Raw genomic sequence first — 72,089 nt, 5'->3', positions numbered from 1 at the left:
ATGTAAACATTGGATCATAAAAGCTCCAGTAAAAAATTAAGAAAAAAGTTAAAAAAAGGAAAGGAACATTGCCCGGAGCAGGTTTCGAACCAGTGACCCCTGGAGTCCTGCCAAAGTCCTGAAGTAAAAACGCTTTAGCCTACTGAGCTATTCCGCCGAGTACACATTCTTGACGTATTTTATACCTTATATAAGCAATCTTCGTAGTTTCACAAAATTTAACGACAAAAACAGAACTCTCCAAATTATTCAATCGTTTCGCGTTGCAACGCTTTATACCGTAAATCTACGAATATAATACGCCCTCGTGCATAATACGCACCCCCGAGTTTAGTCAAAATTTATCGGTAAAAATTGAAAATCCGAGTAAAATACGCACTAAAAAAATCAGTGTCCGAAATCGACCATTTCCGAAAAAATGTGTCAATATATTTTTGTGCTGTGAAAATAGCAAATCAATTTGGTGTTGTCAACTATCTGTTACCCCGGTATATTGATCGGGATGTGTTATAGTGCTGTTGTTATGACAGTTGCATAATAAATATCTCTGTCTATTGTTTATATTACCATTGATTGTTACCGATAACACACGGGCCCCTTGCTGACATCCGGGTCAAGCAATCATAATTACAAAAGAAAGAAGCAGAGACGCTGTTTTTTGTTTTCACATTTAATTCAATTTGACAATATTCGGGACGATAATAATTATAATAATAATAAAGTAATAAGAAGACAAAATGGTTACTTCCGTTTTTATAGTTGTCTAGATGAATTACTTTTTCTTTTTCCGAGTTACAAACTCGATTCTGTAATATAGCATAAAATACAATTAAACCGCTCGTGTTTTTCATGATCTAGTTAATTAAAATACGCTGCTGTCATTAAGGCTAGTTTGGGAGTAAAAAACAAATTAATTATCACATTTCAATTTAATTCTGCGATCGGCAGACAGGTGTAATAGACTCTATTAGCATCATAAAACTAGTTATTTAATTACCACTCTTTACTTCAGATATTGTAAATATGCGGTAGAAAGATAAATAGTGGTCAGCTAAGAAATATTTATTTACAGATATTGTCAGTTGTTGTTTTTTTCATTTGCTAATCTCTTTATACGACTTAGCGTCCAGTCGCTTTTTTGTAGGCAGACGACGATATTAACTGTGTATTCAAAGTATACAGTGTCTGCGCATGGATGACCCAATATTATCCGATAGCTCCTCCCGTTCTCACGTGTGCTCCTCCCGTTCTCACGTGTCATTCGACAACGTCATTTCATGTGTAAGGAGCTCAATGTTGATTGGCCAGCTACCATGGGCACTTCAATAACAATAAGGTCAAGCGATGTCTCATAATCGGGTACAGACAGGGTTTCATTTACTGTTCGAATTGCGAACACTTTCATTAAAACAAAGAGACAAATATAGAAAACCAGTTCGATATAAATGGCAGATGTTTTAAATGAAATTTTATTAGATTTTCGCATTTTCACAAATAAGATTTTTATTGAGCCAAATTCTCAATATTTTCGCAAATGACTCAAATGGCAAACGGCAGCGCGAGCCCTGTTGCACCCCTTTGATGTAATGGTGTAGTTCAAAATGGCTGCCGCGAAGTGAATAACAGCAATTAAGTTGAAAATTTGCACAGGAAAAATTTTGTTCTGCTCTAAACTCGTATATTATACGCACCCCCTACTTGAAGAAAAAATTGGCAGGTAAAAAAGTGCGTATTATATTCGTAGATTTACGGTAATTTTTAGGTTTTAAAATCGTCAAAAGATGCATATAATGGCTATATTAGAGCATGGTTAATGTTCAGTATTACTGTTTCCCCACTAATATCTTAACTAAAACGAAAACTTACGAATCTGAAACAACTTTTTTCAATTTTGTCAATTTACCAAGGCGTGAAAAGATCCCTTTAAATGGGCATATGGACGGTATTTCCCTATATGTAGGAAATTTTTTCCTATAACACAATTTTAAGTGAACAAACAATTATCATAAATCAATAAAGGCTGGTTGTAAGAGTCACAGGGACAATATTTTAGAAGTATTAAAATACATGTACATGGTTGATGGAAAATGTTTTACAGCTAGGTCCGTTTATTTTAGAAACATCAAAAAAGTTCTTTGTAATTAGAGCTGCAATGGTACTGAGAAAATGCAAGATAAAACCGTCTGCTGACAAGTTTTCTGTTCTTGCATCCGTTTTTGGATCCAGTGGCAGTGTTTTAGAAAGATTCATTCGTTGGTGTTTAATATTTTTTCTCAACCATATATATATATATATAGGAAGTGACTTCAGGTACGGATCCGTACCTCTAGAATCTCGTTCTAGGGGTATGGATCCGTACTTCTAGCCAAAACCACTAGGATTTTGCTACAGGTACAGACCTCCCGTTTTCACATATAATATGCCCTTTTTCATAGTTAAATTGTTCCACATGTATGTTAGATTAATAACAACAAAGTATTTACCTTAATTTTAAATCAAATGCAATTTATCCGCTCGGCAGGACTCGTTTGTTTACATTGTTCAGGTCAGCAATAATAACTTAGGAACACTGGTTATGGTATAATCTATAACTGCTTCTGTACATAGTGAAAGCGTTGTCGCCTCGCGGATGAAGAGCGTTCAGTTATAGTCTGACATAGTGACCATATGAGGTGCAACATAATAATTATTCCAAGTAAATTTTTTAAATGAATAATTGCACTTATGTCAGACTACATCCAGGCCACACCACGTGATGCGTTCTTGTCCATGGCCCTTAATTTTGAAAAAAGTCTGAAAGTAAAGAAAGTATAGAATCTATCTTAGTGTAAGGTAAAATATGGATAAAGAATTTATTTCATATACCATTTCAGCAAAGTTGTAATTAAAAGCTACAACCATTTTTAAAGCTTGGCTTATTTGAACTTGCATTTTGCATGCATCTCGGTAGGGATACAAACATTAACACACAGGGGTGTTTGCTTCAAAGTTAATAAATACACGAGGGAATATATATTTTTATATCACATTTATTAATATATTATACTGGGACTGTATGATAACACTCATAAGTTTGATTACATTTTAATGGAAAATCAACACTCAACCGTCAATACTTTTATTTCTGACACGACGTCGTACTATTTTTAATATCACAAACCTCTGTTATTAAACAAAATTCAATTATATGTATCGATGGTCCCAATTTAAAATGACGAACCTACATTTTTGGCATTTCGCGATTTTGATACTGTGCAAAGCGTGAAATCAATGCACATATACCCCCAAAACAACAAAATAGTTAACCAATCGCAACAGCTCCATAAAGTCACGTGATGTAATGACGAACCGCAATTGCTTGAAGTCAAAATAACGAAGCTGAAAAAAATTGTTACGTCGGCATTTTGCGCGCTTATTAATATATTAAAGTATCAATATAGCCATGTATGTTAAGGCAAATTGACGAAACGTAAACGTTTGCTTATAAAAAAATTAAATGATGTACATTTTATAGCATTGATAAACGCAAAAAGATATCAAAATAATATAAAATGTTGAGGTATTAACTTAGTAACTTGAGGCCGCAACTAATAGCTTGTTCCTACAACTTATTAAGTTGAGGTTTCAACATAGTAAGTTGTTCCTTCAACTTAATAACTTCTGGCCGCAAGTTACCATGTTATAACCACAACTTAATGTGTTGTGGGAACAACTTATTAAGCTTCGACCACAACATAGTTTAAGCAATCAGATAGGCCGTTTCATCTTTACCGTTTTATCACGTTTAGTACCTGTATACGCGTAATATTGTGCGCCGATTTGAGCACTATCCCTGTAAGCTATGGATCCCGGGATTGAGTCCCTGTCTGAGCACTTGCCTTGTTTGCGACTGGGTTCAGGGTTCCATCCCCGGTCTGAGCACTAGCAACGTACGCGTCGGATCCCGGATTCGAGTCCCATGTTTTTTTGGATTTGAACCCGGGACCCTTCTTGTAAAGGGCGATTCCTCTGACCGGAGCTCGATCCCGGGAACCATCGTTTACGAGGCGAGTGCAAGATGCCTAAGTTTTCGACGGTCTGAAAATCTCATTAGGAGTTATCGACGGCCTCGGGTTTCGAATCATAGTACGAGCACTAGCCCTGAAAGCTTTGGGTCTCTAGATCAATCCTCGGTTTGAGGATTTACCCTATAAGCGACGGCTCGAATTCCGATGTGAAAATTTGCACCAACAGTGACCGGTCCCGGGTTCGAGCCCCAGTCTGAGTACTAGCCCTGAAAGCTATGGATCCCGGGTTCAAGCCTGTGTCTTACCACTTGCCCAGTAAGGGAAGGATCCCGGTTGCGACCCTCAGTCTGAGCGTTCGCACCGAAAGCTAAAGGTTCACACAGGGACTTGAACCAAACAGCCGACGCTAACATACCATACTGAGCACTCGCCTTCTAAGCGACCGGCTGCCGAAATGAGCACAAGCTTCGTAAGCAACATTTCCCGCGTTCGAGTCCCGAAATGAGAGCTAGCCTCGCAAGCTATGGGTGTTCGGGTTCTAGCGCCGGTCTGAGCACTAGCCCTGTAAGCTATAAATCCCGCATTTTTCGGGTCCGGCGCTAAGACTAGGACTTTGATCAGGGTCTGTTCGCTTAAATGGCAAGTACTTAAACCGGGATTTGAGCCCGGGGCCCATAGCATACAGGGTGAGTGCTCAAGCAGGGCATCCAAACCGGGATCCGTTACGTAGGGAGCGAATGCTAAGACTGGGATCCAAGTCGCTTACAGGGAAAGTCCTTAGACTGGGGCTAAAACCCAAAGACCCATCGTTTAAAAAGGGAGGTATCAGACCTGGATTCCCAACCGGAATCCGTCGCGTATGTGCCTAGTTTTCACACCAGGGTTCAAACCCTGAACCAAGTCGCTAACTTGGCGATCGCTCAGATAGGGGCTCAAATCTGAAATCCATGGCTTACATGGCAAGTGCTCAGATAGGGCTCGAACGGGGATCCATAGCTAACAGGGATAGTGCTCGAACCCGAGCACCTAGTAAAATAAGGGGTACTAATTGTGATAAAACGGTAAAGATAAAACGCCCGATCTTATTGGTTAAACTTAAATTAGTGGCCTCAACATAGTTAGTTGGTCCCACAAGTTATTTAGTTGAGGCAACAACTAATAAGTTGGGGGAACAAGTTATGAAGTTGTCGCCACAAGTTTCTGAGCTGAGGCCTCAAGTTAATAAATAAGTTGTTCCCACAAGTTATTTAGTTACAGGAATAACTTAATAAGTTAAATGAACAAATTACTAGGTTGAGGTAATAACTTAATAAGTTTTGGGAGCAAGTTATGAAGTTGTGGCCACAAGTTACTAAGCTGAGGTCTCAACTTAAACAGTTGTGGGGACAACGTACTTAGTTGTTTCCACAAGTTATTTTAAAAATTGTTCCCACAAGTTACTAAGTTGAGGCCACACTATAAATAAAGAATTGCGGTTGTCACCTCTGTTCCACCGTGTAAAACAGAAAAACACGCATTGCTTTGCTATATCTAACGGAAAAAATGGACAAATTTATTCTATTGAAACAAAATCTCTTACAATAAGCTGTCCAATTTGCCGAAACATCACATAAATGCAAGTCTAAATGACGAAGATACATTTTACAGCAGATTTATTAACTTAACGTCAAATTAGTTCCATACGAACATGGTCCATCATGCGACACTTTTAAAAATGTTTAAAATAGTCTTTATTTGACTTTGTGCAAGAAATGTTTAACAAAAATACGTCTCCTGAAAACTTGTGTTTTTGTAGGTTCGACATTTTAAATTGGGACCATCGGTATGTGTATTAAGATTGAACGAAAACTATATATTATTAATATTCATCTTACATTGTTATTGAAAATCTCAAGTAAATGATACATTCTTACTCTGCACAGAGTCATGCCGTGTCTGAACTATAAAACATCTATGATATGAGCCTTGCTCTGTTAAAAGGGTGTCTAATGCATGTGCTTAAAGTGTCTTCCCAGATTAGACCGTGAAGTCCGCATCAGGGACGACTCTTCCGCCTAAACTGGATTTTTGATAAGAAGAGACTTTCTTTAAACGAAATATTTCATAAAAGCGGAAAGTGCCACCCATGATTAGCCTGTGGAAACCACAACAAACCTTACATTCAACGTGTGATTAGGTTGACGCTACATAACGTTAACGTTCAAACACTTGACGTCGGCGTGCCTCCAGGCTGGCAGCGCGTTAGTTTAAAGGTAGATATTTGTGCGAAAGAAAATACAAAAAGACGATTTTATTTCACATGATAACCCATGATCCCGTGTTATATAAGAAGGCCAACCTGCAGTTACATTGTATTGAACACATGTATATAATTCAGATCTTGTAGAAAAGCGTCGGTCATGCCTGTCGGTTGATATTTTAAAATACTTTATGAATAACATCAGTAATTTTGCGGCGTCGCTTTGCAAAAATGTTAACAACGTATTTAATAAAAGTTCATATCAATATCAATATTGAACGCATTAACAAAGTAGACATACCGTTGTAATCAGAAATCATTGAACTTCTCGAAAAAGTATAAAACTCAAAATCGAAATATTTTACCATAAGGTGGATTTTGTCACGTCGCACGTCATATATATATATATATATATATATATATATATATATATATATATCATATCATATCACATGTCATGCCAGTATATATATATATCACTTGACACTAACCTTTGGTTGCGAGCACCGGTTCCGCGTGCTTTAAACTGCTCCCCGCCATTTATGCAACTGTATGTTAATTCCCAATATTTAATTTCTTCCTTGAACACTCTATTTGGACACCTACTTTTAGCAGCTGCAAGACTACGCGAACTGCGTCTGTACATTTAAATTTTGTTAGCACTTTGATATTGTTCTATTTTACTTTGCAGACTTAGAAAAGAGGGAAATTGTTCCCCGACTCGAAAAGAGACGGCCGCCGTAATTGAATTTTAAAACACTCAAATGACAACGTGTACGCATTGTCTGGGAGTTAAATACTGTATGCTGGTATGTGCTCATATTGCACTCAATTTGTAAATAAAGGTAATTGCCATTTCCAAAAATGCGCTAACGCACGTCAGAAAGCACATTAAAGACATTGTCGGTCCTATTGAAGACAATTAAAATGTTCACTTAGCTTAAATTGTTTGCAGAAAGTAACTTCCATAAAGACAATTACTAACACGTGGAAAACAGACATTAATTGTTTCAGTTCGGTAGATGTTTCACAGTTTGACACGCTGAGTACACGCACATGCAAACTACCGAAGTTGTAAAGCCTTACCGCGTGTAAAGTTTGCCTTTGTTCATTTTAATATCTTGAAGTTCTATCGAATCAGCAATTAATACAAATAATTAAAGTTATAATATGAAAGTTCTTTAAATCAGCAATTCCTCCAAATACTTTAATTGAATTTGAAATGATAAATTTCGAGGCAGAGCATTTTATTTAACAAGTATAATACATTCAGTATTGAAATACAGAAAGGTAATATTTTTTGTCTTATCATAAGATTATATTTTTTTTAAATAATTATTAAATTAAAATGCTCCCATCCGCGAGACAACAACGCTTTCACTATGTACAGAAGCATTTATAGACTATACCATAACCGGTGTTCCTCGGTTATTATTGCTGACCTGAACAATGTAAACAAACGAGTCCTGCCGAGCGGATAAATTGCATTTGATTTAAAATTAAAGTAAATACTTTGTTGTTATTGATCTAACATACGTGTGGAACAATTTAACTATGAAAAAGGGCATATAATATGTGAAATCGGGAGGTCCGTACCTGTAGCAAACCCTAGTGGTTTTGGCTAGAAGTACGGATCCCTACCCCTAGAACGAGATTCAAGAGGTACGGATCCGTACCTGTAGTCACTTCCATATATATATATATATATATAATATAAGACAATTATATAAATCTGTGATGAAACACATGTAACTTTTTTAACACTTGTTTTATTAAACATCTCTATTTATTTGTTTGATTTTGAATTTCTTATTTCGTTTTAAAATAATTGCTTAGATTTCACAGGTAAATATACATGAGGGAAGGGGATGGTTCCGTTTGACTGGCGCAATATTTTTACGACTTGCATAACATGTTTTCCTAAATGTGTATTCTGTTCCCATTTAGCCTTTTTAGCGATATATCTTTAACATTTATTGGTTTTAGTGGTTTATAATGGATTGACAGAAATCTTCATATATATTTCAGTTTTTAAAATAACTTTTACTAATTTCAAACAAATGCCACAAACACTAGCTATTGTTCTTCATTTATATATCGAATCTATACTCTTGTGTTTATGAAGTTCTGATGTTCATGGTGGTGCGCAGGAGAAGTTTCAACGATGCAGAAGCAAATAGTCTTATTGAGAAGCTTAAAGGGACTTGTTCACACTTTGATAAATTGACAAAATTGAAAAAAATTGTTTCGGATTTGCAAATTTTCATTGTAGTTATGATATTTGCTTTAAAAAAACAAAACCAAATTGTTTCCATGCTTTAAAATTTCCATTAAATGCAACTTGACGATTTGAAAACCTGAAAATAATAAAGCGTCTCAGACGCGAAATGAGTTATTTTTAATCAGAAATTGTGAATGGGATCCCAACTAGTATACCAGAATGCAGCCTGTGCATGCGCGCTGTGCTTATCCGCTTTTGGTTTACAAACAATGCATCTCATTTCTGTGATCGAAAATATAAAAAAAAGAGAAACAAAAGCCGGAGCCAGCGACATCGCTCGAATGTATTCAATCTTGGCGACAAGACTGAGTGTTTGCAGAACCATAGGAATATCGTTGGAAGAGACGAAGACAGGGTAATGGCTTAAACACACGAATTGTAAGTCATATTTTAGAAGCTACGTTTAGTTTTTGGCAAGTGTTGCCTGTTTACAAAGGAATTTTAGCAAAAGTTTGGATAGGTATTTGGTTTTATTGTATGGATATTTTACTCTGCAACGGAACCAGATACGCACTGATAACATAATTTGTTCATTGCGCATTTTAAAATAAGCCTTTATGCCCCTATGCCAAGATGTTCGTATCAATTTAATGAATTCGTTATAACTTATAAGGAACGCTCCAACACGAGTCAAATGAAGCATGAAATTAATGATAAATGATGAATTATGAATGATTAATTTTTTCGGTATATATAATATTATTATTTTTTATTTTTTTTTTATAAAATATACTGGTATGCAAATGTATATGTTATATTATGTAATCAATTATCATGATATGATAATATGATTATACAGTTTATTCCCTGATTTTAACATCAATTTTGTTGTTTCTTTAAATTGATATGTGATCAATTTTATATTCTAAAATAAACCTTCTTTTTTAAGGTATTTAGGAAGACGTGCCGGCAAAACTATTGCAAGTTTTACTGTTCAGCATAATGTTAGAACAACAAACTCTTCACCTATGCACGGTCATCAGCCCCCGCCAGGTCCTGGCCTGTCATTTGTGTCACAAGGAAGTACCACACCTGGTCATGTGTCAGGAATTGGAGAGATAACATCTTACTTAGAGTATGCAAACAACCCTGTTTTAATTGATAAAATAATATATTTATATTCAATAAGATTCTATGTGCTTCCTAAAGTTCCTTGGTAATATAATTGCTTTATCATTTTTTTTATCAGAAACTTTTTATGTTATGAAAACCAGAGGATATCCGATAGCTGGTTCGTTTTCTGAACCGTTCAGATAACTTGCATGGTGATTGGTCATGAAATTATTTCAATGCCATTCTTCTCCAATCTCTAGTTGTACAGTAATTGTCAGTTAGTGACTCAAGTATGATAACTTCATCATATAATAAGCTCATACTGGTGAATCAAGAAGCCAAGAAAAGTATTGGTACATGTAGGTTCATAAGTTAATACTGGTGAATCAAGTAGCCCAGAAAAGTATTGGTAGGTTCATAAGTTAATACTGGTGAATCAAGTAGCCCAGAAAAGTATTGGTAGGTTCATAAGTTAATTCTGGTGAATCAAGTAGCCCAGAAAAGTATTGGTAGGTTCATAAGTTAATACTGGTGAATCAAGTAGCCCAGAAAAGTATTGGTAGGTTCATAAGTTAATTCTGGTGAATCAAGTAGCCCAGAAAAGTATTGGTAGGTTCATAAGTTAATTCTGGTGAATCAATTAGCCCAAAAAAGTATGGGTAGGTTCATTAGTTAATACTGGTGAATCAAGTAGCCCAGAAAAGTATGGGTAGGTTCATTAGTTAATACTGGTGAATCAAGTAGCCCAGAAAAGTATTGGTAGGTTCATAAGTTAATACTGGTGAATCAAGAAGCCCAGAAAAGTATTGGTAGGTTCATAAGTTAATTCTGGTGAATCAATTAGCCCAAAAAAGTATTGGTAGGTTCATTAGTTAATACTGGTGAATCAAGTAGCCCAGAAAAGTATTGGTAGGTTCATAAGTTAATACTGGTGAATCAAGTAGCCCAGAAAAGTATTGGTAGGTTCATAAGTTAATACTGGTGAATCAAGTAGCCCAGAAAAGTATTGCTAGGTTCATAAGTTAATACTGGTGAATCAAGTAGCCCAGAAAAGTATTGATAGGTTCATAAGTTAATACTGGTGAATCAAGTAGCCCAGAAAAGTATTGGTAGGTTCATAAGTTAATTCTGGTGAATCAATTAGCCCAAAAAAGTATTGGTAGGTTCATTAGTTAATACTGGTGAATCAAGTAGCCCAGAAAAGTATTGGTAGGTTCATAAGTTAATACTGGTGAATCAAGTAGCCCAGAAAAGTATTGATAGGTTCATAAGTTAATACTGGTGAATCAAGTAGCCCAGAAAAGTATTGATAGGTTCATAAGTTAATACTGGTGAATCAAGTAGCCCAGAAAAGTATTGATAGGTTCATAAGTTAATACTGGTGAATCAAGTAGCCCAGAAAAGTATTGGTAGGTTCATTAGTTAATACTGGTGAATCAAGTAGCCCAGAAAAGTATTGGTAGGTTCATAAGTTAATACTGGTGAATCAAGTAGCCCAGAAAAGTATTGGTATGTTACCTGATTGGCATGATATGAATAAAATAATGTTTAAAATAGCAAACAAATTTCATACATAGTTTTTATGATGAGTTATAGTGTTTCAAAATTTCAAATATGCTTATATGTTATTTCAGAGTAAATTGAAGGCAGCCAACAATTGGACGGTGGTGCCAATCAATGAAAAGAAGGGATACACGTTCATGCACTGAGTACACAGAGATCATCAAGGAAAAAACCCTTCGATCAAAGTTCCTTTTGATTCAGCTTATCCAAAGCTGATTGCCTCTACAATTGCCCCTTATATATCCACCTGCGGCTAATGAGGAGCTGCAATATCCAATAGGTCAAGGGCAAGCAACCTGGAAACAGTATGAAGATTTACTCATACAAATTGGTACATGGTGTATGTAACTATGTTGTTTAAACTAACTTCAACATACCATTATTATGAATTAAAAAATTGACAAAGCTGAAATCAATGATAACTGACTATGGGTAGGAACATGTTGTGTGAATTTGGCAGCATGGTTTTATAGGATGTATACCATTGAGTATGAAAGTGCATGTGTGACCCTGGCTGTTTTTTCAGTCATTAGATGACTTTAGTATTTGAAATGATGCTTGAATTTATTTCTGTAATATGAAGGCGTGACCAAATGTGTGACATTATGGTCGACTGTCCTGTCATCATCATGGTGATAAAATGTGATTTTAATAAGTGAACTGCTTATAAACATAGGGCAGAAATATCATTGATAAAATACTGATGAACATAGCATACAAGTGCCCTGAAATGCCATGAGAATATGTATTTGAGTTTTAAGTGTGTAAGGTATTGTGAATTTTGTTAATTGTTTTGTTATAAAAATATAGGATCCAAAGTATTCAATCATAGATCACTCTGAAAAAGAAGAATAAGTAAAAACCTTGTCTGGCAAATAACTACATAAACAATGGGCCAAGTTCCAGATTTTTTTGTCACAAGTCAAGACCATTAACAGGAATTGTTGACTCTTATAGGTGTTATGTATCATGATTTGTGTTAAGTTTTTTATGGGAGACCCATGATTAAACATGGTGAATTAATTGTTTTGTTATTACAATAGAGGATCCAAAGTATTTGATCATAGGTCACTCTGAAACAGAAGAATTTGTGAAAACCTTGTCTGGCAAATAGCTAAATAAACACTGAGCTCAGCATTTTCCTGATTTTTTGTCACAAGTAAAGACTATGAAAAGGAATTATTGACTCTTTTAGGTATAAGCTACCATAGTCAATGTTGAGTGCATGCTGCACACCACATTTGTTTATGTTCCATTAACAATGACATCAAAGCACAATGCTATATATAGATTATGTGTTGTTTTCCATTGTTTATCAGTCTATAAACAACCATTTATTGTAATAGCCTTACATAAACTGTCATAAAGATGATAAAGTGCTGTTTATCCATAAATAAAAAATTGGTGGAATTCAGAAATAATTTGATCTGTCAAATGTTGAAAGTTGGAAACATTTATTCAAAATGTTATCAATTATAGTTTTGTTTTATGAATATAGAGTATTATGTTTTGTGTTCATCATGTTATGGATTTTGTTGTTTTGGTTTAAAATGTTTTAATAAATAACATTAAGAAATAAGAAGCTAGTTGTTCAATTTTGATTTATTATTACATGTATATTACACAGCAAAAATGTACTGCAAGAATGTTAAGTGAACACCTTATTATAATACATGTTGAGTTCAACACTGAACAGAAGAATATGCATCAATTAAAAACGACTTATAATACATTATTATATGAAACTGCATCATGATTCAAAAGTTAAAGAGCATATAGACAGCTAAAACCTAAATAGGTGAGCCTTGCCCTAGGAAAATGGGGCTTAATGCATGTGCGTAAATTGTGGTATGAGATTAACATGTGCTGATCATACCAATCAGGCAGACAATTGCTGCTTTATTGTATTTTTTGTTGAAAGGGAGTCTCTTAGAGAAAATTCAGATAAGGCGGAAAGTGTTGCCCCTGATTAGCCTGTGCAGTCTGCACAGCCTAATCTTTGACAACCTTAAGTACATGTGGAAAAAGTTTGAATATGCATTGCTAAAATACATGTTAATTTTCTAAGAACTGCCCCTTCTATTTAAGGAATACTGTATGTTTGCCCCTGTAATATTTCTGACAAAAGAACAAGATAAATAAATTATGATTAATAGAACAGTAAACTTGTTTTTCATTTTGTATACAAAGGATAATTATGTTCTTATTATTTACACTATATTGAAAGAAATAAGATTACATCATTTAATAAAGAATGCATTACTGAAGATTCAAATTTAAAACAACCGCTTATCCAGCAATGTTGCAAGCATTCTTAAACAACAAGACTAAAAAAGCTGTTAACAATAATTTTATTTACTACTTCCTTTAAAAAAAAAGGCAGGTACAGTTTTGTTGTCGTCCCGTTGAAGGTGTTCATGTATCCAAAGGATGTACTGTGATCAATCTGTGTCCTCCACATCTTCAGTGCCAACACCTTGTTCCGAAACGTTTCCTGGATAAGGAGGGTGAGAGGATCAGTCACCACTTAACCCTTTTTCTGAAAAATATGAACACATAAAAAACTCAAAACCCCTTGATAAATCTATCTATATATATATATATATATATAAGCTGTTATTGTCCAACTTTTAAGATGCAGGAACATAATGGCCACTGTTTCGACAGTAAATGAGTTAAATTTTCTACACTTTTGATTTTAAGCTGAGACAATTACATGAGTAGTTTTACGTGTTCTATATTCATATTACAAGCAACAATATTTGATAAAGATAAAATGCATTACTAATTCCGTTAAACAGGCCCACAGACAAATAAAATACTTGATATAGATAAAATGCAACAATAATTCCGTTAAACAGTCCACAGAAAAATAACATATTTGAAATAGATAAAGTGCATTATTAATTCTGTTAAACAGGCCCACAGAAAAATAAACATGAAAGATGGGTCATATTCAACAACAGTAAACATACTGGTCTCTGGCTTGTATAGTATTGTCAGGCCATGCCACAACAAAGCTGGTCTTCATCATGGTCTACCAAATGGACAATCTTGCAAACACACCATCATGGTTAGCTTGAGGATGGTCCAAACTGGGCCAGGACAGGCTGTCAGTGATAACTGCTGACTGTCTGGCAGCAATTTCCTTCAACAGCTCCTATGCTTCCGTATAAGTAAGGTGGTCTATGATATCATTGAAAAGAAATTTCTGCATTTAACAATAAATGTTTTGAACATAAAGCTTAGAATTTTGACACAAGATGTAGCTACATGTACATATAGAATTTTTTATTTTTCATGACACCATTTTTTAAAATTCCTGTCAGTTTTTTTGTAATGTAGGATCATTTTTTAAATTCTTTGCTCATGTAGCAACACAGTTTTACATACAAAGACTTTGTTTTATATATCAACAATTAGTGCGTTGAACTGTGTTTGTTTCTGTTTCCATTCAAGAATATTGTGAAATGACATAAAAAAATTCAATAAAATCTCAAATTGCCTGAATATCTGAAAACATTATCTACAAACTATTTCAATATTCTCAAATGAAATCAACAGAAAAAAATGCAGCTAAATAAGTATACCTTTTATGTTTCTTGTACCAAAGTGACAAAATCCAGTGATCATTTCTTCATAAACTTCTTGGTTTAATTATGGTTGTATCCTATTGAAAAAGTAAATACACAATTTAAACCACTTTTTAAAACTATTTATGGTCTCTATTAAAAAAGTGAGTTGTAAATATGTGGTATTATTATCTAATAAGTTTTCTTCGACATTCAGGAAATCAAATTCAGTTGAAAAAAGAGGAATATCCAGAATATTCTTGGCTTTTACAAATATAATGATACACATGTACATGCATTTCAGATGACCTGTATTTGATTTATTCAAAATACAATGTACTGTTGAAATACACATTTATCAAAATATATACGTGCTTTACTAAATTATCAAAGAATATAAAGATAAAATACTTTAAATAAAGAAACAATAAGATGCACGAAAATAAATTGGGGCGAGTTGTCTCTTGGTTGGAGCGAGTGACCATATGTTTGATGCGAGTTTGTTTTGGGGCAAGTTGGTTTTGGGAAGAGTTGTCTGGCGCCAGCTACATGCATTTGATGCCATGAATTACTAAACTGTATTACTATTTTCAAAAATATTTTGGTTATTCAGTTTATTTATAAAATAGCTGTGCAGAAGAAACTGATATAAATACATTAACCCTTTGCATGCTGGGAAATTTGTCATCTTATCAGCTAAATGTCATCCGCTGAATTTCTAAAATTAGCCATTTCTTCGATTTTTTTCAAAGAATACTATCACAATAGCAAACAGTTTGGATCCTGATGAGACGCCTCGTTCTGTGGCGTCTCATCTGGAAATAAACTGTTTGCAAAGGCCTTCAAAATTCGGTTCCAGCGCTTAAGGGGTTAACTATGAGTTTTGGGTTTAAATTAATAAACTACCAGTACCATTCAAATGCATTTTAGTTAAAAACTTCAAAAAAATGCAATTTAAGTGTGAACAAGCCCCTTTAAGAAAGGGATCAGAGAAGAAAATATGAGTAAGAATAAAATATGAGCACAGTCATGCGCAAAATTGGGTCTAATGTGGTATGTGCCCAGCCTAGCTCCAGACCAGCCTGCAGCCAGACTGTGCATTCTTGTTTAGTCAGGAGCCACCCGGCCTTTTAATGAGATTCCAAAATTGTGTGAGACTTAATATCTGACAGGGTAGCTCCTTACCAGACTGTGAGAGCTTGTAGGTTGTAAATACAGTCTGTCAGTAACTTATGCAGATTTGTTGACTTTTCATTTTATTGATATGTTCAGCATTCAACATTTAAAAAAAACATATAAATATTATGCTTTACATAAACTATTGTTATGTTGTTATACTGATAATTCACAAAACCATATATTTTCAGGATATGCACTTGGTATGATCAGCTGTTATGATCCGGCTACTCCCAATAATGATACCCGTATCGCCATAGAAGAGGGAGTGAACTTCATCGAACTAATGCCATATAACTTCAATTTTGGGACTGTCTATGTCAAAGCTGCACTGGATTATGAGGTCTGAAAATATGGAACATATTTTGTCTTTTGTACTGGAATAAAATAATAATTTGATGTTTTTTGTGCGAAAATCTCTACTACTTACCTTGGGGAGTGATTCAGATGTTCTTGCTTTGCAAATTAATTTATCAGTATTCAACACTTCAATGGAATTCTATTAATCCATTATTTTTGCACTTCAATGTCTTTATTAAAAATAAGCCAAATATAAGCTGAAAACACATTGAAAACATCAAATGACATCATTCAATTAAGTCTTTTTCTGGGAAAACTGGGCTTTATTCATGTGCGTAAAGTTTCGTCCCAAATAAGCCTGTGCGGTCATTATTAATCAGGGACTTAATAAATTGGTTTTTCATTTAGAAGAGACTTCTTTTAAACTTTAAAATCCATGATGCAGAGAGTGTCAATGGACTGAACAGGCTAATCTTGGACAACACTTTAAGCAAAGGCGTTAAGCCCAGTATTCCGAGAAAGAGGCTCAATTAAACAAAATTCAAAATAAGTTGCGTTCTAAGAAAAACTGGGCATAATGCATGTGCGTATAGTGTCATCCCAGATTAGCCTGTGCAGTTCGCACAGGCTAATCAGGGACAACACTTTCCGCTTTTATGACATTTTTGGTTTAAATGAAGTCTCTTCTTTGCAAAAATCCAATTTAGGCGGAAAGTGTAGTCCTTGATTAGCTTGTGTGGACTTCACAGGCTAGTCTGGGACGAAACTTTACGCACATGCATCATGCCCAGTTTTCTCGGAACACAACTCAAATGACATCACGATACTGCATGTGTATAATGGTTTGAACGAAGTGGAAGTACAGCTTGGTGTTATTATGCAGGGTGTTATTTCATCAATGCTTGTGTGTGATAAAATGGAATGCCTGTAGAGGTTATACAAATTGTAAAAACAAATACCGTCAGACCCTTGCAGTTATGATTTAAGGGCTCTTAACCCTTATCACTTCAGAAGCAAAGTGTTTTTTATAGCAACTAGCATAAAATCAAGAACTACTCGCAGGCTGTTCAGGTTTTCTGTTTTTTTGCTGGATCTTACATTTGTAAATGAAGACTTCAAAACTTAATTAGAATGATTTTTATTTAATTTTATTTTCTGATGAGATATGAACATGTAAAAGTGGGTATCTGAATGGTAAAGGATGAACTCAAAGATGGCCAGGAAGTATCCTTTTCATGCATATTGTGTACTGTATGAAGGGTTTGATACTCTGTTTGAGCCCAGCAGGGCTTAATGCATGTGTGTAAAGTGTCATCCCATATAAGACTGTGCAATCAATGCAGGATTATCCGCAATTACACTTTCCGACTAAACTAGATTTTTGTTTAAAAGATGCTTTCTTTAAACAAAAAATTCCATAAAAGCTTAAAATGAGGTCCCTGTTTAGCCTTTGAAGACTGCACACTTAACCCATATGCATTAATCCCAGTTTTTCCCAGATTGAGGCATGTTAATGATTCAGATTTACATTCTCTGTTTATGTTGCAGATTCACACTCTCTTGTTTATGTTGCAGATTCACACTCTCTTGTTTATGTTGCAGATTCACATTCTCTGTTTATGTTGCAGATTTACACTCTCTGTTTATGTTGCAGATTCACACTCTGTTTATGTTGCAGATTCACATTCTTTGTTTATGTTGCAGATTTACACTATCTGTTTATGTTGCAGATTCACACTCTCTGTTTATGTTGCAGATTCACACTCTCTGTTTATGTTGCAGATTCACATTCTCTGTTTATGTTGCAAATTTACACTCTCTGTTTATGTTGCATATTCACACTCTCTGTTTATGTTGCAGATTCGCATTCTCTGTTTATGTTGCAGATTTACACTCTCTGTTTATGTTGCAGATTCACACTCTCTGTTTATGTTGCAGATTCACACTCTCTGTTTATGTTGCAGATTCTTGTTAGCAAGAACCAACAGAATTTGAAGACCATTTCTCTGGCATGTACCAGCGTTAATGGAAAGGTAACAGGCTCGTTGTTTTTGTCCAAGACAAATTAAGCTGTTCTCTGGAATAAAGGGGTTTAATGCATGTGTGTAAAGTGTTGTCCCAGTTTGGCCTGTGCAGTCCGGACTAGGGTTATCAGAGACAACGCTCTACACTGTTATGTTTTTTTTCGTTGTAAGAAAGTCTTTTCTATATGAAAATTTATCTTAGTGTCATCACTGCGGTTTGCTAAGGTTAATCTGCGACAACACTTTACACACATGTGTTAAGCCCAGTTTTCCTACAACAAGACTCAATTCTGTGATAAAACAACAAATAATGGATCTAATCAATCAAACAAACAAAAAAGTATCAAATCAATATAAAGATTCAGTCACTTTAACTATTCAAAAGTAAGCTTTTTTTTGTCCCCTACCGGTTTCACCGGAGGGGACTTATGGTTTGCGCTCTGTCTGTGAGTCTATGTGTGTGTCACATTTTTTCTGGATCCTGCAATAACTTTGAAAGTTCTTCATATTTTTTCATGAAACTTGAAACATGGATAGATGGCAATATGGACATTATGCACGTTATTTCATTTTCTTCCTAAGTCAAAAATTCTGGTTGCTATGACAACAAATATAAAAAAAATCTGACAATGGTGGAGCTGGTAGGGGAATATATTTCTCGGTAATAGTCTTGTTTACCATGCATTTAAATATTTATACAATTTAGTGTCTATCTCTCCAGTTTATATGATTTGTTAAAAACATGGGTGTTTGGTTTGTTCTGAGATTGGGATGGGGATATTCAGGGCCGTACCCAGGAAATGTTGACTGGGGGGGCCCAAACGGGGAGGGTGCGGGAGGGGTTGCCCCTCCGGAATAGATTTTTAGCTCATCTATTTTTTGTAAAAAAATTATGAGCTATTGTCATCACCTTGGCGTCGGCGTCGGCGTCTGCGTCGGCGTCGGCGTCCGGTTAAGTTTTGCGTTTAGGTCCACTTTTCTCAGAAAGTATCAATGCTATTGCATTCAAACTTGGTACACTTACTTACTATCATGAGGGGACTGGGCAGGCAAAGTTAGATAACTCTGGCGTGCATTTTGACTGAATTATGTGCCCTTTTTATACTTAGAAAATTGAAATTTTGGTTAAGTTTTGCGTTTAGGTCCACTTTTTTTCAGAAAGTATCAATGCTATTGCATTCAAACTTGGTACACTTACTTACTATCATGAGGGGACAGGGCAGGCAAAGTTAGATAACTCTGGCGTGCATTTTGACAGAATTATGTGCCCTTTTTATACTTAGAAAATTGAAAATTTTGGTTAAGTTTTGTGTTAAGGTCCATTTTATTCCTTAAGTATCAAAGCTATTGCTTTCATTCTTGCAACACTTACTAACTACCGTAAGGGGACTGTGCAGGCAAAGTTATGTAACTCTGACAGGCATTTGGACGGAATTATGGGCCCTTTATACTTAGAAAAATGAAAGTTTGGTTAAGTTTTGTGTTTTGGTCCACTTTACCCCTAAAGTATCATAGATATTGCTTTCATACTTGGAACACTCGCAAACTATCATAAGGGTACAGTAAAAGGACAAGTTGCATAACTCTGGATGTCATTTTTACGGAATTATGGCCCTTTTTTGACTTAGTAACTTTGAATATATGGTTAAATTTTGTGTTTCGATCCACTTTACTTCTTAAGTATCAAGGCTATTGCTTTCAAACTTCAAATACTTTCATGCTATCATGAGGTTACTGTACCTGGCAAGTTGAATTTTACCTTGACCTTTGAATGACCTTGACTCTCAAGGTCAAATTATTAAATTTCTCTAAAATTGCCATAACTTCTTTATTTATGATTAGATTTGATTGATACTTTGACCAAACTACTCTTACCTGACATACCACAATAGACTCCACCCAAACCAACGCCCGTGCCCCCCCCCCTATTTTTTTTTTTTTTTTTTTTTTTAAGATCAACTCACAAATGACCACCACACCCTCACACTATACCCCCCCCCCCCCACCCCACCCCCTCCCCAATTTTTTTTTTAAACGGTTTAAAAAACAAAACTATTTATTTTGATTATTTTATGTTTGAAATACCGTCCAACCATCGCACCCAAGAATCCCCCCCCCCCACCCCCCCTCCCCCCACCCGAAACCCTCCCCCCCCCTATTTTTTTTTTTTTTTTTTTTTTAAGATCATCTCACAAATTACCACCACACCCTCACACTATACCCCCCCACCTCACCCCCCCCCCCAATTTTTTTTTTTATGAAACGGTTAAAAAACACAAATATTTATTTGTATTATTTTATGTTTGAAATACCGTCCAACCATCGCACCCAAGAATCCCCCCCCCCACCCCCCCCCCCACCCCCCGATTTTTTTTTTTCCTTTTTTTCGCATTTTTAGAAGAAAATGTAATAAATGTCCACACCCCCACACAATGCACTGCTCTTCACTCCACCCCTCCCTCCTTTGTGATTGAAAATGAGAGTCCCTTCACCTTTAAAAAGAAAATAGATGAGCGGTCTGCACCCGCAAGGCGGTGCTCTTGTTTTTATTAGGCACTGTTCAAGGTAAATTTTAATGCATATAGAAACATATGTTGTGTTATAAATTTATGGATATATAACAAGTAAATCAGCACCTTTCTGAAGTCTAAAGCTTTAACCATTACGGGCCGTCCATAAAGTATGTCACGCTCCAGGTGGGGGGAGGGTGAGTAAGAAAGTGACAGTTTGTGACATGGGGGAGGGGAGTCAGGCCATGTGTGATGTCACACATTTATTTTAAAAAAATTGTATAATTTATTTATTATTTCTTTAGTAGAATTAAAAAATAATTTTCAAAAATTTGTGAAACATTTGAATTAGTTTTATGTCAAAATAAGACGAATTGCGTATCTCCTGATTCTGTTGTTCGAATGTTTTATAGGCAACTTGGCTGAGCCGGCTTATTCAATAGGCACAACCTCCACACAGATTTCAATGACGAAATAATTGGACTGTTCCATATTTAGTTAGTAAAGGGTTGAAAGAAAATCTTAATTATAATTTCGTTTTTATTAGACGTTAACACGTGGATAAATATTCATACTGCTCATCGTAACAACCCTACAGTTATAAAAGCCTGTGATGTAATAGTTCTTTTACCGGTAAGTGAAATTTTAATAAGGTTTAATAGTGAATTTAGTTTAAGATTAAATTTAAATTAAGTATTACTTTTAAAAAATGTTCGAAAGTGTGAGTTTGTGACGTCCCTTAGGGGAGGGGGGTCCAAGATTTTGTAACAGTTTGTGACATGCCGGGGTAAAAATGGTAAAAAAAGCGTGACATGCTTTATCAACGACCCCTTGGTGTGAAATTCACACACATGTATAAAGCTTTAGATTTCAGAAATGTATTACACTTTATAAAGAAGTAAAAGCAACCTTTGAAACTAAAAAAAACTTTATTATGAAATGTGACATAAAGTATGACTGTAGAGAAGGTTTGATTTCAGAGAGAAAATACTACTATGGTTATATGTCAGTAACTGACATATAACCTACTAGTATTTTCTCTTTGAAATCAAACCTCCTCTATATAAAATTTCAAAGTAAATTCATTATAAAATGTTCATCATCTACAACACAGTTTTCACAGAAATGTTTAATAAGCTATGATTCTAGAGGAGGTTTGAATTCAAAAGAGAAAACACTATTATCGTTCAGACCTACGAACTTCTGTATCAGTTCCATCCATTCGCTGTTTCTCTTTCCTTGTCCAATCAAAAGACGTGTTACACCCACCATCAAAAGATGAAGCATTGAGCACAATAGGTTATTGACAGATCGGGGATGTGTGTACAAGGTGATAAGAAAATAATGCCTAGGGGCTTATCTCCACTGGCGAGTAAATTAGCGCTAATCCCCTTGTGTATCAGGGGCAATAAAACACATCTGCACATTTGTATTGTAGGGAAGTGTACTGTGGGCCCTTTCATGTGAGAAAATTTGCAGTAGGCCCATTATTAAAAAATCATTACTCGACTGCCAGCTGGGGGGGCCCGGGCCCCTGGGCCCAGTGCCTGGGTACGGGCCTGATATTTACTACTCAAAGTAAGGGCAACTGGGCATAATTTCAGCTATGTTGGAAAAAATGTCATCATAAAATTTCATCAGGTTTGTTCCAATAATCATGTTTTGACATGATCATGAATTAAATTTCACAGTTTTAATATGAAGGAATCTGTGGATTCTACATGTTATGTCTTTGCTCCTATATTGTTTAAGGTCGTTGTGGAATCCAAAATGGTCATTTATTATATCAATGACAACACCCAGTGTGGATTGGACACTCCTACTCTGCAAGCATTAATGAGGTAGGTGTGGCTTTTAAGTCAGTTCATATGGAAATTTAAAATATGTACCTACAGAATGTATGGCTATTGGTTTATTCTACAAATATGGTCACATATTATAATTATTTGTTTGATGTTTGAACACATGCACAGACCAATGGGGACATACCTCTTCACCATTCTTGAATAGCAGGACACAAAAAGTGCATTAGCATTTATTAATAGTGTGTAATGATGTTGCTGCAGTTGCTAATGATTATAGTGTTGTTGGTGGTGATTATGATGACGATGACAATGTACTGTTCAATACTGATATATGTTTGCAGTTTCTCCCTGGTCCATTGCCGATGGCGGTGATAAATGATCCACCAATCATTGTGGAGAACGGCGATGGTGTAGACAACAGCATTGTCACCCTGAACTGCACTGCAATTAAGATCTCCCTCAGTAATATTGTAGAGGTAAGTAAACTGTTATTGTGCTTTACCTACTGGCAAAACATCCGTTCAGTTTAAGGTCAATGTTATGTAACTATGGCTACATGCAGGAGTTCAGTACAGTGCAAGGTCAATGTTATATTACTATGGCAACATGCAGGAAGTCAGTACAGTGCAAGGTTAATGTTATATTACTATGGCTACATACAGAAAGTCAATACAGTACAATGTCAATGTAATATTGCTATGGCTACAGGAAAAAAGTCTGAATAGTGCAAGGTCAATGTTATATTACTATGGCTACATAAAGGAAGTCAGTACAGTACAAGGACAATGTTATATTGTTATGGCTTTATACAGGAAGTCAGTACAGTACAGGGTCAATGTTATATTACTATGGCAACATGCAGGAAGTCATTACAGTACAAGGTCAATGTTATATTAATATGGCTCATTAGGTCATTGTCGACCTGAAATGGCCCACAAGTCACCCGGGGGTGACTAGAAGCCAATTCATGTCACCCTGGGGTGACTTCAATCGGATGCTTGTAATCCATGGGTGGCTAGAATCGGCTTCATGACACCCCAGGTTGACATGAATCGGCTTCTAATCCCCCCAGGGTGACATGAATCAGCTTCTAGTCACCCCTGGGTGACTTCAAGCCATTTCAGGTCGACAATGACCCAATGAGCATAGCACAAGGTAAATGTTACATTACTTTGGCTACAGACAGGTAGTCAGTACAGTACAAGGTCCATGTTATATTGCTTTGGCTACTCTGTATTTAAGACAATTGTCCACAAGCCGGTTGTTGTTTGTAAATTTGTATTTGCTGGTTTATGAATACAATTATTGGGTTATTACCTATGCTCCATTGATTGTTTTAATAGCTGACAGTTCTTGAGCCTTACTTCTGTTGATGCTGTTAACCAGTGACTAACAGATTTTGGAAATCATTTGACATCACTATCCATCCATGTGTAAAAAGCTTGAACATTTGAAGCTATTATCATGGAAAATTCAGTTTCAAATGTATTATGCCAAAATCATATTTCTTTTTTAGCTCACCTGATTACTCAGGTGAAAGTTTGTGACCGGTCTTTGTCCGTTGTCTGTCTGTCCGTCCGTCGTCCACATTTGTTTGTAAACACTCTAGAGGCCACATTTCTTGTCAGATCTTCATGAAACTTTGTCAGAAAATTTGTCCCAATGATATCTTGATCGAGTTTTAAACTGGGTCATGCTGAATCAAAAACTAGGTCACTAGGTAAAAAAAAGAGAAAAACCTTGTAAACACTGTAGAAGTCACATTTCATGCCAAATCTTCATGTAACTTTGTCAAAATATTTGCCTTAATGATATGTTGGTTGAGTTCAAAAGTGGTTCGGGTCCGTTGAAAAACATTGCCGCCAGTGGGCAGGGCAGTTTTCCCTATTTGGCTTTAGATAAACCTTGAAAAACTCTTGAAGTCACAGTTTTTGCCCAATCATCATGAAAGTTGGTCAAAACATAGGTTTTATTGATATCTCGGATGAGTTTGAAAATAGTCCAGATCGGTGAAAAAACATGGCCACCAGTGGGCGGGGCATTTTTCTCTGAATATAGTAAAAACATGTGAACACTCTAGAAGTCACATGTTTGGCCCAATTTTCATGAAATTTAGTCAAAATGATTGCCTTAATGATATGTTGGTTGAGTTCAAAAGTGGTTCCGGTCTGTTGAAAAACATGGCCGCCAGTGGGCGGGGCAGTTTTCCTTATTTTGCTAAAGAGAAACCTTGTAAACACTCTAGAAGTCACAATTTTTGCCAAATCGTCATAAAAGTTAGTCAAAACATTGGTTTTATTGATATATCGGACAAGTTCAAAAATGGTCCAGATTGGTGAAAAAACATGGCCGCCAGTGGGCTGGGCATTTTTCTCTATATGTATATAGTGAAAACATGTGAACACTCTAGAAGTAACATTTTTGGCCCAATTTTCATGAAATTTGGTGAGAACATTCGTTTTCTTGATACGAGAGTTGAGTTCAAAAATGGTTCTGCTCAGTTGAATAACATGGCTGTGGGGGGGGGGGGGGGCAGTTTTCTTATATTTATATAGTAAAAAAAGCTTGTGAACACTCTAGAAGTCACATTATTTGCCCAATCATCATGAAACTTAGTGAAAAGATTGGTTTTATATATATCTCAGATGTGTTCGCAAATGGTCCCGATCGGTAAAAAACATGGCCGCCAGGGGGTGGGGCAGTTTTCCTTATGTGACTAGAGAGAAACCTTTTTTTGCCTAATCATCGTGAAACTTAGTCAATACATTGGTTTTATTGATTTCTCTGACAAGTTGGAAAATTGCTCAGATCAGTGAAACACACTTTTTAGCTCACCTGTTTGCTCAGGTGAGGTTTTAGGATTGGTCTCTGTCCGCCGTTTGTCCACATTTAGTTTGTAAACACTCTTTCTAATCACATTTCTTAAGCATTCTTTATCAAAGTTGCTGGAAGATCTCAGTCAAGATTGATAATGAGCAAAATCACATAATTGATGCCATAATTATTGCCCTTAGATTGTCCAAATGTTCATTAAATTTTACAAAATCCATGTAAACACACTAGAGGTCACAATATGATTTCAGATTTTATGAATCTTGGTCATAATATTTATTTTTGTAAGCATTAAGTTTGATGTTTGGTAAGGGGGGTCAACTCAAAATATAGGTAACCAGGTCAAATCTTACAAAAACAATAACACTCCATACACCAGATTTTTGGTTCAATAATGATGAAACTTGACCAGGATGTTTGTCTGGACAATATCTAGGTCAAGTTTGACATTTGGTAAGATTGAATGAACAGACTCCTCTCAGGTGAGCGAACTAGGGCCATCTTGGCCCTCTTGTTTCGTTTATTCCACAGCCTTGCATCAACGGCAAGTACTTCAACTTCCAAGCACACCCCTATGGACAGAGTGACTATCGCCGCTGGTAATTTAACATCACCGCAACCAGACTGACCTACACAGGGATCACCTCGTTCAAAATCATCCTGAATGCAGTTGTAAGGAACCAGTGCTCATTTCTTAGCCCAGCCCTCCCCCTGCAGGTCATTGATCAATATGATTAATATTAAACTCTGCTCTATTCTCAACATACAAAATTAATCTAAGAGAAGTCTTGTAAAATATAGACCAATGAGAAGTCTAGTGAAATATTGACCACTGGGAGTCATGAAATATATTATTGAGCAATGAGAAGTCTTGTAAAATTTTGTCAAATGAGAGTCTTGTATAATATTAATTAATTAGAAGTCTTGTTATATTTTGGGTTTCATTTCAACTCAATTTTGAATTGAGAATAAGATTTATCATAGTTTAGAGCCAAGAGTGTTGTAAACTTAAATTAGTGTCTGACGAGTTGTGCATGAAATTATAATGTATCTCATATAGAAACATTAAACAGATACATGGTTTCATGTTTAATTAAGCTTTGTATTGCCGTACATATAAAAGAGCATTAGAAATCAGAAAATTATTATCCCCAAAAGAATTTTATTCTTACACTGCCCACGAACACACTTCTTAGTTAATTTCTCAACTTTCTGATGGATTTTGATTAATTGCTTTAATTTTTAGATTATGTCAATATATATTGAGAACAATCTCCAAAAAATGACGGCTTTTGCTTATTTTTTTCACTAAATATATTAAACGCAATATGATAAGATTGATATTTAAATTATGATTAATATCTTTCTTCCATCCCTACAGAATGTTCCCATGAATGCAAATGAGGTCACCTGTATCTCAGAGACTGTATCTCGGATGTCAAAGACATCCAGAATAAGCCACCCATTTTTTATCAGAACACCCTCTCCTTCACCATGTCTGAAGCCCGGCAACCAGTGAGCACTATCTTGGAAACCATATTTGAGCCACACTCTGGGAAAATGGGGCTAAATGCAGCACAGACCAAGCAGGGACAACACTTTCTGCTTAAACGTATTTTTCGTATTTAGGAAGTCTCTTCTTAACTAAAACCTATTCTTGGTGGAAAGAAGCGTCCCTGATTAGCCTGTGCAGACTGCAAGGGCTTATCTATGATGACACTTTACGCACATGCAATTAAGCCTCGTTCCCCAGGGCAATGCTCATTTCCATTGGAAACCATCAATACCATTGACCCAACATTGAAACTACCATATCACCTATGGAAATCATGGTTTGCTTTAGAAAATCATAGAAATCATTTTTAGCTCATCTATTTTTTGAAAAAAAATTATGAGCTATTGTCATCACCTTGGCGTCGGCGTCGGCGTTGGCGTCGGCGTCCGGTTAAGTTTTGCGTTCAGGTCCACTTTTCTCAGAAAGTATCAATGCTATTGCATTCAAACTTGGTACACTTACTTACTATCATGAGGGGACTGGGCAGGCAAAGTTAGATAACTCTGGTGTGCATTTTGACAGAATTATGTGCCCTTTTTATACTTACAAAATTGAAAATTTTGGTTAAGTTTTGCGTTTAGGTCCACTTTTCTCAGAAAGTATCAATGCTATTGCATTCAAACTTGGTACACTTACTAACTATCATGAGGGGACTGGGCAGGCAAAGTTAGATAACTCTGGCGTGCATTTTGACAGAATTATGTGCCCTTTTTATACTTAGAAAATTGAAAATTTTGGTTAAGTTTTGTGTTTAGGTCCATTTTATTCCTTAAGTATCAAAGCTATTGCTTTCATACTTGCAACACTTACTAACTATCATAAGGGGACTGTGCAGGCAAAGTAATGTAACTCTGACTGGTATTTTTACAGAATTATGTGCCCTTTTTATACTTAGAAAATTGAAAATTTGATTAAGTTTTGTGTTTAGGTCCACTTTATTCCTACAGTATCAAAGCTATTGCTTTCATACTTGCAACACTTATTAACTATCATAAGGGGACCGTGCAGGCAAAGTTATGTAACTCTGACTGGCATTTGGACGGAATTATGGGCCCTTTATACTTAGAAAATTGAAAATTTGGTTAAGAATTATGTTTTGGTCCACTTTACCCCTAAAGTATCATAGATATTGCTTTCATACTTGGAACTCTCACAAACTATCATAAGGGTACAGTAAAAGGACAAGTTGCATAACTCTGGTTGTCATTGTTACGGAATTATGGCCCTTTTTTGACTTAGTAACTTTGAATATATGGTTAAATTTTGTGTTTTGATCCACTTTACTTCTTAAGTATCAAGGCTATTGCTTTTAAACTTCAAATACTTTCATGCTATCATGAGGTTACTGTACCTGGCAAGTTGAATTTTACCTTGACCTTTGAATGACCTTGACTCTCAAGGTCAAATTATTAAATTTTGCTAAAATTGCCATAACTTCTTTATTTATGATAAGATTTGATTGATACTTTGACGAAACTACTCTTACCTGACATACCACAATAGACTCCACCCAAACCATCCCCCATGCCCTCCCCCCTCCCCCCCCTCCCCCCTCCCCCAATCTCACACTATACCCCCACCCCACCCCCCCCCCCCAATCTTTTTTTGTGATTTTTTTTTTTTTTTTTTTTTTTTCAGATCATCTCACAAATAACCACCACACCCTCACACTATACCCCCCACCCCCGAATTTTTTTTTTTAAACGGTTATGTTTGAAATACCGTCCAACCATCGCACCCAAAAAATCGCCCCCCCCCCCCCCCATCGCCCCCCACCCACACCCCCCCACACACCCCCGATTTTTTTTTTTTTTCCCTTTTTTGGAAGATAATGTAATAAATGTCCACAACCCCACACTATACACCCCTCTTCACTCCACCCCTCCCTCCTTTGTGATTGAAAATGAGAGTCCCTTCACCTTTAAAAAGAAAATAGATGAGCGGTCTGCACCCGCAAGGCGGTGCTCTTGTTACATTTGACCCCATAGATACCTTTCAGTTTCAGTTCTGAAACAAACAATACGAGCATGTACGGCATTTGCCTGGTTAAGACAACTTCATATTTGAACATTTGAATATTTGTTTCCATCCCTATTAAAAGTATATTTTGTCAAATAATTTGTGGTTTTATTTTTGGTAAAGCCTATGCCTGTGAACAATCGTCCATTTTATGTGTTTTTTTTTTTTTATTTAACTGAAATATATACCAACCAATGCATCTTCGTTTGATATTTTTGCTATGTCATGTACAGAGAGTCGAAGTTGAAGTGGGCAAAACTATCTGCGCCTCAGATCAGGACACTGGCACACCAAATGCAATCCGTTTTGAGCTTCTGCGAAACCCAGATGGTAATTTAATTTCTCTTTAACCATTTTCACTTGTTAGAAGCCAAATTAATATACACAAGTTTGTGTTTATTGATTCAAAAGTGTTCTTGTGTGAACACATTTTAATGAGAGAATGACAGATTGTTCTGGATTCTGATGTCCGTTGTTACTTCAACCGGTCATCCTTTCTACTAAACTACCCACCCAAATGTCTGTGTCCTCTTCTTCCTCTGCGTAATGCTCTGGCTTAGATAAACATGCAACATTTCCATATCACTATTTTAACTTTATGTCATTTGTGAGGTCACTGAAAAATTGCAATAACTCTGACCTGCAATTTAGAAGAATTATTTCTTCTTTTTTGTACTTTGATTTTTTTAAAGATAAACGCACAACATCCCCATATTACTGTTTTTAGTTGTTCGCGTGTTTAGTTGTTAGTGAAAATTTCAAGTCGGTTCGGCTTATCTACGGAAAGCCTACTACCCCCCACAAATGCCGTATCCGCGCGAGAAAAAGTTGTATAATTTATGCAAGAGTTTTTAGTTCTTCAACCGTATTCATTCACAAATGGAAACATTACATGAATATTGTGTTAAATGTAATAGTTTCGAACGGAGCTTAAATAAAAAAAAAAAAAAGACAGTGATTGCATTATACCTGTCGCGGAAGAGATTGTTTATGAATGATTAAAATAGTCCACTTTCTGCTGCGACTCATGACGTAGTATTTTTGCTCAGCTCATTCATAATCTGAGGCTATAAATAGATGCGGCTGCCGATAAACAAGGAAGAGTCACATTGCACGGGTGATTACAACGCAATAGTATAAGGTTACGCTTGTTCATATTCTCAATTTTATAAAATGTTGAACATGGGTTCAACAATAACTTCAGGGATACGATAGACAACAACAAATATGCTTCATAGTCGCTAATACCGAATATAACAAACAATTAAATATAACACGAATGATCTGTTTTGTAACCTCGTTCATGTTTATACAGCGGGGATTTCTGGGAAACGTTCTTTTGTTGTCAAAAGATAAGGGTGATTTTTTATATTTACGGGTGCTAACAACGCTGTGTTATCATTGTGAAACCACATATTAGTGTAAGAAGATAAATACTATACTACGGGATTGCACATCATATGTGTCCTCACATGCTTAATTATGAGTATATTTCTTCACTATCGAAATATATTGTATGTTAATATTTGATTCAAACGCAGTTTTCTTTCGACACATTTAGATCACACTTTCAACGCCCTGTCATGCGAAAATGGGTCTTATGCACTTCGGCTAGGTTTTCTTAAACCCAACATGTGCATTTGCACAGTCAGGTCAGAGGCAATGCTGTTCACTATAAAAACACTGAATATGCTATGGTCCCATTATGTTTCTACTGACCAGACTGAGAGATGTGCAGGCTGAGTGGGCTATATACATGATGGGCGCATATGGAATAAGACCCATTTTCACATGAAGAGGGTCATTAAAAATCTCATTAAGAATTGAAAATGGCACATTTTAGCACAATGCTTTTCAATACAAAATGGAATTCAAAATAGCAAACTTTTAAATAAGGGCAGCCTATCCAGGAGTTCAGGAATGATGTCCAGACGTGCTGACCGAGTAAGGCAAACATTGTGGTTGGATAATTAAACGATTTTCTCCTTATTGTGACACTAAACTATTTCGGTAATGATTGTTTTCTTATTTGAAAGCAAAGCTGAAATTCTGCGAGATAGAATGTAACGCGTAATTGTAACTGGGCCGCAATTTCTGTCGTTTGAACATACAGAGAGTAGTCAGGAATTCCTTACACTGAACAGTGCTACATCCTTTGCGCTGAGCACAGATACATTGATGTAGCCAAAGTTCAGAAGTTTAATCTCGAATCAGCCTATGAAATATTCGAAAATATTCATGCGTGTCTGGTGGCGTTATGTAAAAGTTAATAAGATGAAAAGCTGGGTAAAACAGCTACGCCAAAAAGAGCATTAGTGCTGTATACCTAAGCTTAGGTCAGAGTTGTTGACACCGTGTGAACTGCTAGTGTAACAAGTAATGCATAAACATCAATGTACGGGTCAACAGGGCTGTCTTGATGACTACCTAATTCGTGAGTAAAAAGTATTGCTTGCAGATTTATTTTCATCAATGATCTTATTCTATATTTTGAATTTGTATATGGTGTCAAAAATCAAAAATTGTGTATATGAAATTATATTCTTAGTGAGATAGGTATTCGATATTCCAACAATATTCATGTAATATGATGGGGATAGCAAATTGTCTTTATATTCAGGTCTAATTCCTATTTCCATCATACTTTCTAAGCTTTCAGAACGTCCAAAAAAGGCTATGTTGTTGTATTTGCGTCTAAGTTATCTCTTTGAAATAAATAGGATGATAAAAAGTGCACACAAAGCTCGACCCGTGTGTTATGACACACTCTTTTTACATTTGAATGCGGTGTGTTAATTTTAAACTTGCAATAAATTTTGAAAAATGAATAGCGTCTTAAATTATGCAATAGCGAACAACTTCAGTGCCTTCAGCACTTGATTGTAGTAGGTATTCAATTGAAAGTCACTAATGTGTTTGGGGTCATTGTGTGAGGTCACTGACAAAGTTTCATACATCTCAAAGTAGCATAATCGTGTTTCTTTGTGTACATTAAAAACTCAAGTAAACATTTGTGTAGATCAACTTTTATCTTATGTAGACCTAGCACAAGGTTGCATTTAGAGCCAGTTGGGCCAATGTCAAGGTCACTTTTGCAAAAATATATTAAAAGTTTGTATTTGGTATCTTCATTTACGAAGGGGGATAATGTGCTGAAATTGTGTGCGTAGGTTGGTTAAATGCTTACCAAGCCAGGCATTACATTAAGGGCCAGTGGGGTTAAGGTCTTTTTTACATAGGAAAAGAGTTTCCGCTCAATATCTTAAGTTTGGATCGAGTTATTTTGATGAAGGTTTTGTGTATCTTACATGACTTATTGATTGTCTTTGGGGACAGTTAAATACAGGTCAATTCCACCAAGAATACATAAAGAGTGTCCACTGAATTAATTTTGGATGGTGGTAACATGCAGTTATTTTGTTTGCAGATAGCTAACATGTAGACCTAGCATGGGATTACATTTGGCGCCAGTTGGCTGTAGATCATTGTTACTAAAAATAGAAACTTAGTTTCTGCTCAAGGATATATGGACAAAGTAATTCTTTAATTTTATGTGAATGTAGCTAAGTATATGCAGACTAGGTTGCTTGCAAAGTTATACAAATTGTATCTGAAAAAAAAGTGAAAATTGAGTACTGCTATATTTGCATGGTTACATTTCATGGTTTAATGTGTACATTTTCATCTTTAATTTTACAAATACTATATAGCTATTACAGATGTAGTAATAATTTGTTACCAATATCTCTTTGTGGTTATTATATAGGGGACTGTCATAAGTTTACATTAAAATATCAAAGCAGAATAATAGTCAAGCTTGCTGTCTTATACAGCTCTTTTATTGTCTAGGTAATAAATTATTTTATCATTATATGTAAATAAAAATGCTACTTTTCAAATGAGAATTTATATTTTTTATAAACCATTGGATAGTCAATAGAAAATTCTAATTGCAGTTTTTATGGTGCAACAAGCAATCCTTTACATTTTTTCACTAAGTTGAGCTTAATACTGGATGTTAACGTGTAGTAGGCACCACAACAAGCTGATTATTTCAGATCGATATGCGTTTGATATGCGTTTGATAATGGGTTTTTTGAGCTTGGAACCACAGTGGAGTCTTTGCCTGGACGTGTCTAGTACGCTGTTTAACTGATATTGAAGAAACGCATAGATAGGGAAGCCATTCAAAATGAGGGTAAAAAACTCACCCTCAACATCAAGGTGGGTAGTGTTAGTGGGTTGGTGGAGACACTGGTGTATGTCTGAGCCTATAATTAAACAAAATTGAATATTAGCCATGCTCTGGGAAAACAGGGCTAAAGACATGTGCCTAAAATGTTGTCCCAGGTAAGCATGTGCATTTGGCGTAGTCTTACCATTAACAACACTTTTGGCTTTTATGGTATTTTTCTTTTAAAGGAAGTCTCTTTGTAACGAAAATCCAGTAAAGGTGGAAAGTGTGCAGACTGCACAATCTTATCTAAGGCAACGCGTAAGGCACATGCAATAAGCCCATTTACCCAGAGCACGGGTCATATATTAGTAGTCTCCTACATTACTTTTGTCTTTCTATATTAAAAAGGTAAATAACCATAACAAATGTTTTTAGGACAGAGTCCACAACTAATAAACTCATTTAACAAAAAAATCAGTTTAGTACTGTTGTAGTACTGTCATCGTTTTCTCCAAGTGCTTTATTCATATAAGTGTCACTGCGCCATGGTTTCCATATCTTTGTTGCAGCTAGACTCAAAGGGGCCTTTTCACGTTTTGGTAAATTGAGTATATTGGTAAATTATTGAAAAAAGTTGTTTCAGAATCGCACATTTTCGTTTTAGTTATAATATTTGTAAGGAAACAGTAATACTGAACATTTACCATGCTCTAAAATAGCCATTATATTCATCTTTTGACGATTTAAAAACCTGAAATGTTTTAGGCGTTGCAACGTGAAACGATTAAATAATTTGGAGAGATCTGTTGTTGTCGTTATATTTGGTAAAACTACGAGGATTTTTTATATAAAGTATTAAATACATGAAATACAGTATGAGCATGGATGGTTGAGTGGTCTAAATGTTTTACTTTTTACTCCAGGACTCCAGGGTTCAGTGGTTCGAGCCCTGTTGAGGGTTACTTTTTTTCTTTTTTTTTAAATCCAATGTTTACATTTATCAAAATAAAGCATTTAATGACAAACTTCAAAACATGCCAAAGTCTGTGAAAAGGCCCCTTTAAAATCAAACATCAGCCTCATGCAACACTATTTTGTAACTACAATTTTAATAAGCATCTGCACATCAGCTGACTAAAAGATGCATAGTTAAAAGACATTTCAGACAGGAAGTATGCTATTTAATTGCTTTTTTTGCTTATGCTGGCTCCAAATTACTTTTGATTTTGATTACATAGTTGAACAAGTTTAAAAAAAAAACAGAACACATTAACATTTTTAACACCCAACTGAAGGGTTTATATCTATTTGTTTAAACACAGAACTTGGAGAAAGACCTGCTTTTGTATTGAGCATTCAGAATAGAAATGAGCATCACCCTGGGAAAATGGGGCTAATTGCATGTGCATAAACTGTTTTCCCAGATTAGCCTATGCAGTTTGCACTGGCTCATTAGGGACAGCACTTCCTACATAGGCAGGATTTTGGTCAAGAAGAGACTGCCATTGAAAGGAAAAAATCCATAAAAGTATCTTTCTAAAGGCTAATCAGGGACGACAATTAATGCACGTGCATTTGCCCATGTTTTCTTAGATCAATGCTCAATTATGTAATTTAAAATAATTATTTCAGGCCATTGAGTATGATCCTGAGAACAGACCAAATCACAAACCTATGAACACAACTAACATCGTGAGCATCCAGATCGAAGATGTTAATGACATGCCGCCTCGATTTAACCAGCCAGTGTACACGTACAGAATAGAGGAAAAACATCTTCACTAATGACTACCAACAGCTGACCGGACATGGCTTCCAGATCGTCGTTTCTGATGATGACTCTGTGAGTTTTTGTGTGTGTTTTTTTTTTGCATTTAAGTCCCCATTTTTTTATGGTCCAAAAATGTAAAAGTCATAAAAATTAAATTTGTTAAAGTGTTTATAATTTTTAGATTGTTCAAACATAAATTGATCCTGTACGAATTCTTATTTTGATCGCCTAATATTCCAAATGTAAAAAATGGCAAAAGTACATTTTTTTTAAGTCGTGAATTTTGCATATGTGTATTCGTTAACAGATTGAGTATCTTTAAAATTGAAACAAATAAAATTATTCATAATTAAGTAAATATTTTCAATGAATTATGTATATTTTGTTTTATTTTCTATAACTTTAACTTAGAAGCAAAGACAAAATGGCTATATGCAAACAGTATAACAGCCGATCAGCCTGGGATAATCAGGTTTTATGTTTTTTGCTGCTTACCGGTATCAGCATCTTAGGGTTGGAAATGATGGCTTTAAAACAGGAATATTGTAAGAAAGGCCTTGAATTGCATCAGATTTTTTGGTGATGACTACCAACGTGTCAAAGTGCGTCTCTGAGTTGTAAAGGTATAACCCATTTATTTTTCAGTTCCTGTACAACAGCTTTGAGGTGTCGATCATCAGTGGTGGGCGTAATACTGATTTTTCTTTCTTCAACTTCACCAGAGGTCAAAGGTCACAGGCTTTCCTGCTTTATGTCAGGTCACAGCTTATCGACTTCGAACCAGGGGAGAATAATTATTCTTTGACAGTAAGGATACTGGGGCTTATTTCATTTGAGAATTCTTCTGGGAAAACTGGGCATAATGCATTTGTGTAAAGTATCGTAAAAGATTAGCCTTTGAAGTCCCGTAGGCTTATCTGAGACGACACTTTACAAACATGCATGAAGCCCAGCATTCTTAGAATGTGAATCATTAAGTAAATGCATGCAATAGATCCGTAAAAGAACCTTCAGACAGTTAGAAATAAATCCGTAAAAGAACCTTCAGACAGTTAGAATTAATTATAGAAATAGGTTTTTTTTTGGTCAGTTGTTAAACCTTTTACATGTTATATTGGACATAATTCCTTATTTGGAATTTTTAGCTCGACTATTATATATGAAATATATATAGTGGAGCTATCCTACTCACCACGGCGTCGGCGTTTCTGTTTCCGTTTCTGTGCCATTTCCGTTTCCATGCAAATGTTAAAGTTTTCGTACTACCCCAATTATTTTCATTGTCCCTTGACATATTGCTTGTACATTTTGCATACTTATTCACCAACATGACTCCAACATATAAACAAGAGCAGACAACTCTATCAAGCATTTTGTCATAATTATGGCCCCTTTTCCACTTAGAATATGCAGCAAATGTTAAAGTTTGCGTACTACCCCAAATATTTTCAATGTCCCTTGACATATTGCTTTCATTTTTTGCATACTTGTTTACCAGCATTTTTACAGAATTATTGCCCCTTTTATACTAAGAATATGCATATTATTGATAAATCTATGGTAAACTTTGCGTACTACCCCAAATATTTCCTATATCCTTTGAGATATTGCTTTTATATTTATGCCCCCCTTCAAAGAAGAGGGGGTATATTGTTTTGCTCATGTCGGTCCGTCCGTCCGTATGTCCGTTCACCAGATGGTTTCCGGATGATAACTCAAGAACGCTTAGTCCTAGGGTCATGAAACTTCATTGAGGTACATTGATCATGACTCGCAGATGACCCCTATTGATTTTCAGGTCACTAGATCAAAGGTAAAGGTCATGGTGACCTGAAATAGTAAAATGGTTCCCAAATGATAACTCAAGAACGCTTAGGCCTAGGATAATGAAACTTCATAGGTACATTGATCATAACTCGCAGATGACCCCTATTGATTTTCAGGTCACTAGGTCAAAGGTCAAGGTCACGGTGACCAGAAATAGTAAAATGGTTTCCGGATGATAACTCAAGAACGCTTAGGCCTAGGATCATGAAACTTCATAGGTACGTTGATCATGACTCGCAGATGACCCCTATTGATTTCCAGGTCACTAGGTCAAAGGTCAAGGTCATAGTGACCCGAAACAGTAAAATGGTTTCCGGATGATAAGTCAAGAACGCTTACGCCTAGGATCACGAAACTTGACAGGTACATTGATTTTGACTCGCAGATGACCCCTATTGATTTTCAGGTCACTAGGCCAAAGGTCAAGGTCACGGTGACTTGAAGAAGTAAAATGGTTTTCGGATGATAAGTCAAGAACGCTTATGGCTAGGATCATAAAACTTCATAGGTACATTAATCATGACTCGCAGATGACCCCTATTGATTTTCAGGTCACAATGTCAAAGGTCAAGGTCACAGTGCCAAAACACTTATTCACTTAATTGCTGCCACTACAACTGACAGCCCATATGGGGGGCATGCATGTTTTACAAACAGCCCTTGTTTGCATACTTGTTTTCCAACATGACCCCAATCTATAAACAAGAGCAGACAACTCTATCAAGCATTTTGTCATAATTATGGCCCTTTTTGCACTTAGAATATGTCCCGAATATTTTCAATGTCCTTTTACATATTGCTTTCATATTTTGCATACTTGTTTACCATCATGACCCCAACCTATTAACAAGAGCATACAAATGTATCAAGCATTTTGACAGAATTATTGCCCGTTTTATACTTAGAATATGCATATTATTGATAAATCTATGTTAAACTTTGCGTACTACCCCAAATATTTCCTATATCCTTTGACATATTGCTTTTATATATTTGCATACTTGTTTACCAACATGACCCCAACCTATAAACAAGAGCATTTTGACATAATTATGGCCCCTTTTACACTTAGATAATTGAACATTTTGCTTAAATTGCCATAACTTCTTTATTTATGATCACATTTTATTATTACTTTGACAAAACAACACTTACCTGAATACCACTATGGATTTCATCCTTACAATACTCCACGCCCCTACCCAGAATCCCTCCCCCCCAAACCTCCCCCCCCCCAAAAAATTTTTTTTTGTTCAGCATCATCTAATAAATTACCACACCCCACATTATACCCCCTCTTACCCCCTACCCCTCCCCCCATGCTCCCCCCCATTTTTTTTTTTATCTAATAGATTACCCCATCCACATTATACCCCCTCTCATCCCCCACCTCCCCCCCACCCCCCCAATTTTTTTTTTTTTAACATCATCTTATAAATTACCCCACATTATACCCCCCCTCTCACCCCCCCCCCCCTCCTACTCTCCCTCTACCCCCCCCCCATTTTTTTTTTCCTTTTTTTATTTTTGAAAGATCGTCTAATAAATGACCACACCCCACATTATACCCCCGCTAATACCCCCCCCCCTCCCGCCCCAAAAAATAATTTATTTTTTTATTTTTGAAAGATTGTCTAATAAATTATTGAATATGAACAATTTCCCCATGATGGCTTACGTTATACTGTCATGCACTCGAATAGTCGAGACGCTGTCCTCTGATAGCTCTTGTTAGAAATTAAATTTAGTTAAAGCATGATTGAATAAAGCTGTTATTTCCTCTTCTAACCTGTTTTCGAATAAACAACTCTAAGGTCAGCTCTCTTTTTTTTACAGAAGACCAGTTTGTCTACATCTTAGTAATTTTTATGCCCCCGGTAGGGTGGCATATAGCAGTTGAACTGTCCGTCAGTCTGTCTGTCCGTCCGCCCCTCCAAAATTTTAACATTGGCCATAATTTTTCTGATATTATAGATAGCAACTTTATATTTGGCATGCATGTGTATATCATGAAGCTGCACATTTTGAGTGGTGAAAGGTCAAGGTCATCCTTCAAGGTCAAAAGTCAAAAAATACAATCCAAGGGAAGTAATAAGCTTTAAAACTGAGATAATTTCTAAACCTGCCAAATAATATATTGAAATTTTATTTCAAAGCGGCGCAATAGGGGGCATTGTGTTTCTGACAAACACATCTTTTGTTCTTTCAAAATTTCGTCATTGGAAAAAAACAACTACAAAAGAGTTAATGTCAAGCCCTCCATCTACATGTATATAATTTTCCCATGACTTTCACCCCTTCTCACTGATGCATTTATTTCAGTTACAATCCCGTGATACCCACAGACCAGAGCTGACTGCCACAGCTGTTGTGCGGGTAGAAGTGTCTGATGTGAATGACAATTCCCCAGTGTTCCTCAATTCCAGCTAAGTATATACGCATATTCTGTTATATTTCTTTCTGCAAATCATTACACATATTTCGCATTGCACATGTGTTAACTTAAATAGCCCAGGTAGTGCAAAAGCGTTGTAGCTTTGTTAAAGCAATTTATGTGGATGCATTTAATGTCTTCAAACACTCGATTCTATTTAAATAAGATCATAAGAATCTTGTTAATAATTTTCTCATGAAAATATTATAACTATGTGCATTGTTCATTATCAGTTATTAAGAGATAAATTGATAAGTGTTGAATACAGAATAAAGTATTAGGCGAGGCACAAAAAACCTATACCTCGGGCTTTGGCCAGTGGTTCATGGTTTCGCATTTAGTATATACACATATCATAGTTCAGCATGTATATAGTATGCTAATTATCCCATCATGTTTGTACTTTCGGTCTTTATATTGAAAGTACACATAGGAAAATGTCTAAAAGCAACACCAAAAAACAAAAAAAATAATGTCAACGAAATATACAGCAATGCCATTATGCGCTTGTTTACTGTATTCAAACAAAGTTTAAATACTCAAAAATTGATCAAATGCTGATGCAAGTTTAATTAAGAGATAAAAACGGCTACGAACCTAAGGATGGTATATAGAAACATAAATACTTGTGTTGGTATTATCGTTATCTTCAAACTACATGTATATGATTTGAGTAGACCAAACTCAATTACATGTTAAAATCATGTTACTTATAGGTTTTCATGACCAAGGCAAGCACATAGAGGAGATGCTCTTGCTAAACGCTTCGATTATGTTGGTTAAAGTTAATGTGTTCAATAATAAAGTCATGTTATATACAAGTTTTGGCACTCGGGCTTTTTGTTTTAAATGTTACCGTTTTAAAATTTTCCCCAAGTTAATTTAGACCTGGGGTGGTTGATACAAATTTAAAAGTAAAACTTTTCTGAAATGTTTTATGTTTGTATAAAAAAGATAAATACATTATGAAATAAATGTGTTTCAATAGAAGTCATTCAAAATTGATGTTTTAAGTTATATGAACCTCATCTATGCATACTGACCAGTTGCTTAGTAGTGCCAATCCTGGACATCTCCAAACAATCCAAATAATAATAAAGAATTGTATGCTTACTATTGCTTAAAACGACCACACACACATATATTTACTCGTCTGTGCATTTTTAGATAACGGATCCTCTCCATCGGTCGGGCATGCAGTAGGAGGGGCTGTAGGTGGAACTGTCCTGATAGTCATAGTGTTTGGGCTGTTCATATTTTTGAAGAAATTTAAACGTATGTATACACTTTGTTGAGTAAACTTTGATATTGTGATACACATAATTAACACTATATAATGTATATTCGACAATATTGATTGATAACTATAACTTAATACAGTTAAAGCATCCAGTTGAATGATTCCATATATGCCTCCTCAATATGAAGTAATATAGTTTAATACATCTGTAAACTGGTGCCCTGCAGTTACGATGCAACATATCGTTATATGCCAAGTTTAATACACTGTATGGAATAATAAGGTATTCAGCTGAGAGAAAGTACGCAATAAGTTTTTAAAAATGAGAGTGCTCTCTCTGAATCTCTTCTACTGTCCCTGCATTTCAGGTAAAGCATCCACAGGTGCTCAGTACGATGATTTATTCAATTGACAGTATGTGACAATATTTATTTTACCTTACGTCGTTTTCCCTTTTTATACGCCCGTATAAAATACGGGACGTATTATGTGAAACCCCTTGGCGGGCGGCGGGCGGGCGGCGGGCGGCGGGCGGAAGGCATCACTTTGTCCGGACTCTAATTCAAATTGTATTCATCCGATCTTCACCAAACTTGGTCAGCAGTTGCATCTAGTTGATATATAGGCCAAGTTCGAATATGGGTCATGCCGGGTCAAAAACTAGGTCATAGGGTCAATAAGTGCATTTTCAAAGGGGCCACTTTGTCCGGACTCTATTTCAAATTGTATTCATCCGATCTTCACCAAACTTGGTCAGCAGTTGCATCTAGTTGATATCTAGGCCAAGTTCGAATATGGGTCATGCCGGGTCAAAAACTAGGTCATAGGGTCAATAAGTGCATTTTCAAAGGGGCCACTTTGTCCGGACTCTATTTCAAATTGTATTCATCCGATCTTCACCAAACTTGGTCAGCAGTTGCATCTAGTTGATATATAGGCCAAGTTCGAATATGGGTCATGCCGGGTCAAAAACTAGGTCATAGGGTCAATTAGTGCATTTTCAACGGCGCCACTTTGTCCGGACTCTAATTCAAATTGTATTCATCCGATCTTCACCAAATTTGGTCAGAAGTTGTGTCTAGATGATATGTAGGTCAAGTTCAAATATGGGTCATGCCGGGTCAAAAACTAGGTCACGAGGTTACTTAGTGCATTTCAAGCATTTAGCATGGTGTCCGCTCTCTAATTGAAGTAGTTTTCATCTGATCTTCACCTAATTTGGTCAGAAGTTGTGTCTAGATGATATGTAGGTCAAGTTCGAACATGGGTCATGCCGGGTCAAAAACGAGGTCACATAGTGCATTTCAAGCATTAAGCATGTTGTCCGCTCTTTAATTGAAGTAGTTTTCATCTGATCTTCACCAAATTTAGTCAGATGTTACATCTAAGTGATATCTAGGTCAAGTTCAAATATGGGTCATGCCGGGTCAATAACTAGGTCTTGAGGACACTTTCAAGCATTGAGCATGGTGTCCAAAACCTTCGAACGGGCGTATCTTGTGACAGTTTGGCACTCTTGTTTTAAATGTATTTATCCGTCGTTTCATAATTATAATATATATCTTGACAACTTGAATAAATGAAATCTATTCATCCAGTCAAGTATCACATCGCCTTAAATCAGAATTGGGAACACACAAGGCCATGATTATGGTGTTGTCATTAAAAGCAATTAGCAAATGGCTAAATGATATTTCATGGTGGGCCAAACTAATAGTACATGTGAATGTCTTCCAAAGTATTAATTGTTTTATTATGCCAGGGTGTTTTGCCTAATTTGTAACTAAAGACTAAGTACTAAATGTTTACTGTAAAGTTTGTGTGGGCTGTTTTACGAATACACGAACGTGTCTGTTTGACAATTTATATGTTGTTTAATATGCCGCATAAACACACGCAACATTTGCACATGTGCAGTATTACGAAAAATCGACAATAATAAATCAATAATATGCAATTTTAAACCTCAATATAATGTTGCATTGTTTTACAGATCATGCTTTCAAGTAACATAAATACTCAAAAGTCAACGAATATTTCGCAACCTATATCGTAAAATAAAGTTAATCCATACAAAATCAATGTTCCTTATAGCAATATCCCAAATTTTAACTCTAGATCTGGTGTGGTAACAGATTTAAAGAGATACAAAACGCTCGTTTTTAGCTAATCTATTTTTTGAAAAAAAATTATGAGCTATTGTCATCACCTTGGCGTCGGCGTCCAGTTAAGTTTTGCCTTTAGGTCCACTTTTCTCAGAAAGTATCAATGCTATTGCATTCAAACTTGGTACACTTACTTACTATCATGAGAGGACTGGGCAGGCACAGTTAGATAACTCTGGCATGCAATTTGACAGAATTATGTGCCCTTTTTATACTTAGAAAATTGAAAATTTCGGTTAAGTTTTGCGTTTAAGTCCACTTTTCTCAGAAAGTATCAATGCTATTGCATTCAAACTTGGTACACTTACTTACTATCATGAGGGGACTGGGCAGGCAAAGTTAGATAAAGATAACTCTGGCGTGCATTTTGACAGAATTGTGTGCCCTTTTTATACTTAGAAAATTGAAAATTTTGGTTAAGTTTTGTGTTTAGGTCCATTTTATTCCGTAAGTATCAAAGCTATTGCTTTCATACTTGCAACACTTACTAACTATCATAAGGGGACTGTGCAGGCAAAGTAATGTAACTCTGACTGGCATTTTGACAGAATTATGTGCCCTTTTTATACTTAGAAAATTGAAAATTTGGTTAAGTTTTGTGTTTAGGTCCACTTTATTCCTACAGTATCAAAGCTATTGCTTTCATACTTGCAACACTTATTAACTATCATAAGGGGACTGTGCAGGCAAAGTGATGTAACTCTGACTGGCATTTGGACGGAATTATGGGCCCTTTATACTTAAAAAATTGAAAATTTGGTTTAGTTTTGTGTTTTGGTCCACTTTACCCCTAAAGTATCATAGATATTGCTTTCATACTTGGAACACTCGCAAATTATCATAAGGGTACAGTAAAAGGACAAGTTGCATAACTCTGGTTGTCATTTTTACGGAATTATGGCCCTTTTTTGACTTAGTAACTTTGATCATATGGTTAAATTTTGTGTTTCGATCCACTTTACTTCTTAACTATCAAAGCTATTGCTTTAAAACTTCAAATACTTTCATGCTATCATGATGTTACTGCACACGGCAAGTTGAATTTTACCTTGACCTTTGAATGACCTTGACTCTCAAGGTCAAATTATAAAATATTGCTAAAATTGCCATAACTTCTTTATTTATGATTAGATTTGATTGATACTTTGACAAAACTACTCTTACCTGACATACCACAATAGACTCCACCCAAACCATCCCCCGTTCCCTCCCCCCCCCCCTGAATCCCCCCCCCCCCCTATTTTAATTTTTTTTTATTTTTAAGATCATCTCACAAATGACCACCACACCCTCACACTATACCCCCCCCCCTCCCACCCCACCCACCCCCAAATTATTTTTTTTGAAACGGTTAAAAACACAAATATTTATTTTTATTATGTTATGTTTGAAATACCATCCAACCATCGCCCCCAAGAATCCCCCCACCCCCCGCCTCCCCCCACCGAATCCCCCCCCTATTTTTTTTTTTTTTAAGTTCATCTCACAAATGACCACCACACCCTCACACTATACCCCCCCCCCAACCCCCCCCCCCCCCAAATTTCATTTTTTTGGAAACGGTTAAAAACAAATATTTATTTTTATTATTTTATGTTTGAAATACCGTCCAACCATCGCACCCAAGAATCCCACCCCCACCCACCCCCCCCCCCCGCCACCGATTTTTTTTTTTGCATTTTTTTGCATTTTTTTGAAAATCATGTAATAAATGTCCACACCCCCACACTATACACCCCTCTTCACTCCACCCCTCCATCCTTTGTGATTGAAAATGAGAGTCCCTTCACCTTTAAAAAGAAAATAGATGAGCGGTCTGCACCCGCAAGGCGGTGCTCTTGTTTTAATTTTGTGTGGCACAATGTATTCCATTTTAATTCCCAGCATTGAGATCTATTAATACTACACACAAACACTAACTTGGCACATGATCACGTGTTAAATATCATGGCCCGCAAAAACAACAAAAAGAGAGTTTTGTATCTTGTTAAATCTATGTTACCAGACCACATCTAGCATTGAAATTTGGCTAATGCTATAAAGAACATTGATTTGTTATGTTTTAACTTTATTTGCGAAAATATTTACGAAATATTCGTTGATTTGGAGGCTAAATGGGCTTTAAAGGAAAGGTAGTTGATATTTTCTCCAGGAGTAACGTCTCTGCTGTCAGTACAAGTTCCGAGTTTGAAGAGTACAGAGTTGGTATGATCTTTTAGTAGCAAATGCATGCCATGACATGATTATTGAATATCTATATAATGTTGATAACGCCGAGATTTTTTCAATGTTAATGAAATCATTCTAATGTATAGACATTATAGCCATTCAAGTACTTAGAAATATGTTTGTAGATTAGGAACAGTAAAACTTCAAACATAGTATTAGAATAATGTGTGGTACTGTTCTGTTTAATGAAGGCAATATACCAATTGTAAATTTAATACATTAAAACAAAGACGACAATAAACATAACAAATAAGCATATATTCAGTAAAATGCAACTCATTCTGAGTTTTCAAAAGCTTGCATAGTCGTTCATAAAAAATTAAACCTTCGATTTATTTCAGATTCCCAGAACAAATGCCAGTATGAAACACTCGCTGAAACTTCTTTTCATGAATATTCGGCCATAACACCAGGCGACACACAACAGCGAAATGTTATAGAAGGTGTATTTGATGTTTCAGTTAATGATTGTGGAACGGTGAAGGAAAAAAACACCTATGTAAATTTAGTATTATGAAACAAATAAACTTATATGTACATGTTGTTTTTGGATTGACAACATAATGACAAATGAATCATGCAATTAAACAACTTACCAAATGACTTATGTTGAATACCCTTTGTATTGTTGTGTATCTACAAATAGTATGTATGTATATACTTTCCATGAGATGTTAATAATTGGTATAAGACTCAATGTAATTGGTAACCACAATTATTATATAATGAAACATATAGAGACAATTAACGAATCACGTTTTTAATATTAAGATTATGAACTCACAATTCAGCTTTTTCCTAAACAATACACAAAGTATGAACCAGTATATAACATGTGAAACATATATAGTTTGACTTTTTTACACAATTATTTTTACCTGCCAAAATGGAATTATTTTTTGTTATTATGTCCCCCACTATAGAAGTGGGGGACATATTGTTTTTGCCCTGTCTGTTGGTTGGTTGGTTGGTCTGTTGGTTGGTTTGCGCCAACTTTAATATTTGCAATAACTTTTGCAATATTGAAGATAGCAACTTGATATTTGGCATGCATATGTATCTCATGGAGCTGCACATTTTGAGTGGTGAAAGGTCAAGGTCATCCTTCAAGGTCAAAGGTCAAATATATGAGTCAAAATCGCTCATTTAATGTACACTTTTGCAATATTTCAATATTCAAGATAGCAACTTGATATTTGGCATGCATGTGTATCTCATGGAGCTGCACATTTTGAGTGGTGAAAGGTCAAGGTCATCCTTCAAGGTCAGAGGTCAAATATATGTTGCCAAAATCGCTCATTTTATGAGTACTTTTGCAATATTGAAGATAGCAACTTGATATTTGGCATGCATGTGTATCTCATGGAGCTGCACATTTTGAGTGGTGAAAGGTCGAGGTCATCCTTCAAGGTCAAATATATGGGTCAAAATTGCTTATGTAATGTCACTTCTGCAATATTGAAGCTAGCAATTTTATATTTGACATGCATGTGTATCTCATGAAGCTGCACATTTTGAGTTGTGAAGGCTCAAGGTCAAGGTCATCCTTCAAGGTCAAACGTCATATACGGGGACATTGTGTTTCACAAACACATCTTGTTAAAAAATAAGTTACCAACTACCATCATCACCGAGAATATTTAACACCCTAACAATTAAGTTTTTTTGAAAGAATATCTTGATGACACAGTTATTGTCCTATGACATGGTTTAACACAAATATATATTGTGCCAGTGTTTGTTAGATAATCTAATATGTAAACACAGCATTAGCTCTATTTGATTGTGCCTATAATTACATCATGTACCTTTAGTCGATCATTTTGTTTTGTTTTATCTACGAAGTTTCTATCAATATAATATTGACACTAGAAGTCTCTAAAAATAAATTCTACATGTAATGCTGGTGTGTGAAATTTATTTTAGCACCAGCTTTCGCTAGCTAAGATCATCGTAATAATAATTTCAGTATTCATAATTCAGTATTGTAATTGTATCATAATATGAGCGCATTGATTTGCTGATTTGTATCTTGCAGTATACTGTTAAGACATGGTGAAAAAGTTAACAATTGCCTTAATAATAATGTTATTGCAAAGTCATGCGGTATGCTTAGGGTTCATCTTAGTACATCTCTTATCTGTATAAATGCTATGAAGTGATACAGCTGTTCAGTCATCAACAACAATCATATGTGCTAAGTAAATGTTTCAAGTGATAGCACAGGAACTACTCATAATAAGTAGTCCATTTACGATATTTCTGATATTTTCTTGTTCAAGTCTTTATTCTGAAGTTTGTGTCAGTTATTGTGATACCTGTTTAAAGTTTTTTCAATGGTGTTTGTTTTAAATCTGGTTCATAAGATCAACGTTTTATTCACTGCGAAAATGTAAGGATTTTGAATCTTTGAATATTAATGAGGTTAATAAAGCATGGGAGACAAATTATTTGAAAAACAATTTATGTAAGGCTGACACAGTTGATACCCTTTGTTTGCAGAGTTTAACATCACAGTAAGGCATATGTTTGGTGAAATATACTTAACTTAAATATATGATTTGTTTTCTTTTGTGTTCCAATAATTTTATTTGAGTTGAGGCTTTTATGTATGAGATAATTGTGTTATACACTATTACTGTCAGAAGTTAATTTTAGTGTTTCTATCACATTCCATAATGTGCTGTATTTGTTAATTGTTTGTATAAAGTTATGTTAATTTCGTATAATAAATATTTTTATAAAATTATGGAAATTCTGTGTTTGTACATAACATGATGTGAATCATATATGTGTATGCTTGTATTGTCCAATATATATATATATATATTATATGTGTCCATTGCATACGTCATATTTATGTTGCTTTACAAACGGCCAATCCGAATTGTACACGTTAAATCGACTCTACGTTGCAGACACTTGACTTTACAGGGCCAATCAGAATTGCACACGTAACCATTATCAAAGCGTTCGTTGTTTATATTTATATTATTAACACAGTCGTACTTGAGCAGCCGAACATAGAAGGCGCATATTTGCTCACTGTCACAGGGCGGCCGTGCGCCGTATGTTACTTGTAGTTCAGAATATTGTTCGAACAATTGAAAACGTTGTGTTATGTTCATAAGCAGTAATAAAACGAAAAAAAATCTGAAATGGACTCAGTCTACGTTTATCGTGTCATTGTGTTCTCCATCAACTGATTATGTGACAGTTATTAACACAATTTTAATCAGAAATCGAGCAAAATTTTTAATCCAGTAAAACGAGTCAGATAATTATATATCACTTTCATATCCGACTTCGCGTCGTGCAAGACATGGGCCGAATGATATATCCAAACAGTGTTGCTCCAGATATGCCCCTGCATCCGTATGCTCTGATGAGGAGTTCGAATTCACAGGCTGGTCTGAGGCTACGCTGGTCGCATATGGCATAAGATCCGTTTTCGCACGACTCATTAAAGTTTTTTCAATGGTGTTTGTTTTAAATCTGGTTCATAAGATCAACGTTTTATTCACTGCGAAAATGTAAGGATTTTGAATCTTTGAATATTAATGAGGTTAATAAAGCATGGGAGACAAATTATTTGAAAAATAATTACATTACTGACTCATTACATTTCTTGATATGCCTTATTCTATAAAAAAAAAATTTATCTTATCAATCAAAATTTATCAATACATTAACTGTATGGTATTTTTCGGTAGTGTTTTTCACACAATATTGAAATTGATGCAATCTAGAAAAATAAATGTACATTGTTAGTTTCCAATAAGTGAACAAGTCCCTTAAAAACATAAATGCCTATTGTGCTCAAGAGCAGATAAATGTGGACATCCATTTACTAGTGAATTATCTGATTCTTTCCCCTTATACGGAATCGCTATACGCATAGGATTTTGTTATTTAATTTTTTTTAATTCACACAGTCTTTATATTTAGTTATTTTTACACATTAAATATTTTGTTAAATTGTTTATGCAGCATTCTGTGAGTATAAATGAATAAAATATAATGTTTTCAAATAAATAGCGAAGCAATCCTAATTTTGATTTATTTTCTAAACCATAAACCTGTCCGCTTTAAATTTTACTAGGCCAAGGACACTATTTCAATAGAAACTAGCTTAATATAGGACACTTAGCGATGAGCTATTTATATAAATACAAATGTAGAGTTGCAAGTGTTCGAATTACGCAGGTCGTATGGTTAACAAAGCAATTCATTGACTTCATTCGGCAATCCTGTTCATTAATGTATTACAATATGTTGAAAGGCAGCTTTATCTGTTTGAAACCATTTTAATAATCGATTTTTAACCCGCAAATAAATGCAAATATCTATTCCGGCTTCGGCAATCTACGAATTCAAACTTTGAACGCTATTACTGATTTACGAGGTATAACTCTCTCATTGGCTTACACGTGAGGCGTATTTCAATAACTGGTTAACTGAAAACATACAAATGCAAACTAATCAATAGATGATTGTTTTTATTTTCATGCCATTGTTGACATCTATCAATTGAAAAAAGATTGTTTCTGTGCTGTGTTAGAGTTGTTGAATTTAATTATTATGATATTACTAAGGATCAACTCGTTGGATCGTTGGGCTTGAACACTGCACGGTTTACGTGTATAGCTTTGAGTGTTTCGATGAGTAAAGTTTCGTGTTTATTAAAATGTGTTTTAAATGTGGATTGATAATTTTGACCATTGTGTCAAATGCAGATCATTGCGGTAAGTACTTGACTTATAAAAATACACATAAACATACGTGATACGATGTATTGCATCTTATATGTAAAAATAACTTTATATAGAGAATAATAGGTTAGTGTTGATTATAGATCAGGTTTATTATGCGAGGCTTAGAAAACAAAAAGCACGAGCCTTGGCGAGTGCTTTTTCGTTTTCGTGCCGAGCATGATAAACCTGATCTATAATCAACACTAACCTATTATTCTATTTATCCCACTTTTTATTCAGTAAACTTTTTTTATTTAAACAAAATAAGTTTTCATGAGTGTTTGTCGTACTTTGATGATGACTGTAGTGTAACCAAGGTCAGTGTATTACTCCGCGTTCCAAAAATAACCGCTGATCAAATAATCATTTTTTTTAAATCAGAATAACGTTCTGTAACAAAGTGTCGAGTGTTATTAATTACAAGTTTAATCATATTGAATTGCAAATCTTTAAGTTTTATGATACCAATATGACATTAAGTTGTTATATACAAGGAACTACATTTGTTTACAACGTAGCCTAACACCACACACAATTCACTCTCGATATCAAACTAATGAGTCGATCACGAGGTGCACATTATTTGCTCCTTTGTTATAATATGTGGTTATTTCGTGACGAAATAACAAAGATTACTTGGATTTAAGCTAATTATATACATTAACATTTTGAATGTTGAAAGTGGCACCAAAGAATTGTGACGCAAAGTTGTTCGAACTAGAGAAAGACATTTGCTGGTGAAGTGACTGGGTGGGGCGAACATCAAGATCAACTTGTTCGACGGTAGACAGTGGTTGTCTAGGCTGCATTTCGGCCATAGTTTCGGTGCGTGAAGGTGAACAAGAGGAATCTGTTGGATTGTTACATTTACTGGACTGAGCAAGAATGAACACTTTTGCTGCTGTTCAACAGATATGTTGGAATAATTGGTTAAGGACTTGACATTTTTGTGCCCTGTTATGGCCATGGTTTCAGTGGGTGGAATGTTTGCATTTCGAAGTTTTTGGACCAGGAATTTGCGAACTGAGTGGTTCGTTATTCTCTTGTGCTTGAGAAAGCCGGCGTCTTTTGTCATGGCCTTCATCATCTGACCTAACTTGTTGACACCCAATTTTTGACGCAAGAATCACCGGGATGCAGTGTCATTTGTGCGTATTGCCAGGTAGAAAAGATGCTTTGAAGAAAAATCAGATGGATGCATAGCCGAGTACAGCTTGTAAATTAACACAGGATTTTTTGGTCCAGACGATTGTTTTCTACGGTCAAAGGGGAGCAACTCGAACTGACTTCAAAGGGGAGCAACAACAACAGAACCATTTTGCATAGTGTTAAATTTACCTAATACTAGGTTTTAATGACAATAAATGACAAAAAAACACGTTTTTTGCTACTTTCCTTTGTTTTAAGGTCATTAAGATTGACAAACATTTGAGATTGTTTTTATTATTGATGCACTTGGCAAATACAGGTGACGAGGTGCGTGGGAAAAAGTAGTCCCGGTTCGGCAGTTGATGACGTCATTTCGTGCCATTGATTATAGCCTTGCTGTTGATTATAGATGAAATTTAATAAACGGGGCTTTAATCAACCGATTTCGCTGTAAAAGTGGGATAAATAGAGATTAATAGGTTAGTGTTGATTATAGATCAGGTTTATCATGCGAGGCTTAGAAAACAAAAAGCACGAGCCTTGGCGAGTGCTTTTTCGTTTTCGTGCCGAGCATGATAAACCTGATCTATAATCAACACTAACCTATTATTCTATTTATCCCACTTTTTATTCAGTAAACTTTTTTTATTTAAACAAAATAAGTTTTCATGAGTGTTTGTCGTACTTTGATAATGACTGTAGTGTAACCAAGGTCAGTGTATTACTCCGCGTTCCAAAAATAACCGCTGATCAAATAATCATTTTTTTAATCAGAATATCGTTCTGTAACAAAGTGTCGAGCGTTATTAATTACAATTTTAATCATATTGAATTGCAAATCTTTAAGTTTTATGATATCAATATTACATTAAGTTGTTATATACAAGGAACTACATTTGTTTACAACGTAGCCTAACACCACACACAATTCACTTTCGATATCAAACTATCGAGTCGATCACGAGGTGCACAATATTTGCTTCTTTGTTATAATATGTGGTTATTCGTGACGAAATAACAAAGATTACTTGGATTTAAGCTAATTATATACATTAACATTTTGAATGTTAAACGTGGCACCAAAGAATTGTGAGGCAAAGTTGTTCGAACTAGAGAAATACATTTGCTGGTGAAGTGACTGGGTGGGGCGAACATGAAGATCAACTTGTTCGACGGTAGACAGTGGTTGTCTAGGCTGCATTTCGGCCATAGTTTCGGTGCATGAAGGTGAACAAGAGGAATCTGTTGGATTGTTACATTTACTGGACTGAGCAAGAATGATCACTTTTGCTGCTGTTCAACAGATATGTTTGAATAATTGGTTATGGACTGGACATTTTTGTGACCTGTTATAGCCATGGTTTCAGTGGCTGGAATGTTTGCATTTCGAAGTTTTTGGACCAGTAATTTGCGAACTGAGTGGTTCGTCATTCTCTTGTGCTTGAGAAAGCCGGCGTCTTTTGTCATGGCCTTCAGCATCTGACCTAACTTGTTGACACCCAATTGTTGACGCAAGAATCACCGGGATGCAGTGTCATTTGTGCGTATTGCCAGGTAGAAAAGATGCTTCGAAGAAAAATCAGATGGCCGCATATCCGAGTACAGCTTGTAAATGAACACAGGATTTCTTGGTCCAGACGATTGTTTTCTACGGTCAAAGGGGAGCAACTCAAACTGACTTCTTCAAAGGGGAGCAACAACAACAGAACCTATTTGCATAGTGTTAAATTTACCTAATACTAGGTTTTAATGACAATAAATGCCAAAAAACTCGTTTTTGCTACTTTCCTTTGTTTTAAGGTCATTAAGATTGACACACATTTGAGATTGTTTTTATTATTGATGCACTTGGCAAATACAGGTGACGAGGTGCGTGGGAAAAAGTAGTCCCGGTTCGGCAGTTGATGACGTCATTTCGTGCCATTGATTATAGCCTTGCCGTTGATTATAGATGAAATTTAATCAACGGGGCTTTAATCAACCGATTTCGCTGTAAAAGTGGGATAAAATTATATCAAACGCATGACATATAATTATCTGATAGTTCTGATATGAATATTTCTCTGATTTCACCCTTATTAGTAGCAATTAGTAATTCACACACATACTATTGCAGCACAAAGTGTCTATCTATACCACTTGAATATTATGATATGATAGTATATTCTGACGAGTAAATTTCATAAGCACTGTGCGTAAGAATAGAATGCAATTTAAAAAAATAAAAGGACCTATTTAACCTTAATCAAATTATATCAAAGATGTCATCGCTTATATCGGTATTCATAAACCGATGTAAGAATTCAGTTTAAAACATAATGCGAAAAGTAAACTTAATCGATTTACAAATGTATATCAAAGATGGCATCGCTTATATCGGTAAACATATATCTATTGCGATATCGAAAATGCATTTGCATTTTTTGGAATGACTTTAGTTTACATTAATGTGTTTCTTTCGTCAGGCGCCCAGGCTCCAATCTTGACATCGAACGCAACATCCGTACAAGTAAACGAATCCTTACAATTAACCTGCACACATCCGACTGCAACAGTCGTAAGATAGTGGCTGCAACCAGCAGGGGATAGTTCCTCATCTACTATTCTTGCAATGAACAACGTGTGTGAGTTTGCACGAACGACCATACCAGATGTATTTTCGACCTGTGTGTGCAACGGAATGGCATTTACGTGTAAATTGAGACCTTTGGACACAATCAATAATGGCGACAAGTGGTAGTGTTCGGTTTCATCAACAAGCAAGCAACATTCAGTAATGAAATAACACTAATAATAACAGGTAAATTTCATGCTTATTCGTGCGTTGTTTCCTATATGCATCAACGTAGCACCAATCATGTGTTTGGTTTAATTAGTTAAACATATGTTTAAATACTATATGTCATTTACAAAAGTAGTTTTATTTTAAACCTTAAGTAAATACGCCATATATTTTATGTAGCAATTACGATCTGCATAAAAAATTGATTTGCATGGCGATGTGGATGTTAGAAGATAATTATCCCCACGCTTTTTGAAAAAAAGGTGGGGATATTGTGGTGATCTCCGCCGTCCGTCCGTCCGTCCGTCTGTCCGTCCGTCCTGGCCACTATCTCCTCCTACACTAAAAGCACTAGAACCTTGAAATTTACACACATGGTAGCTATGAGCATATGTGCGACCCTGCACTATTTGGAATTTTGATCTGACCCCTGGGTCAAAAGTTATAGGGGTTGGGGTGGGGCCGCGTCAGAAATTATCACTCATTTTTTTAGGTTATTTTACATTTACTTCTTTATTTCTACACCGATTCACTTCAAATTGATACTGGACCTCACCTATGACAATACGGTCAATCTCAACCATGCATGGCCCCATTCCCAACCCTGGGGCGCCCCGCCCATATAGGCCACACCCACCAAAAATTTCCATTTACTATAATTTTTTCATTTCTACACGGATTCACTTCAAATTGATACTGAACTTTTGTTATGACATTAGGGTCAATCTCAACTATGCATGGCCCCAATCCCAACCCTGGGGCGCCCGCCCACATAGGCCACACCCACCAAAAAATTCCATTTACTATAATTTTTTCATTTCTACACGGATTCACTTCAAATTGATACTGAACTTCTCTTATGACATTAGGGTCAATCTCAACTATGCATGGCCCCATAACCAACCCTGGGGCCCCGCCCACATAGACCACACCCACCCAAAATTGCCTTTACTATAATTTCTTCATTTCTACACCGATTCACTTCAAATTGATATTGAACTTCTCTTATGACAATACAGTCAATCTCAACTATGCATGGCCCCATTACCAACCCTGGGGCGCCCCGCCCACATAGACCACACCCACCCAAAATTGCCTTTTACTATAATTTCTTCATTTCTACACCGATTCACTTCAAATTGATACTGAACCTCTCTCATGACAATACGGTCAATCTCAACTATGCATGGCACAATTACCAACCCTGGGGCGCCCTGCCCACATATGTCACACCCACCCAAAATTGCCTTTTACTATAACTTCTTCATTTCTACACCAATTCACTTCTAATTGATGATGAACTTCTCTTATGACAATACGGTCAATCTCAGCTATGCATGGCCCCATTACCAACCCTGGGGCACACCTAGGTCAAACATTCGGCGTGGGGATACGCGTCGGCCTCTGCCGCGCCATTTCTAGTTGATGTTTGAAGTAAAAATGCATGATATGTTGACTTTGTTTTATATAGAAATATATTGACGAACTGATGATGCCATTTTTTGCTTTGTTTTTTTAGTTCCCGTAGTATATGCAACCCTGACCCCTGACGTACCAACAATATCCGTCTTACCCAATATGGCAGTCAGCTACATTCGCTGTAAATCATCAGTAGGACGACCTGCACCCAGCATCACGTGGTACCTGGACAACAGAACTCCTTCTGACTACAGTGATGATGTGGATATAACTGGGAATAGCATTAGTTCAACAGTGTCGGATGTGACGGCAAGCAGTATCACATTGACGCCTACATCTAACGATCATGATGCATGGATATACTGTAATGTCTCAAAAGGATACGGAAAGATTATGTCCAATAGGTCTCTGACCATCAATGTTTTTAGTAAGTATTTAATACAGTGTTTTTGCTAATAGGTTATACGTGTGTTAACTTAAATTACGTTTGCCTTATCGATGAAATAAAATTTACTTGCTATTAATAAATGATAAAAACCGCCTATGCTCATGAACGCCGCGTGTTGCCATCATATCAAAATTAAAAGTTTCTCAATAATATACAAACATTTACTGGCAGACATGCTAAAATAATTCAAATTCAGAATACAGATATTATATTAAAATCACATCGTTACCATTCATTCTAATTACACGACTATACGTGTCTCATACATTACTACACAATGTGTGTATGTGTTTATGATTATAGTCTATCCAGCTAGGCCGACGGTATTGTACAACACGGCAATTGTACCATCGAGTATATCTGTAATACAAAACAGTAATATTACGCTGGAATGTTTGTCGTCTGGAAACCCGATGCCGAGCATTTCGTGGACCTTATTTAACGGCTCTTTAATTAGCAGCTCGTACTTATGTGACTATATAGAGAGAAACCTTGTGATCGAACACTATAAAAGACACAATTTTTGCCTAATCATCGTGAAACTTAGTCAATACATTGGTTTTATTGATTTCTTGGACAAGTTGAAAAATGGCTCAGATCGGTGAAACACACTTTTTAGCTCACCTGATTGCTCAGGTGAGGTTTTAGGAATAGTCTTTGTCCACTGTCCGTCCGTCCACATTTGGTTTGTTAACACTCTAGCATTCACATTTCTCAAACATTCTTTATCAAAGTTGCTGAAAGATCTCAGTCAAGTTTGATGATGAGCAAAATCACAAATTAATGCCATAATTATTGCCCTTAGATTGTCCAAATTTTCATTTATTATACAAAATCCTTGTAAGCAAAGTTTGATGTTTGGGGGGTCAACTCAAAATATAGGTCACCATTTCAAATCTTACAAAAACAAAAACACTCCCTACGCCAGAGTTTTGGTTCAATAATGATGAAACTTGACCAGGATGTTTGTCTGGTCAATATCTAGGTCATGTTTGACATTAGGTAAAGATTGAATGAACCGACTTCTCTCAGTTGAGCGAACTAAGGCCATCTTGGCCCTCTTGTTTGACCTTTGACCTTGAAAGGTGATCCTGACCTTGACATTTCAGCACTCAAAATGTGCAGTTCTATGAGAAACACATGCATGCCAAATATCAAAATGCTATCTTCAATATTGCAAAAGCTATGGCCAATGTTAAAGTACATAAAATATAAAAAATGAGTGAATATCTCTGATCCGGCCCCACCACAACTCCCATTACTTTTGACTTAGATTGGTCAGATCAAAATTCCGAATAGTGCAGGGTCTCATATGTGCTCATAGCTACCACGTGTGTAAGTTTCATAGTGTTTTTCCCAGGCCATTTTAGCGTGGCGAAAAGCCACGCCGCCCTCCCGGATCGCCACTCTGCCCTTTTCAAAGGCAAATTATCGCCACGCACCCTTCTTTTCAAAGGCAAATTTCGCCACGCGCCCTTATCGATAACATCTTTATTGCCTTACGATCTAACTTGGTCCGCAAAATCAGCTTCCTTGATAGTCTGTGACGCTCCGACTGTGCTTGATTTACTCGAGAGACGTCAACGTCTAATCGACTACACATGTACATTAATCGAGTAGATTTAATCTATAACAGTGCTTGAATTAAAGGTAGTCAAACTGACTGCTCCAAAACTGTGAATTAGTCATGCGTGAATAACCCCGTGTCAGTATCAATCGATAATGCACTTTTCGGTCGGCAATGTGTACTCCTCCACGATAAAATCATTACTTCGGAGACTTTTGATGAAAAACTCGATGTTATTCTCGTGGCAATTGTGCATTGCATGCATTATTCAGTTATATCAAAACATATATTTTTACGCATAATTACATTTAAAATCACAAACAAATTTATTCTTTATCGTTTTTGTCTTTAAAATAATTAGATCTAATTATTAAAATAATTACTGAGACGTATACTAATTTTACAAAATGCGAATCGCGTATACGATATAACGTTGCTATGCGCACCTGTCGCTTACATCATTTGACATTTTATCAACATGGCGGACTATACAGAATTAAATTGTGACTCGGCAAAAATGGCAAATAACGTCGTAAACTATCGAATTAACGATGGAGATTATACATTAAGAAGGAATTGATGAAATGTCTGTGATAATCAACGATGCATAAAAATGTTTTAGATAGCAGCAACATTATTTATTTATTTGTAATCTACTCGGTGAATGTATGTCACGGAAACGAGTGTTTGCATATTGTTAGCGATCAATTTACTCGCAATGTTATTTTAAACATCTGTCAAGATTATTGTTAGAAAATGGGATGAGACAAATATGGTTTCTATTATATGTTGGTGGATCTGTGTATAATCAGATTCATATGCATATATTGCTTTATTATGTTTGTCGTGCTGTACAGTTTATTGAAACAGCATGGAACCTAAATGTACATTGCAAGGTAAATATATTAATATAAATCATAGTAAGTTAAATACATCTATTACCAATAAATGTGCTTGCTTATATGTTATTTTTTCCACAACTGCTTCTGATGCGATTACATGTTTCCCCGTAATTCAGGTATTCCGGGAACGTTTTTGCCCTTTTTGCCTAAACTGCGCGCTAAAATGCCCTTTTTGAAAGTAATGCGCCATGCCCCTTTGCCCTCCTGGGAAAAACACTAGTTTCAAGGTTCAAATGCTTATAGTGTGCTTATAGTGTAGGAGGAGATAGTGGCAAGGACGGACGGACGGACAGCGGAGATAACCACAATATCCCCAAGCTTTTAAAAAAGCGTGCGGATAACAATAATAAAAGGGTATTAAAACGCACTCAATTTAATTACCATTTAATTACTAAATGATAGGCCACGTCAAATACTTATGAAATTATATAAACGCGCTTAAAATGTACGTTTTGCATCATAAAATGAGGAAAATTGTGCATAAAAATGTTTAGTTTTATAGTTTTTGATACATTATTTATATTCTTTTTAGTTCAATGTGAACCATTGGATTGAAACAGCTGTGTTAATTTAAATCGCAAAGGGAAATGCAACAGCTATTGGTTTTTGTTCAAGAATTGCATTTTATTTGTACTTTCAATAATGAAACTTCCATCATTTGGATTGACGTAAATGTGCCGCGGTATGGCAAGAAATCTACGTCAAAAGTGAGCTAAGCCGTATACACCGAACAATAAGGAATATTGCAATTGAAGTAAATGATCAAATGAAAAATTGATACTTTACTCTAGTGTTTGTTTTAATAAAATATATCAGTCTCCATAGCATATAGGTGAAACATCAAAGATATAAAGTGCGCGTTTGGATTGTGAATGTCAATAAGTTTGGGTCTTGAACCGCTTAAGTCTATTGAAACAATATGAAATAAATTAACACATTTTTTATATTTCAGAATCTCAGTACAGAAACCAATATGAGACACTCGCGCATACTTCGTTTCATGAATATTCGGTTTTATCACCCGGCAACACACAAGAGTACAGTGTTATGAACCAAGTATCTCAAGTTTCTGAAAATGATCGTGTGATCGTCAATACGGAAAACGCCTATGTTAATTTGTAATTATCAGAAACATAAATATCGTTCTACTTTGTTATTGGATTAGCTACAATAATTATAATTGTAGTGCAAATTAATCTGTTCACACATTGAAATATGTTGGATTAGAATGTTTAGTTTTAGTTAGTTTTAAATATGTATATAAGTGTCTTGAATTTATACAATTAATAATTTATTTTACATGTTTAATTATATTTGCTATTTATACGGGAATATATAGAGATACAATTTATTGACCATATGCATACTTTATTATTCGATAAGAATGCATCTTTTTCATTCAAATACACAACGAACGTTATAATCCAATTGATTTTTTTCACTCTTTATATCACAGAGAGGGATGCAATTCATACTTGTATACACTAGTGTTATGCGTACCTTTATGATATTATTTTCGTCAAACTATATGTATTAAAACAAATGACATGTAGTATTTGATTTGATTGATTTGATTTGATCTGCAATGATTTGCAGTATTTCAAACAGTCATAATACTACATATGTTGTTATTTCAATTTATCAAACAATATTTTACAATATCCAAAACATTAAAGCGTTCTTAGCACATTTTAAATATCCATGTGTTTGTTCAGAGTATAATCTAGTCATAATTTGATGTGTTTTAGATATATGTATGTTGTGCATATAAATTTTTTTTTTCCATTTTCCATCATTGAAGTTTAATGTTTACGAGGGAGTATTCTATTTATTGAGAAGACCAGTTTCTATGCACTCACAACAGACGCAAGAAGTAGAACAAAGATCAACCTTCAACGTGCAGCTGGTGTTTGGAATCGGTTCAAACACCAGTTGACGATAAAAACATATGAACCATATAAAATATTAATTTTTCAAAATACCATTGTGTTCATTTAATGTGAAGAATTTGTTTGTGAATGTGTTTATGTTATTGTTGAAACAAGGTTTAATGTCTGAGTGTTTAATCATCTTTGACACTGTTTTGTTTTTGAACATGCAAGTATGTAAACTCCACCAGCATTATGCTACTTATTTGATTGTAATTAAATCTCATGGGCACTTTCTTAAACATTTGCTTGAATAATAAAAGACATCAAAACCAAATTTCCCGCATTTTGTCGGTGCTCGACGCTGAATATGTATGTTTCCTTTGGATTCCTATCCTTTTTAATACCTTAAACAAGGGTTAGTGCCAGAGTTTGGCTCTCAAAATCTTTGGACTTTTTTAGGATCTATGTTTTGAATTTGTTTTATATTTTCAAAATGTTACTATTTTTGAACATAATAATTATATATCTATATAACTCTATAAATACATGTTACGTTTGTAAAACTAAAATTATCAATTAAGTAAATGAAGATTACAGTTGCATCATTATATCAGAACTAATTTTGGATTTAGTGTGAGGCTTAGATGCCCTACAACCGATTAAAACACCGGTTTTATCATGTTTTTTATGTTAAATGTAGTATTCTTTGTATTGTCTTGTATTGTGTTGACAATGTGATGTTTGCCTTAACTAAAAGATTAGCGGACAAGACTTTCTCACGTGATAGTGTCTAAAGATCCATTATTTCTATATTTCCATTGTACAATTAAATAGGTTTTATATTCTTAATATCTATTTCTTTGTTTATAAAATAATTTTGAATCGTAGTCAACGAATATATTTGTTCTTATAACTACCATTGTAATCTGATCAGTCCATTTATTGTTTGCTAAATTAACATTATGTTTCACCATCATCATGCTTCCTTCCAGTGTTTGTCGTCCGTGTGGCGGTTAGTTCGTCCGCATTCGGACGTGCTGTTCAATATCTGCACTCTGTATTTGTTTAATATGTCATAATTCACCAATATACGTAATGAAGACAATACATTTTAGAGAATGATGTGTTCCTAGTGTTAATTGTCGCAAGGTTCTCTTATATGGGCTCTATAAAATTTAAAAAAAAACAAAAACATTACTTAATTTCATTACTGTACATGCACATTATAACTACCCATCTTTGGATGTGCTCGGAAATCATGGCCTACCGTAATTGCTCGTTGATGGATTTTCAATAAGGTGAATAGGTTTTGCAATAAAACAAAATAACAACATAAACATGTTTACAACTACACACAATCAATGCTGTGGAATTTTTGAAAAGTGGCAGGCAAACAATGTGAAATTAAGAAGAGATCTTTTTTATCGTGATCTTAGAATATTTCTCCATAAGAGAAAAAGGATATTCAAATAAAGTAACATTATCAGCATAAAGTTGATTTGAAACAACAGCGACTACGGTATGTTTTGGATATTCGTTTTTCCAATTTAGGTGTTCCTCTTTCAATAAAATTGACTACACTTCATATGTAAGAAAAAATATCATGCCTCGATAAACAAACATCATAAATCAACACAATACAGGTACTGCTATTACTCCTGTCATAGCAATTGAATCGTCAACGAACGCACCTTGTAGAAGTGTCAAATAATGCCAAGTCATGCAGTAAACGGAAACCTACGTCCAGGGCATCGCATACTATCTCGCTGTAGCGTTGTCGCCACTCACTGTCGCCATGGGTCATCATCTACTATGTTGCTTTGCACTAACCATTCACAGGCAGAGATCGCAGTTTAGATAATTTCATGTTGATAGTTGGGGTTTTATATGAAAAGTAGATAAGAACAAATATTATCTCCAGATAGAGTTTCTGAGTATAATTTGTGCGATATTAGGAATCAACTAGTATTTATATTCTGTCAATTAAATTGGTGTTCATTATCTGCAAATACACGCACTTGTATATTTGTCAAACGCGTCTAGTGCGAGTTCCGTTTATTGTCTACACGTTTACTAAATATATGTTTTGTGACAACGACATTAAATAACGATATATAATACATGAAATGATCACAACTTTATTTTGTTACATTGTCCAGCTCGTTGAGACTGATGCCACACCAATATCCGTTTAAAAGGAAAAATGAAAATACAAAAAAACAATGTCGAACCAAAAGACCAAGTAACTTTTGTCAAAACTGTACATTTGCATCATGTACATCATAAGCATGCACTCATATGTATTGTTCCGCCACAAAATATTTTCCAGTTCCCATGTCAATCATCAATCATTGTCACGGTTATGATATGTTATAATTAGACACATTAATATCGAACATACGTACGAGTGAAACATTATTATAATAAATACTTTAACACAATCTAAATGTATTTTATTTTCAAAATATACCAGATGTATACTGTAATGTACATAAATCGAGTAAAACAGTCTTGGCTGAGAGAGCTCAAAACCTTGGCGCAGCTGAAAGTTAACACAATATTTTTGTATTGCACTATTATGGCTCATACTTTAAAATTAGGAGATAAATTTAGTACTAACGCGTTTGTTAAAGTGATATTATGGGCATCTAACAGTTCACTTCATATACACTTATATGTGTTAATGCAGCATCAACATACTAAGACAATATCCCGGAAAGAGAAAAATAAAGCATTTGAATATCAACCGTACTTTCGTTTTGACAACTGACGACAGAAACGATTCGATTTACGATGTGAATCTAAACGTAATTTTAGTAAAGATTCGGTCATACGACACAAAGACACTATTTTGTTTTACGGATCATTTCGGCTTAAAGGACTCACCAGTCACGTAAATTATCGAATATAATATATATTTAGTAGCAAGATGAGTTGCAGATTATTGGTCAGTAACCACATTTTAACTACCTCTTTTAACCTGTTAATTATTTTCAGCTCAATCCAACAGTGAAAAATGCCTATAATATCACTTTAATTTATGTTGTTTAGTTACTGAGCATATTCAACATCATAGAATTGTATTGTTATGGCTGTATATGTGACATTTATATACATACTCCATTTGTGAATAATGGGCGTTGGTGGGAAACCTATTGACATTATCCAACTGCTCATTACATTTATAATTGCTGTGGGAAGTTTACGAATTCTATGTTATTTATTATTAGTCATCGATCGAGAAGAAGAATGATTGTGTTTGCTGCAGTTAAAACGCACTTTTTGCAAATACCAGTTCCGGATATGAATAATATAGAGTCGGCATTTTTCTGAAAAGCAAATACATGTACATGTAAGTGTTCTTTTAAAATCAGAATAGTTTAAACATATTTATTTCAAACAATGCACATTTACCTACATAGAATTAAAACAATGTCTTTAATACGTTCATGTTAGAATAGGATAGGAACGAAAGGCACGGTCTTATAGAGTTCTTCTCCCTATACAATAATAGTTTCATGTTGTCAAACGAACATAATTGGATGTAAATGATTTAAACAATAATAACATAATGATAAATGAATGAGAGATTGACACGTGAACAATGTAGGAGAGAGATTAGCAGAGGTTTGGAAAGAAAAAAAGAGGTTTTGAAAAGCTTGTTGTGTGAAAGGGGAGAAAAAGGGTTTAGAGTCGTTCTGGAGCATATTTACGAATCAAATGGCTTACTCTTGGTCATAAATTTATGAACTGCATCAGCTATTTTAGTATTGATTAAGTAGTCACGAGTGGTATCTCCATATAAAATAGGTTCAATGCAGGGGAAGGAATACCTGGATATTGAGTTAATAAGTTCACCGCGAATATGTTCATACTGAGTACATTTAAGATAGTAATGTGGCGTCGTTTCATGAAGTCCGCATATACATAACGGAGAGGAAATAATATTGCGTCTGACGAGATGGTCATTTAAGGCGCTACACTTTGTTCTTAGGCGCGTGTGTAACATTTGAGAGCGTCTTTGACCGTAGGAAAACAATGGATTTGGAATCGGCCGATTATTATCGGTGTTAATAACCCTTTGAAGGAATGAATCGCTTCAGCGGTTTTTACGTCATCGGACAGATTATTTCATTCAGATACAGTGGATGGTAAGAACGAATTCGAATACAGTGATGTTCGCGCTTGAATTGTTTGGAGATAAGACGCATTTCTTAATGAGTAATTAGTACGCGATCCAACTGTTGCGGGTATAAGGGATTGTAAGTAGTTTGATACATTGTTAGAGTACATATTATACATTAATATTAATTTTTGTCTGCGTCTTTGTTGACTGATAGTTTCTCATCGCAGCTCATTATACAGATCTTCTAGTGAGACTTAACGCATGGTTCCAGATGCTATTCGCGCTGCTTCGGTTTGGATTTTGTCAAGTTCATCTTTTTCATATTGCGTACAATAATTGAATACAGCGTCTGAGTACTACAGGATTGGTCTTATATACGACACATATATTTTCTCGAGAGTCGTTCTATCAAGCATTATTTTTAATTTACGCATTACCGTAATTACTCTATGTTTTCGGACACTCTAAGTTTTCGGACAACCCCGATTTTAGCTAAAATAATTATTTTTTGTGACTCTAAATTTTCGGACACACGAGTTTTAGTCCATAATTGATGTCTCTAAGTTTTCGGACAGTATATTTTACAGCGCTATTTTACCAAATTTCGGTCGTGTTTTCGATATCTAATGACACTTTTATCATGGGGTTTTACAACCAGATAAACATCATAAAACCAGGCAGGTGCATGCCTGAGGGCTACGGACCATTACTTTTGCGTTATTTTGTAAATAACCTTGTAAACTGCTTTTAAAGAATGGTTTCCCCCGATAGCATTTGAATTGATGCCGTATTAAGGAAGCAGTATGTTTAATGCTACCGGGTATTTATTTTATGCTTTCCGGTGGTTTATAGAGAAATATCAGTGAATTAAAACTGATAATTTCACTGTTTCAAACAATGAAAATTATCAGTGAATATTATCGATAATTTTCACTGTTTATGTTAAATGACGTCATTTTTTTACGAAATGTCGTCATTTTCTCAGCGAAATTCGTTAGTTAAACTCTTTCACAATGTATATAAACTGTGAAAAAAAAGCATTAAATAAAAAGAAAATTTGTTGGGTTCAGTGGATTATCGATTTTAATTCACGAGTGATCATATAAAATATATATTTTCACTCGTGGCTGCGCCACTCGTGAAAATATTATTTTCTATGATCACTCGTGAATTAAAATCGATAATCCACCGAATCCAACAAATATCCTCTATATATCTTTGTTCCATATTATTTCAATAGACAACAACTATCGGAAATGAACACACAAAGAATTCATAGCTTTTTTATTGCGTTAGTTACAGGTTCATACTAGCGAGTATCGGTACATCACATGCTCATCTTTGAACTCGTTGGTCAATCGTTCGTTAAGTACAACCTTATAGTAACTTTCTGTAAAATAAATTAAGCACGTGCTTAAAATTATTTAAATTGCAGTGCCAACATACCGGTATATAAATGTAATTTATACTATACGGCATGGTATTTTACAAGCACGTTCTATTACCGGTAGTCGTTGATACAATTGACGATATTTTCGAACACTTCAATTTTTTCGGACACCTGGTATTTGTGAATAGTTTTCGTATCTGAGTTTTCGGACACGAAAAATAATAATTTTTAAGTGTCCGAAAACATAGAGTTATTACGGTATATGAATTCGTGCTCATGCCTTTTCATTTATGAAAGATATATAGCGAATAGCAGGTTACTGTCCCATCGTTTTGTAATATATAAGGCGAGGCTTAGAATAACATAACGGTTATGCTTGCCGAGCCTAAGCTTATATGAAACGTCTCGATTCCGTTTCCTTGGTGTCTATGGGGGAGATCTAAAGAACGCTCCCAAAGTGGGAATCGAACCCGTGACCCCCCGATCGTTAGGCGGACACCATATCCATTACGCCACGGCAGTTTCGTTTGGCGAATTAACTACCATGAATAGGCTGGTATCATCAGCGAACAAATAAATATGTGCTTGTATGTCAGCGATAATGTCATTAATATACACTAGAAACATACGTGGCCCTAAAATAGAGCCTTTTGATAGGGATTGAATGCGCTCCCGGTAATATTGCTTATTGTTTACGATCAGAACGATAATTAGACAGAAAAGATAATAGATTTCCTCTAAGTCCTGCTTGTTGTAGTTTGAATAATACACCTTTATGCCATACTTTATCAAAAGCATTACTAATATAAAAAATTACATCTCTGACCTCAAGGCCATTGTCTAAGGCTCTGCAAATTGTGTTAAAAATATAGGTTAGCTGATTGACAGTCGAGTTACCAGGATTGAGTTTGTGCAAAGAATGAGTTCGAACGAAGAAAATTAAATATGTTTTATGTAATATCCTCTAAAAGACCTTCTCGATAGTGTTAAGAAGTGATATGGGTCGATAATTAGACGTTAAGGATGGGTCGCCGTTTTTGAAAATCGGACACAAATGTGCGATTTTCTAACAAAAAAGCATTTTTGCAAGAAATAAGACAAGAGTTAAACATATCACACAAAGGGTAACGTAATTATTGCATTGCCTTTTTGAATACGATCAGCTACTTCATCAGGACCGGACGCTTTTCCTACCATAAGACATTTATTTGAGTCAATGATCTCCTCCTGTGTTACATGGAAATACTGAAGACTGTTAACGTTTGTATGGTGCAAAGTTGTAAGTTCGTGGTGGCTTTCATCAATTGAACACTGGCTAGCAAAGTACTGGTTTAGCATATCAGCTTTGCTAAATTTATGTCATCCACTACAAAGATGATAGTTTGGCCATCGTTAAGAGGTGGAATTATGTTATTTGATTTCGCTAGAATAAATGTTCGAAGAGTTTTCCACCAGTCTTTAGCGCAAACGTCGGATGACTTTAGTTTCTGTGAAATTTTATTTAAATATTCTAATTTCGAATTGAGTAAAAGTAAAGCAACCTCATTCCTTTCATGACGGAAATTAGACCAGTGTATATCACTATTGGAGTGTTTTGCTTTTTGGTATAGGCGTTTTCGTTTTCGAATGTGTTTCTTTATGTTATTGTTTATCCATGGAATATCACGAGAACGGATGCAAACATTTTTGTTCGGATTACATGTGCTTGCAATGTGTAATACTGTTTCAGTAATATTTTCTGCGTATATATCAACATTTTTGCATATTAGAATACCCCAATTAGTATCCGTTATTAATTGTCTTCGTAGTTTTGGAAAATCTCCAATATCGTAACGCCATATGTGTCGATAAAACGTTTTACATCTGGGTTTTGTAAATTGTAATGTAATAAAAAAGGGCATTGGTACCGAACAGTTTGATCTAAAAAGGGATCGCCTGTTCCAGAAATAAGTACACTATTCTGATTGCTTACAAAAATTAAGTCAATTATAGACGATGTGTGTTCAGTATAATGTGTTGGATCGTTAATAAGTTGCGTTAAGTCATGTTGTTGACATAAATCAGTTCTGTTTTTTGTGCCGACGAGTCTCCCAGAGCGTTAATGTTAAAATCACATATTATTATAATATCAATTATTTGTGTATCTCTGGCTAGCCCTATATAATCTTCAATGGAAAGCATATATGATATATCCGTACTAGGCGGCCTATAAAACACGCCAAAAATAATGGATTTATGTTTTGAGGGAAAAACTTCAATCCATATACATTCTACATTATTTACTTCAAGATCGTGTCTGCGTTTGAAAACAATACTTTTATTAAAATAAATAGCTTCGCCACCATGAGAATCTGATGGGCGATCCTTACGACTTGGTTGGTTGAAGCCGTCAAAGAGGAGATCAGTAGATGAGATAGAGCTATTTAGCCATGTTTTAGTAAAACCAAGTATATCAGAGTCGCTTAAACATGTGTAAGAAAGATCTAATTTTGGCCTTAGACTTTGTATATTGTAATGAACAAATCTTATATGGCTTGCAGATGAGGAATACAGAATGAAAGAGGATCTGCTTGAATCTGTATCAACAGATTGACCAGACAAAGTAGGTCCTGGGTTAGGATGCATATCACCTGATCGTATGAAGACTATAGAGATCCATCTACATAGTACGACACACAAGAAAAAATCTTGGAGCATTTTGAGAAAAATAATCTCAGTATGTATGTATTTTTCCTATCAGGACACGTTTGCATGGGTGTTCAATGATCAGAGATTTGTTTGTAAACATGCGTACACTAATTTGCAATTAAAAAGGCTTGTTACATTAAGCCATAATTGGAATCCGTACAACAAGTGAATTAATAGTTAGAAAATAGCTGATGATCTATAAGCAACCATGACAGCGTGTACTGGTTTCTGTTTTATGTACGACATAATATAATGCTCCAATAAATACGAGATGAGCCAGAAACGCTGACATGATAAGTTGGTTGCATTTGACAGTAATGCAAAAATGCGACAGGGTTGACGATAAGATTTGATAACGCCGTTTGCTACAGAACTGCTTCGAATAGGAGCTTGAGATATTAGAGAGATAAGAAGATATGAAAGCAAGGAAGAAAACGAACGATAACACGTAAAATATTGTTTTTGGAGTGGTAAAATCAAATCGAAAAATAAACCGCATAATGATCTATACACAAATCGAGCTATATTTAGATATAATCATAGTCTGAAGTTTTTGCCAGCTTAACGTGCATGTTTAATGTGCATAAAAATTGCAAAGTGAAATTTGCGCATAATATTGATATTTTTATCGATGTTGTGAAACGTACTATTCACTATCAAACAAATAGAGAATTACGCTTAAGACAAACTTGTCTTCATGACACAATTAATGGTAATATGATGTGAATCTAAACATGACTTACTGACAGAAGTTTTTGTTTAAAAATAAATATGTGCTTACTAACTTAAAAACTTAAAGTATTAACAAACTGAATATGTTTACCCTCACTTTAAACATAATATCGGACCTTTTGGGGAACATTTTTCTTTGCTAGCACTTGACCATTCTTTTAACACTAGACGTGCATTCAACATGCATGTAAGTAGATCTAATGAAAACGTTACGAACGCATTAGTATTACATCTATTTCGATTGATAATTGTAATTCTATGAACAAACTATGTATATACTGATCCGCTAAAAGTAATTTCCAACATAAATTAGAACAAATTTTTTATAAAATAAAATTCTCATTGTTTTTGCATTACGACAAGATTCGACCTCACACCTACAGTAAGGTCGGTTATCAGTAATTCATATGCACCTAGTGGTATTTAATGTACAGTTCATTCAATACTGTTGTTATCGTTTATAATCGTTTGATGTAACAGCCAAGTTTTTTAATTGTAAATGTATATCAGTTTATAAAGTCTGATTTAACTAATATTACCGCAGTATTAATTAAAAAACGGTACACAAATAGTAAAATCGCATGTTAGCCATGGCATCAATTTTGAAAGAAAAAATACGTTTAAATGTGCAAAAGTAAAAAGGTCATAATAAAATCATGTGCTAGAAATTGTTTATATTTAAAAACACGTTTGTTTTTGAATAGCTCAAACAGAAGTTTGTCAGGCCTTAGTATTAGTCAGTGCTTGATTTTCGACATTGAATATTTGTATGAATTGCACAAAAATGCGCACTTTATGTTTCAACAAAGGACACATTTTCGTAATTTAATAACTTCCAAGTTTGAATTGATATCAATCTAACTCTGCTCGAACCTGTTTTAGCTCCACTGAGTAAAAAGTAAAAAGTAAAAAAAACTTTATATATTACACTTTTGCTGCACGCAATGCAGTTTGACACAAACTTGCTCGAAAACTGATTAAAACTAACTTCGGGTGTACTAGTGGGTAATTTGTAGCGTTCATGAACATTGAAAACGTCGGACATTTATAGATATTAAACACTATTTGAGATACGGAACACATAAAACGCAAATCGCTGAAATAAAACTGGTTGTAAGTTGTAATGTTTCTATATACAACACAAATGTGTTTGTCCAATATATAAATTGGTATATCGTGTTGCTCTTATGCCCAATATAAGTTTTACGGAAAGATGATTTTGCATGCTAATGCCTGAAAGTAATTTTTGAATTGGGATTATTACAATATTTTTTTAATCTGACAATGCAAACGAGGTTAAATGCAAATCAATCTTTATCAGAATATAAGTTGACGTCCCCATCTGCTTGCCAATTGTTTAAGGAAAACGGCGAATTAAGATTTATTTGTAAAGGTTTTAACATGTATGCTTCAAACCATGAAATATCATGATAACTAACAGGAAATCGAGCCCAAATGCTTTAAGAAGACGCATTCATTAAGAGTTTTAAGCACTATAAAAAAGCTGTTCATGTATATCCTTATTAACAAAAAATATTTCTATTGGGGCTATGAAAGCACAACATTTAATTTGATGCGACAACAAATATGTTCATCATATTGTCCGTCCCGAAGTAGGCGTGTACAGTTACTGCATTACCAAAAAGCACATTTATTTATCAATTGCACTTTTCTTAATATAACGGATGATACATAACCGAATGCTCTCCCTTGAACCTTTTATTATGACAACACAATTGTGTTAAAGCCGTAACAATTATATACTTTACCTTTACACAAAATTGATGTTTGTACTCTTTATTATTGTCGACTTACTATGTTTTGAAGAACTTGTCACCACTCTTTAGTCGAAACGAAATACTATAATAGTCAATGTAAGTAGACTTGAATACTTTTTATTTTTATCTTAACATGTTTATTATGTTTATAAACATAACAAACTATATTATTAAAATCAATTTTACTGTTTTATATGTTTTACTGTAATAGTAAACGTGAGAAGATTTTGTCTTAAATATGTGTTTATTTTTATCTCTTAAATGTGTACACAAAATTTTAAGTGCTATGAATGGCTATAAACATAATTATTGTGAGCAATTGCATTGTTTTACATGAATAAATAAATAAGTTGAACCATTAAATGGTCAGACACAGAAAAAAACATTAATTAGTTTCGGCAAGTTGATCATTCTACTCTTCTATTTGAAATATTGATATTTTTTTTTAACAAAGCAATATGGCCGACATGATTAATATCTCGACACTCAAAACTAAAATGCTTTATAATTGGCTTATTTCACTGTTTTAATTTAAGTAAAGTGATGCCTGTATTACCCCGTAGGCTATTATGCATTTTTCTTAAATATTAATGAGGATGGTAACTAGACTTTATGTATGGACACCTATATTAATCAAACTTGTTCACCAGGTAAGCAGCAGTTTTAGATACCCTCTTGGCTTAAACAACCGTGTTGCACATTGACATATTTTTCTCATTCGAGTGTTTTGATGTTAACAGTGTCGTGTTTGAGGCGTATTTACAAAAACGACGAATTGTCATATTGTAAATAGCGTTGAAAATAAAAGCATTTATTAAAATTAAGACATATTACAATAATTTGTGAATACAAATTCGTGGGGATTTTGACATGTAGCATTGTGAAAAAGAACTTAGATAACAAAGATGACATAGATGACAATAAGCTCTAAGTGAGTATCAAAACATGTTCGAGTTTATCCATTAAAGAAGTGAAAAATAGTAAACATTTGCCTACAAAAATATCAATGAACTTCCCAAGTCTGTTGTTTATCGTGTTTGAGATCACATTATGTAACGTTGTCATGTTTCGACAATCGGTTGAGTGCTTACTTTAACGCATTGAAAGAAATTTAACGTGACTGTTCTGAAAAAATGGGATATGGGAATCCAAAGAATTAACGGACAGTTATGACGAAATTTCTTCGAAAGTACCAAAGAATTGATTTGATAATTACGGTAAGATTCTTATTTAACATAAAGTAAAAGCTTTCGAGAAGATAGCAGCTATTTTTTTGCGGATTCAAATAATGTGTGTATATATTGATAGCATGATAATACACATTATTGTACTATTTAGGCAATGTTTACTTTAGATTGGTTTACTTTAAGACGGTAACAAATTTCCCTGACTTGGAGTTCTTTAAATACTATATGAAGTACCTTAATAATTCTTCTGATAAGCATTGTACTAAGATTTAAACAAAAATAGTATAATACTTCAGACTTTATTCTTACTTTCAATAATTATTGTAATGTTTTAGATTTAACACACTGTTGATACAATTTGAAGGTATGCGTTTACGGAAAAGGAAAATGCTACATTATATGAATTAAAATCTCAATTTTTGCAAATGTAATTCAAATAAATTTTCTTTACTTTATCCATTTAATGATGATGTCAACTAATTTTAAGTTGTGTGTAATGTTGGTTATTTTTAAGTAT

The 72,089-nt window shown here is 35.1% G+C and overlaps 2 long non-coding RNA genes across 2 annotated transcripts; both read left to right on the top strand.

The window, feature by feature from the left end:
* The first annotated feature begins 15,689 nt into the window (after positions 1-15,689).
* On the top strand, positions 15,690-47,528 carry LOC127834873 (uncharacterized). Its single transcript, XR_008028263.1, has 14 exons — positions 15,690-15,719; positions 16,083-16,234; positions 18,156-18,224; positions 22,478-22,566; positions 22,872-23,006; positions 25,894-26,034; positions 26,744-26,877; positions 29,170-29,266; positions 34,746-34,956; positions 35,530-35,691; positions 39,034-39,141; positions 40,313-40,420; positions 44,703-44,755; positions 45,121-47,528. It is a non-coding gene; the product is annotated as an uncharacterized LOC127834873 (long non-coding RNA).
* Positions 47,529-49,154: 1,626 nt separating this feature from the next.
* LOC127834874 (uncharacterized) lies at positions 49,155-59,336 on the top strand. Its single transcript, XR_008028264.1, has 4 exons — positions 49,155-49,524; positions 53,148-53,482; positions 54,984-55,310; positions 58,753-59,336. It is a non-coding gene; the product is annotated as an uncharacterized LOC127834874 (long non-coding RNA).
* The last annotated feature ends 12,753 nt before the right edge of the window (positions 59,337-72,089 follow it).

Source organism: Dreissena polymorpha, chromosome 6, assembly GCF_020536995.1.
Source record: "Dreissena polymorpha isolate Duluth1 chromosome 6, UMN_Dpol_1.0, whole genome shotgun sequence".
Lineage (NCBI taxonomy): Eukaryota > Metazoa > Mollusca > Bivalvia > Myida > Dreissenidae > Dreissena > Dreissena polymorpha.
The sequence above is the reverse complement of the archived record's forward strand: the minus strand, read 5'-3'. Positions and strand labels throughout refer to the sequence as shown.